The sequence below is a fragment of the Ipomoea nil genome, unplaced genomic scaffold, assembly GCF_001879475.1.
Source record: "Ipomoea nil cultivar Tokyo-kokei standard unplaced genomic scaffold, Asagao_1.1 scaffold3170, whole genome shotgun sequence".
NCBI lineage: Eukaryota > Viridiplantae > Streptophyta > Magnoliopsida > Solanales > Convolvulaceae > Ipomoea > Ipomoea nil.
Window position 1 is genome coordinate 400,805 of NW_017619598.1, and position 72,089 is coordinate 472,893.

Here is a 72,089-nt window from a genome sequence, read left to right on the forward strand (position 1 = left end):
GGGGATGAAAAGAATACATACTTAGCTTTATGACATTTTATCTACTCTTTTCCCTTGGACTGCTGCGAGTCGTCTGCACTTTTCGCAAATTATACCATGGAACATGATTTATCTTGCGTTGTGAATCTTAATTAAAAAAATAACATTCAAATTATATACATGCAGTTGACACATTCTATAATTATCCATTTTTGTACCTATAAACAAATTGAAGGCCCACCACAAAGTACTGTCAAAGTGGGCCAAGTCCGTGGGTTGGCCTGCACCCGCCGCGTGGTGGGGCGATTTAGGGTCATAGAAAAGTAATTAAGCACGCGAAAATGTGGGCCTAACAGGCCTGGTTCGCATCAACAAATGCACGGGCTACGGGTTAGGCCGTGGGCTAGAACATAAGAAGGAAAATCATGCACCTAAAGCTTTAAACCAACACACTTAAGCTTTTAACACCTGACGCACCTTAAGTCACACAGTACAAAAAAAACTCATCTTAAGCACAAAAACTACACACCTAAAGAAGGAAATTAAAACCAAGCACTACACCTTAAATTTGACCTAAATAAAAAAAAATCCAAATTGCTATTGCACGTTTTTTTAATCACTGTTAATCTTCAACGTCGATTTAAGCAAGATCAATAGTTCAGTTTTACCCGCACAATCGCATGGGAACCCATTTCGATCATATATAATATATTTCATAAGCCATTGATTTCCAGTTTGTTATTGCATTCATATATATATATATATATATATATATATATATATATATATATATATATATATATATATATGTGTGTGTGTGTGTGTGTGTGTGTGTGTGTGTGTGTGTGTGTGTGTGTGTGTGTGTGTGTGTGTGTGTGTGTGTGTGTGAATATGCCATATTAGTTTTAGGTTGGTTAAGTTGATACATAATGAGTTTGGTATATATTTATTGACTTATTTTTAGATTTTAAAGTTGGATTGTAAATTCACAATGTTAGTATTTTTATTCTTGTTATTTTTTAATTTTTTTTTACATGATTTCACGTGAATTCAAAAAAAAAAAAAAACAAAAAAAAAAAAAAAACAAAAGTTCGCGGCCCGCCAACCCGTGTGAGGTGAGGTAGGGTTGCATGAATCCTAATTCGCAAAAGCCTGCCAGAAATTAGGCTCGCGATGTGGGGAACCGGTCCGCTTTATAGTACTAACACCGCATGGTAATTACAAACACATAACATGATAACTATATACATAACATGACTTTACTAAAAACTGGTTGAAAAATATCATTACAAAAAATCAAAGGTTACCTAAAGTCCTAAACCAATTAAACCGGTTGAAACTAGAAAAATAACAAAATTAAAGAAAAATATGAAGAGAAAAAAATGTCTTACTAAAAATAGAAAAAGTCATGAGAATGACTAAAAGTGTCCAAAAAATAATAGTCTGGGATGTTAAATGGCAAAAGCGATAGTCTGGGACTAAATTTGAAATTACCACCAAAGACAAGGGACCTCTGATGAAATTATCTCTCTCTCTCTCTCTCTCTCTCTCTCTCTCTCTATATATATATATATATATATATATATATATATATATATATATATATATATATATATATATAAATTTATATTTGTAGAATTCATATTATATTAAAAATATTGTTGATAATTTGAGTAATAATTATGGTATGATTAAAATTATTATATTAAAAATTTTAGATTAAACGTATTTGTTACTAAAAATCTTATGGTCGAGCGGCATAACTATGACTTTCTCAAATGAGATGTCTCAAGTTTGAACCTTATTGTGGGGGTACCCCTTGTAACAAAATCTAGATTTATATGTGACAGTTTATTTTTAGTCTTTTTTTTTTTTTTTTTTTTTGAGAACATACATCTCATTTGGTCCTAGTATTATTATGGCCTACATGACCCATTTTGGTTCTACGTCAAGAAAATTGATGAAATGACATTAAATACATGAACATTTTGATTTTAAATACAAAATAGGATGGCAAACTATATTTTAATTTTAATTTTTTTAAAAAATCCCTAATTGAAGACCGAAATATTATTGTATTTAACAGTATTTAAACAATTTTATTAACAAAGGATAAAAATAGTCATGTCATAATAATAATAGTATAATACTAGAATCAAATAAAAATATTTAAAAAAAATAAATTAAATATAAACTATTATTATATTTATAAATTTAAGACAGAAATGAAATTAACTCTAACATCGTTATTCGTTAGTTAAACGGTTAAATATGTTGTTGTGGATAAGTTACATGAGAATAATAATGTGGCTGTCAAATGACTAATTTTTTATTCTAATGTTCCAAACTTAAAAGTAGGAAAGAGAAGAGCAATAACTTATATGATCACTAAAATATTTGAATCCAACAATAAAGTAATAAATGTAGACAATAATAAACATAACAATTGAAATCAAAACAGATAATAAAGGTCAAATAGGCCATCGAATCGCACATAATAATGCAATTAGACCATTGAACTTGAAAAAGCTACAATTGAGTCCCTAAACTAACCCATTTCAAACAATTTGTCCAATTTACAGGTTTTCTCCATTTTTAACAGGTCACCTAAATTTAAAATGGTTTGGCCAATTAGTCAAATCGTTTGAAATGAGTTAGTTTAGGGACTTAATTGTTGCTTTTTTTTTTTTTTTTTTTTTTTTTTTTTTTTTTTTTTTTTTAGTTCAATGGCCTAATTGCATTATCATGTGTGGTTCGATGACCTATTTGACCCTTATTCTTTTTTTTTTTTTTTTTTTGGTATGAGAACCCGACCTAAATATATACTCATACGAAATTTTCATGTTTTATTTTCTCTATCCTTCTGTCATTTTTACTTGGACCACTTCTTTTATCCACAAATTTAATGCGGGTGGCTAAGATTGCATGCGCAACAGCTAGGAAATTTCCCATCTTTTAAGTCGTACTTATTTTTTTCTTTCCAAAAGGTTGGACTGCAACCCCCACACTTTGACCCGATAGAGTATTTGGGATGATGTAAATCATGATAACTCAATTATTGAACATGAACCACAAAGACTAGACATTTGCTTACTGCGCACAAAGAGCCCGGTACACTTAAATTTTGATAAATATTGATTATTTATCAATATTAGTATATTTGAATATATTTAAAATATTTTGGATAATATTGATATTATCTAATTTGTTTAATTAGATAATATCAAAAGAGTTTGAGCTTATCAAAACTCTTTTATCCTACAACTATAAATAGGAGCTCTCATTTCTATGTAATCACACATCCTAGGAAAAATCATAGAAAGAACTCTGAAGCTTATTCAGAGATCACAATAAAAATGTGATCCTAAAAGTAAAAGTCCCTCCTCCTCCATATGTTGATCCAAACCTCTATTGAAGATCAAGTCATTTGAATCCAAGGCCCTTCAAGAAGAACAAGAGGATCATCCAGAGACTTGTACCCACACCGCATTGATACTCAATGTAACTAGAATTTTGAATTTCTAAATATAATTCAATTTTCTTTGTTTACAAATTGGCACGCCCAGTGGGACAGCTCTGCCTCTCATCTCTTTATAGGCACTTTCAACCGGTATGAGGGCAAACCCCATATGAAATTTGAAATGGAGAAGGCTAAATGATACTCCTTGGCACAAGTTGAAATGCCTCATAGCTTTCAAGGCTCCTTGGCACGAGTTGAAACGACCTTATATCTTTAAGTTGTAGTGTCGAGACTTTCTTGCACTACATATTTTCGAGTGTTATATGCTCTCAAGTGGCGTACAAGCAAGTCTCGAGGGGGCATTTGTAGACACTTAAATTTTAATAAATATTGATTATTTATTAATTAGTATATTTGAATATATTTAAAATATTTTGGATAATATTGATATTATCTAATTTGTTTAATTAGATAATATCAAAAGAGTTTGAGCTTATCAAAACTCTTTTATCCTACCGCTATAAATAGGAGCTCTCATTTCTATGTAATCACACATCCTAAGAAAAATCATAGAAAGAACTCTGCTCTCATTTCTATGTAATCACACATCCTAAGAAAAATCATAGAAAGAACTCTGAAGCTTATTCGGAGATCACACTAAAAATGTGATCCTGAAAGTAAAAGCCCATCCTCATCCATATGTTGATCCAAACCTCTATTGAAGATCAAGCCATTTGAACCCGGAGGCCCTTCAAGAAGAACAAGGTATATATACAAGCCCTTATTTGAAGATCAAGCCACTTGAAACCCGCATGCCCTTCAATAGTGGAGTGTTCAAGACATCAATTGAAGAATCAGAGGACCATCCAGAGACTTGTACCCACACCGCATTGATACTCAATGTAACTAGAATGTTCACATGCCCCACATTTTGAGAGGTTGCTCCCACACTGTCACGGATGAGACTCGATCTTAATCATTTTTTCTAACTTTCACCTCTAATGACCAGTTGAGTTGCCCATACGGGCATCATACTTATTTTCTTTCGAATGCGGTTGGCTAAGATTACATGCGCAACAGCTACGAAATTTCCCATCTTTTAAGTCATACTTATTTTATTTCCTCTTTCCCCTTGAGCTTTCTTTCGTACTTTTACATCTATAAATTCGATCAGTTGCTGCCCACCACACACTAAGTAGCTTCTTCTCTCTTCACCACTCATCTTTTATAGATTTCCTTTTGCTCACTTCCTAAGTCTGTCTATGTCCAGCTCCACAATCAACCTTGAACCTTTCGCTTGGGAATACGATGTGTTCTTGAGCTTCAGAGGTGAAGACACACGCAAAACATTTACTGATCATCTTTATTCTGCATTATGTAATGCAGGTATTCGAACATACAGAGACAAAGAGGAGCTCAGAAAGGGCGAATCTCTAGCGCTTGAACTCATGAGAGCAATCCAAAGTTCAAGAATCTCTATTATAGTCTTCTCGAAAAAATATGCTTTGTCTAGGTGGTGCCTTGACGAACTGGTTCAAATCCTCGAGTGCAAGGAGAAGGGAAAACAATTAGTCTTTCCTATTTTTTATGACGTTAAGCCTTCCGATGTGCGTATTCAAAGTGAAAGGTACAACATGGCCTTGGCAAATCATGAAGAACGTTTTGGGGGAAGTGATAAGGTACAAAAATGGAGAGATGCACTCACTAAAGTTGCAAATATGTCAGGATGGGATTTGCAAGGCACTGCTAATGGGTATTGCTCTTTTATTATTCTGGTTGAATTATTATTATTATTATTATTATTATTATATATATATATATATATATATATATATATATATATATAATATATATATATATATATATATATATATATGGGCACACTCCCATGTGAGTTGCCGCCCATGAGAGAAATGAGAACCATTCAGCGTGGTTCACGTGTCCCGATGAATTACATGTAATTTTAAAAAAACGACGCGATGACATTTTTGTAAATAACTCGAACTTTGGTGAATGCAAATGTATTATAAGTTCAAGTAGCTAGTGTACCTTTGCAAGTAAAAAGTGCAAGTAAAATCTCTTACAAGTACACCTACATTCACTTACAAGTGCATGTAATTTTACCTTATTAACATTCATGCACCTAGGTACAACTACTTATAACTATAGGTGCACATAGTTTTGATGCTCAGTGTAAATTTTACTTGCACCTGTAATACATTTTACCTGCACTTATAATACATTTTACATACACTGAGGTGCACTATATGAAACTGCTACTTGCACTTGTAATACATTTTACTTGCACGTCGATGTTCAATTATTTATGAAAATGTCACCGCGTTTTTAAACAAAATCAGTGTTTCTCATCCCTTGGATCTGGACATGTGGACAACGTTGAATGGTTCTCACTTCTCTTCGGGCGGGCAGCTCGTTGATATATATATATATATATATATATATATATATATATATATATATATATATATATATATATATATATATATATATATATATATATATATATATATATATATAGAATCGCACTCAGGTGCGAATGCTCCGCCCAGGCACGAAATAAGAATCGATTCTGTCCATCCACGTGTCCAGATCTAATGGATGAGAAACACTGATTTTTTTAAAAAATGCGGTGGCATTTTCGTAAATAATTGAACATCGAAGTGCAAGTAAAATGTATTACAAGCGCATGTAAAATGTATTATAGGTGCAAGTAAAAATTTACTCTGAGCATCAATACGTAGTTGCACCTATAGTTCTAAGTAGTTGCATCTATAGTTCTAACTAGTTGCACACATAGTTATAAGTAGTTGCACCTAGGTGTATGAATGTTTGCGAGTGGTTTTCAGGGGTATTACTACCCGCTGAACTCAGATCAATGAATGTGAACAAGGAAAAATTACATGCACTTATAGGTGAAAGTAGGTGCATCTATAGTTATAAGTAGTTGCACCTATAATTATAAATAGTTGCACCTATAGTTATAAACACACCCAGGTGCATGAATGTTTGCGGAAAGTGAATGCTAACAAGGCAAAATTACATGCACTTATAGGTGAAAGTAGGTGCACTTGTAAGTGATTTTACTTGCACTTCGATGTTCAATTATTTACGAAAATGCCACCGTGTTTTTTTTTTAATTTATTAGATCTGGACACATGTCGTGCGCTGATTCGTTCGCATTTCCTTCCTGGGCACTTATTCGCACCTGAGTGCATCCATATATATATATATATATATATATATATATATATATATATATATATATATATATATATATATATATATATATATATATATATATATATATATATATATATATATATATATATATATATATATATATCAACGAACTGCCCGCCCAGGAGAGAAGTGAGAACCATTCAGCTCCGTCCACGTATCCAGATCAACAAATCAGATGTAATTTTTAAAAAACGACACGGTTACATTTTCGTAAATAACTCGAACTTTGGTGCAAGTAAATGTGTCATAAGGGCATCCCCAATAGGGGGATTTTACTAAATTTTGGAATAATAAAATCTTGTCTAACAAACTTTTAACAAATGGGGGTGTTGCATTTTGGAGAAAATTTTCTCCTACAACACCCCCCATTTTGTCAGCCATGTGTCAGAATTAAAAAAAAAAAAAGGGTTGTCTAGTGGCCCGCTTGGGCCATTGAGATTTGAGAGTGGCCGCCACTCTCAATTGAAGTCTTTTTGTTTTATTTTGCTGGCCGTTGCATTTGCAACGGCCAGCTTTTGTGTTTTTTTTTTTTTTTTTTTTTTTTTAATTTTTTTTTAGTTTTTAATTTTTAATTTAACTTGTTAATATTTTTGTTTTTATTTTTTAGTTATTAATTTTATTTTATTTAATTTTAAGTTATTATTGTTATTAAATTTATATTTATTAATTAAATTAAAATTTTTTATCATCAATAATAATATTATTAAATTTATAATTGTTAATAATATTTTTATCAAATTTATAATTATAATTTTTAGAATGATAATAAATAAAGAAATAATTAAAATAGGGAGATAAAATGGTGGGTCCATAAAAAGTTGTGAAAATTTTAAAACTAATGGGAAGAAGAGATTTTGTGATTGAGTGAGATAGTGGATGATGAGGTGGATGTTGGGGTCCACAAAAATTTGGGGTAAAATCCCCAACTATTGAGGATGCCCTAAGTGCAAGTAGCTGGTGCACTTTTGCAAGTAAAAAGTGCAAGTAAAATCACTTAGATGTGCAAGTAATTTTACATTGTTAACATTCGTGCACCTAGGTGTAACTACTTATAACATTAGGTGTACCTAGTTATAATGTTTGGTGCACTTAATATTGATGCTCAGTGTAAATTTTACTTGCACCTGTAATACAATTTACATGCACTATATGAAACTGCTACTTGCACTTGGGATACATGTTACTTGCACTTCGATGTTCAATTATTTACGAAAATATCACCTCATTTTTTTTTAAATCAGTGTTTTTCATCCATTAGATCTGAACACGTGGATGGATGACATGCATTCTCATTTCTTCGCACCTGAACACAGCTATATATATATATATATATATATATATATATATATATATATATATATATATATATATATATATATATATATAATTTCTTTTAAAAGAATGATTTTTTTTTTTTGAAAACAATCATCAAAGTAAAATATTATTGCAAAACAAGTCACAAATACAATGAGGAAAATCTGCCTCCCACACTTCCCGACCATCTAGTGAGCAAGATGCTCTGGCCAGAGAGTGAGCAATCATATTGACGGTTCTAGAGATATGAAAAGCTCTAAGTGACATCATGGCACTAATAATAGTTAAGCACTAATTTATAAAAGACCTGGTGTATTTAAGATCCACCCTTCAGCTCTAGAGCGCCTGGCAGACATTCAAGAAATCGCTCTCAAGGTGAACTGCAACAACCCCCAATTCTTTAGCCATGATAGGGCCTCTTTACACACTATTGTCTCGGCGAAGAACACATCCTGAGGACATGATATAGGATCGCTGCATCCTGCTACATAATTTCCTTTTTGGTCAAACAACACTGCCCCAAACCCAACTTTGTCAAGCTCTGGGAAAAGCGCAGCATCTACCTGACACCTCACACAGTTAGCAAGTTCCCTCAACGACTGATGAACAGAGCCGGCGGCACCACCTCCCACATGGGTTTCCATAAAAGCCATCCAATTTTAGAGTTGTGCCTGAGCAAAAATTCTAACATTGACAGCATCATAAACCACTCCCACACATATTTGAAGATGTTCTAGAACCACACCTTAAAGCAATCCACTACATTAATCTCATCAACCCCCTCAAAACCCTCCCAAACTGGCCTACTCAGACAACATTGTAGAAAAATATGCAACATATCCTCTCCATCCTCCAAACATACCAGACATTCAGGCTCCGTCTCAACCCTCTTCTCTCTCAAAGATAGCCTAGTAGGTAGCACAGTTTAAGCCAGACGCCATAGGAAAACACGAAGCTTCGGCGGAGCCTTTAACCCATAGACTTTAAACCACTGGCTAAAACCATACTGCGTACGCTGAGCTTGCACCTCCCCTAACTTGCCATAGGTCACTAAGGAGTTTATTTATGTCCATGCAGCTAGCACGCTGTTCCAGCGATAGCTTGGGTTACTTCCCAATTTGGCATCAAGGAAGGATAACTTAGCAAAGTATCGAGCTTATACACCTTGGCCACAAGTGAATTTGGCAAAGTGAGAAAACATCAACCCTACTTAGCCAACAATGCAATGCTATATAGGTGGAGATGCCTAAAACCCATCCCCCCCCCCCCAAGTCATGCAAAGATTCGATAGATCTCCCTATTAAGTTCGTGAACTATTTTTGGGCTGACCTTCTTAGGGTTGAAAAGAAAGGCCTACACAATTACCTCTATGGATCTCATTAGCATCATAGTGGGTTGGTAGGTCAAGATATGTTCCTAGGTGTCCCCTACCTTGTCGACTGTCGAACCATTAGATGCTAGGTGGTTTGAAATTAACAGGGAGGGGTTCTCTCATAATCCTCGGTGTGAAGGGCAGTGTGATATTTTCGGGATTGCCGATAAATTACCTCGTTCCTTCCACCGAATCAACTCAATTTTAGAATTAGTCTCGTCAACCCATCCCTCAAGAAGGGCTATCTGAGTCTCGCAGTGCACATTGACAACTTGCGGTCTCCTAATGGTCGGCCACATCAATACTTTAGCCCATCACTTCCTCGAGGGTGGGCTCCGACTCCTCCCTCGAGGATCCACTCATCTTTCCCCTATCCACGGGTCAGGCTCTCTATGCTAGGGCCATGTCCCTAGTGGTGCCCTCTTCCTAGCCTGCGAAGTGTTGAGCCTGTGGGAAGAGGGTTTGCTTGAGTGTTCGGGATAACGACCTTTTGCTCGACCGGGCTTGTAACGCCCCACTTTTCTTAATCTTAATTACAACTCTAAAACCAAAATTAATATAAACTAAGCAGCGGATAAATGACTTAAATAATAAACTAGTGGGAATGTCACCGCCACAATCACTTCTCCATGTTGATTGCACAGGCTAAGGATTGAACTAAATCATTAAGTCAAACTAACATTTAAATTGCTTAAATTAAAGTCACTTGGGGAAAAACACCCCGATGTCTATCATTAAACATACATAGCATAAGTCTACAATCCATCAAATAAACATCATAATAAATAATAAGAGTTTAGACTACTAGATCTACTAAGCTAGTCTAACTCGATCATCTCTCAAATGCTAGGCCCACCTGAAAGGGGCTTTGCAAAACAACAAGTAGACAAGTAGGAAAACACCCGTTAGCACGAAGCTAAGTATAACCACACTCAATCCTGTAAAGTATTACAGTATATACTTTGGAAAAACATTTGATCACAAACTTAATCAAACAATCTCAACAGTTAGACCACTTTAGATACATCATAGATTTTCTATATGCTTGCAACCTATAATATCAACATGCATGCTTCAACTATATAAAACTCATCAACATAAGTACTCCAACACATATTTCCCATAACAAATCTCATCATGACGAACTCATGCTATCAATCATTCTCATACTAACAACCAATACGAAATTATCTTCATGCTTTCAAGTTCTCATCATGCAGACTAGATAAATAAGAAATCAAAATGCAACTAAAGCAATCATGCTCAATATACAATCTCAATTAGTCATTCTCTTATGCAAACTAGTGCAATACTATACTCAAATGCAATCTCGTGCAAACATTCTCATTATGCAATCTCGTGCAATACTATAAGTATTCTTATACACTCGTTTGTAAAAATAGAATACTTTTCTGTGGAGGTTTCTTAGAGTCACGAAGACTCACTTTCTTTCTCTTGAGTCTATTGACTCGATATCTTTCTTTGCTCAAACTTTCTCATACTTCTCATTACTCTTCTTGTGCGAGGCAGGTACTCCGCCGCAGCGAAGCCCTAGCGTACGGTGCAATCTTGTGCATCCGCCACATCCGTAACTACGGAACCTCTAACTCGTGGGGAGGTAGGTCTTCACGAATCGTGAATGGACCTAACCGGCTCGGCAATCTAGCCGGCCACATACTCAACTCGCCCACAGAACCAATCTCGTGTTTCCAATACTCATACTCTGTGGAATCAAGTATCATACTTTTAGTGTGCACACCCCCAACCAGGATTCCAAGCCTGGCGGGAAGTCTCCAACCTCGTAACGTGGGAATACGCCGCGTTACATGATAAATCTGTCGGATCGCAATGTCCGTTACTTTCTCTTTTACTCTGAAAGGACATAGTCCCAACGGGTCCTCCAAAACCTCACTGATATAGATAATATATATATCTCTCTCATGCACCAAACTTATACATGTCACATCTCAACAACTTCTCAATGCAACAAGATAAAGACTTTCCGCATGCTCATGAGTTTTGGAAGATAATACTTAGGCTCACGTTGGCCACTTATGCACTTTTAAAACATGATATGCTTAGAATGCAATTTACTGTACAACATGCTTCAAATCTATATATTCACAATGGTCTCTCAAGAACACACAATCATGCTTGGTTTGCAACATATCAAACTCTGTATACTTTCACAATAATAAGATACTATAATTTCCATTGAACGTAAAACACATTCTAGTCATGCTTCTCTAACATATTTCATTCACAAAGTGTTCATGTTTCTCTATTCAAGTACTCAAATAACATCAGGAAGGTAAAACTAAGAAATTCCCAAAAAACAGTGAACTCAAACAATACTACTGTGAAGCAATTTCATCTCTAAATCCACTATAACATGCTCATTTCTAATTCAAATTCAACGAAATCAAAACCAAAACGTGCGTCAAGACGATCCCGAGGTACCGAGCCACAAGGGCCCGTGACACCTGGCCCGAAACGACAAATAGCTGAGCCACAAAGGCCTGGCCACTGCACAGAATCAACTCAGGGACCAGGGGACGGGGCTCCTCATGGCCCGCCCCCCCTCAAGCCGCCACAATGTCTGGCCTAGGCAACGACCCTCTCCTAGGGCCGTGCCCTAGGCCCAGTTGGCCACGGCTCTAGCCAGCAGTCCCCTTGATGGGCTGTTGGCTAAGGCCGTTACATTTATTTGGTGCACACTGTCTGTGCACCAGATTATCCATTTCATCTGCAATTCAATTTCAAGCAATTTCAACACATCCAAAACATTATCAACACATCATAGACAAGTAATAGATCACTTCCTAGCTCAAACACAACAAAAATATATCATTTATACTCAAGAAACAAGGCTTCACAGAGCCAAAAATCTAAAGTGAGAGTTCATGGGGTTATACCTTTGTTGCATCTTCTTCTTGTTCTTCTTCCTTGTGTGAATCTCAGCATCTACTCTTCTCATACACCACTCCATCATCACCTAGACACCTCAAACAACATCACAAGCCAAGCCTAAACAAACCTCAAAGATTGAAAGCTAAGAGAGAAGAAGACCTTAGGATGGAAAATGAATGGAGGAGATGAATGCTAAAACTTACTGTGTTTGCTTCTTTCTTTCAACAGAGGTCAAGAGTGGAGAGGTAAGGGAGGAGATCAGGAAAAACACAAAGCAAAAGTGGTGTTATATAGTGTCCAAAACCCTATGAGAAACACCAATGATTGGTTGAGGGCAAATGAGTAATTTGCTTGGCCAAAAGATGAATCAGTGAGAGGTTTTTGAGGAATGTGGTTCACCAAGCTTCATGAACCACAGTCTAGAAAGTTGACTTTTAAATAGTTTGGGGGTCAAAATAGATTTTTCCAAAGATGATTTCTAAACAAACACTTGGTTCAGGTTTCTCCCGGTCTCACTCAGATTGGTTTCTCAATTTAAAACTTGGTACACGAAGTACCCAAAAATTTTAGGATTTTGGAATTACAATAAGTTTCGGTGTTGAATTAATTCAAAATGTAACTCAAAATAATTTATTCAAACACCAATTTATCTCAAAAATTTTTAATGGAGTGAAAATGGCTATTTTGGAATTTCTTAAAATTGAATTTATAAAATTAAATTTTGGGTTGTCACAGGGCTGGGGTGCGCCTCCCACTACGGCAGCCCAGTTTCCAATTATGTTTAGCTATCTCATGGGCTAAAGGTTGGACGTTAAGTCCAACCCCGAGAGACCCTAGTTGGTCGAAGGTGTTTGTTAGACTTCCCGTGTCCTACGGGTGGGGAACTAACCCTCGTGAATTGGGCCGAGCCTCGCTTTGCCAACTAAGGCATTTTTGCGTATCCAGAGAACGTTCGTTTCATGACTTGGCTATTTCATCGTATCTCGAGTTTGATTGCGTAAAGGGAAAGGGTAAAATGGGTAGAAAATAGGAACATGTACTTCTTGTAGCAATCCCCAAACGGCGCTAATAATGGTTTTGTCGGCACCGAGTCCACCATAAACCAAGTATGAAAGTATAGAATGGTATAGGAAAATAAAAGTTTTATTGCTCGGGGCGCTAGGCCCAAAATGGTATGTACAAAGCCCGAGCTACTAGCCCAAAACTGTGACCCAACTACTAAATAAATAATACAAGCTATAACCCAAATAGTGGACTATAAACAATAATGCCGCAACTAAGTATCGAACCTAGGTGAGTGGGTTGAGATTACAGACAAGAGGCTATTGGACTACGAGTATTGTCAAGCTCGGACCAGAATATCCCAAAGGAGGCAGGGCACACCCTTTTTCTACTGTAGAAGAACCATTCATGCCGTGATTAGTGTCAGAACCACATTTGCTATTCAAGCTTTACTACCCACGTGTCTATGCCATGCTTCATGTCTTAACCCACGTCTCCAACTTCTCACCCACTTTCTTTACCCCCTTACCCCTCTGCCATACATCCTCATGCTAAGCTGCCTCTGTGGCCCGGCCGACAAGAGCGATCGACCCCCTCTGGCAACGCCATAGCCCGGGAAATCTGCAGGTAGTATAGGCTCACCATGCCGGCCAGCAAGGGCCATTCTTGACTGCCACCATGCTCACCCCTTTCTCTCACCTCCTTTCCACTTACGCATGCCCACACCCTTGTCAGTAGGGGCACTGGTGGTGCGTCAGGGAGGGGGGGGGGGGATTAGCCCCCGCTAGTCATGCCATGTCTTGGGAAGTTCGATAAGTTTACCTCGCCAGTCATGCGCCATTCAGCATGGCTGATCACCATCAATTCCTTACCGCGTGCGTATGTACATACCTCTGGTGGGGGTGCCATTCAGTGCTTTGCGGAACACCAGCCCTGCTGGTCATGTTGTGGTTGGAGAAGATTGGTTAGCCTTATCACTGGTGAAGTGCTGGCTCTGGTCTTCCTACTATGCTGCCAATGCCAAAATTAGGACAAGTATGCGCTGCCACGCTTTTGTATACAAAGAATGTAGTGGCTTGGTAGGTCGGTTCTTGTGTTGCCTTGTGGAAGTCGCAAGTTGATACCCATTGGCAACATCGCTCAATTATTTTATTCTTCACCTCAAGCCATGGTACTAGTGCGCTTCTACCTTCACCAGCCACGGTTCTTCCCGATGAATTTTTTAAGCTACCATGCTTCTCCACCCTCCCTGCTTTGGGCCACCATGACACTTGTCTTCCTAGCCCAACAAGACTGGGCCAACCTCCTTCCTTCACCACCTCTTTGGGTCAAGACTTTTCCAATAAAATGTCCACCGTGTCCCATGGTGCAATCAATTTAAATTTTAATTATTTGTAGACTTGCGAGATTATTACTTATATTGAATTAAATGTTCATTTCAATAAGATGCATAGTCATTCAACATTAATGACATGTTTAATTTAGCGTTTGGATGTTAGTATAGTTACACCAAGATTTTAAGTTTAGTTATGATTTTCTACCTAAATATTGTAGGTATGAGTCAAAATTTATTGATGAAATCATTCAAGAGGTCCATTTGGTAGTAAGTCGGGTGCCTATCTTTGTTGCCAAGCATGTAGTTGGAATTGAATCTCGAGTTGATCACGTGCTCCAATTCAAGTATGGAAAACATGACGATAATGTTTGCATGATTGGGATATATGGTATGGGTGGCATCGGAAAGAGCACTCTTGCCAAAGCTCTGTATAACAAATTTTTTGGATACTTTGAAGGGAGCCTTTTTCTTGAGATAAGTTCAAGAAATTCAGAGATAAAAACATTACAAGAAGAACTTCTTAGTAAGCTTCTTAAAAGAAAGATTGAAGTCAGCAGTGTTGATGAAGGAAAAACATTAATTAAACAATGGCTTCAAGCGAAAAAATGCCTCATTGTCCTCGATAATTTGGAGCATACAAACCAATTTGAGGCATTATGTGGAGAACGAGATTGGTTTGGTAGAGGAAGTACACTTATTTTAACAACCAGAGATGCTCATTTGCTGAAAGAATTGAAAGAGGATGAACGTTATGAAGCTAAGGCATTGGTTTACGAGGAGTCTTTGCAGCTCTTTAGCCTACATGCATTTAAAGGGTGTTTGTTAACAGGGCCGGATTTTAGGCTGTGCAAGCTGGGCTACCGCACAGGGCCCCCAATTTTAGAGGGGCCCCAAATTTTATAGGTCCAATATTTAATTTTTACCTAGCTAGTTTAGAAATAAAAATTAAGAGTTTTCAATTAAACTTAAAAGGTTCTATGAAGAGATGGTAAAAATGTATATTTATTGTATTTTAACTTGGAGGTCAAAGGTTCGAAACTTGCATGTATTGATTTTAAAAATTGTGATTTTGGTAGGGCCACATTTATTTACCAGAACAGGGCCACCAAAATTTAAAATACGGCCCTGTTTGTTAACAAAAGAAGATTATGCTGAGATTTTAGATGGCATAGTGACTTATTGCGAGGGACTTCCATTAGCTCTTAAAGTGTTAGGGGCTTATCTTTTTGATAAATCAATTGAAGAATGGAATAGTACCTTTGAGAAATTGAAGAAAATTCCTAATGAAGATGTTCAAGCTAAACTTAAGATCAGTTATGATGGACTTCGAGATAATGATATTAAATCTCTTTTTCTTGATCTTGTTTGTTTCTCCAATAAAGTTTCCGAGGAAAAAATTGATAGCTTGGGGCATTTCTCAACCATTGGAATTCGAGACTTGGCGGATAAGTGCCTGATAAATTGTCATGGGCCCTGGATTAGCATGCATAGCTTAATTCGTGATATGGGAAGAGAAATTATTCGTTCAGAGTCACCCAACAATTCAAGTGAATTCAGCCGATTGTGGTGTCACAATGATATCAATGATGTGCTTACAGGACGACACAAGGTATGTAATGATTCTGTTAATTTATTTGTCTCTTCCTTATTATGCATAGCCCATAGGTTATGTCAATCTTGGTATTTAAGCTGTTATATGACAATGAAGAGATTCTTTTACTCTCAGTTTTGTATGGTTTTTGTATAATTACATTTGAGTCATACATTTTTCTAACATTTCTAAAACAATTCAATTTAGTGAATATAACTATATATATATATATATATATATATATATATATATATATATATATATATATAGAAGAGCGCTCATATGCGGCGGGTTCTTACCGTGTGGCGGTGCGGCGAAATTCCAGAATACACCAACAGTGTTAACAATATGCACCAACAGTGTAATAAAAACACACCACAATGAAATGCAATAAAACATCACAAAATACACAACAAACTCAAAAAAATACACCATATAACTCACCACCCCCAATGGTGTATTTCCGAACAGTGTATGGTGTTTTTACTCACACCTAATGGTGTGTGTTTGGTGATGCAGGGCTCTGTTTACTCTGTTTTGTGTGGTGTATTTTCCTAACGTTGATGGTGCATATTTGTTGAACTATTGGTGTTGCCGCACCGTAAGAAATCGCCGCACCGTAAGACACTGCCGCACCTGAACTCGCCTCTCTCTCTCTCTCTCTCTCTCTCTCTCTATATATATATATATATATATATATATATATATATATATATATATATATATATATATTTGTTTGAAAAGGATATAACTATATATTATATTACAACAAGTTAATTATATTTATTGATAATTTCTAATGAGGTTACAAGACATTGAATTTGTTTTACTTTCCATGCTCTTCTAATGTATAAATCTACAAATCTTGCTATATTTTAATTTTCAACTGTAACTACGTATTAATATTTCAGCTCTTTCAAGTCTCATATATAGAAATAATCAATATAATTAAAAAAAATTATTTCTAGATTATATTGATTATATATTATACAAAGAAATAATGCTATTATATTTATGTATTCTAGATTGCAAGATAGGCGCTGCTGCAAATTCAATTATATGCAATGCCATATTAGACCAGAAAGATTATCTCTGTTTAGCACATCTAGATGAAAAGTTAGATGAAAGTTGAAAGCTAAAAATTTAGTAGCTAATAAGTTAACAGATTTAAATTAAAGTATTTTGTGAAATTAGTTGTTGAATAAGTTGGTAAGTGTAAAAAAAATATAGAAGGATAAACTGAGATAGGATTTTGATTAATGAATGACAAACTATGTCAGTTTTGTAAATTAATAAAGATCAAAATAAACTACTGATTTCTAACTTTTCTTTTTTATTATCTTTATTAATTAAAAAAAAAAATAGACATCATCTACCCTTGATTAATTTTGAAAGCATCTACCATTGATTAATCAAAATTCAAATATCTCAAATTTTCAACTTACTAAAGAACTAATTTTACCACTCTTTAATTTCAATCAATTAATTTATTAATCACTAACTTTTCAGCTAAATGTGTATGTCAAACATAGCCAAAGCATCTTATTATTGGTGACCAACCGAATTCACTAGTCACTATTATGGAGCATTATTAATTATTTATATTTTGTGTTCTTCTAACGATATTGATTATATACCACAATTTCACTTACATCCTTCTATCAACATTTTTACATTCAATTAAAATAGCTATTTATTTATTAAGCAAAATAGTGTATGTGTTTCTTTATTAATTAGTTTGTTTTTGTGTGTAGGGTGTAAAAAAGATTGAAATGATTGTATTAAACTCTCCAATGGAAAATATAGAGTGCAAATACAATACAAAAGCATTTAAAGGCATGAAAAATTTAAGATTTCTTCAAATTGATGGAGTACACTTAGAAGGAAATTTTAAACATCTACCACGCAAGGCACTTAGATATTTGCAATGGAATTGGTGTCCTTTGAAATATATTCCATCAAGTTATTTTTTTGAGAAGCTTGTGAGGTTAGAAATGCGGGAGAGCAGCATTAAAGAATTTCGAGCCCCACTAAAGGTAATTTGATAATATTTTATTTTAGCTATCTAATAACTCTTTGCTCAAAACCAAATAGTTAAGATTATACCTTACAATTCAAAATTTTGACCTTTTTTTTTTTGTATTTTATTTGTTGAATCTATTGAAATAGTATTTTCGATATCTAGAGTGTTTGGATCTGGACGGGTCTGAACTTCTCACAAGGACTCCGAACTTTAGTGGTGCTCAAAATCTTCGTATGGTATCATTTTGTGGATGCTCAAATTTGGAAAAGGTGCACTCTTCCATTGGAGACTTAAGGATGCTAGTTGATTTAAATTTGAGTTATTGTAAAAGGCTGAAGAAAATTCCAAAGAACTTTTGGCAGTTGAGATCAGTAGAAGATCCATCTTCATCAGTGTGCTATTCATCAAAAATAAAAGAGCTGCTTGAAAATTCAGAAAAGTTAACCTCACTACGATGGTTGAGATTGAATGGGACCAATATTCGCAGCCTGCCCTCCAACAATGATCTAAAAGTAATCCAAGAATTTCCTCATAATCTTATCCATATTGGTTTAGCGAACTGCAAAAACCTGGAAGTAGTTTCAACACTTCCTACCAGCCTTAAGGAGATTAATTTAATGGGCTGCAAAAACCTAAAGATGCTTCCAGAACTTCCTCAAAATCTCCGATATCTCTGGGCTAATAATTGTGTGTCGCTGGAAAAAGTAAACTTACCAAAAATGTTGAAAGATGTGGATCTCACGGGTTGCAAAAAGTTAAAGGAAATTCGAGGTTGTGAGAATACTCAATTTTTATGGGGAATCAAATTAAGAGGTGTTCCCCATATCAAGTTCTCAGAAATCATAGAGCAGGTGCATCTTTTTTTCTCTCTTCTCTCTTCAATTTGTGATATGTACAATTCAAAATAAAATTTTACTGAGTAAGACATAAGATGAGGGTACATCATGACCCTGTTTGGTAATGTAGTTAGTCTATCAGTCAATTTTAGCTTGTTTGATCACTATTAACTGTTTGACTTGATTAAACAGTTAATATGAGTGTTTGATTAATTAGTTTTTTGTAACAGTTTATTGCTAAAATAACATTAAAATTCAAAAAGTTGTTCAAAACAGCTTTTTCAATTAGATTTTAATATTAAGAAAGTCATTTTGCATTTAATCAACTATCACTTAATAGTTAATTTACCAAACATCTTTCTACAATCAGTTTGGGGAAGAATATATCAACTAGTCAAACTCACTAACTCAATTAACTGACATCTATTTACCAAATACCCCCAATCATTTCTCTTCATCCAATTAATTCTTACTTTTCTCACACTTGTCTGTTTTTCTTATACAGGTTTTGAAAAGTTCCAAGTTGGATTTCTTTATTAGTTTTCAATGTAGTCTTCCAGATAGTGAAACTTTGAGTCGGATAAGATGTCAGGTAAATGGATCGTCAATATCTTTCCGATGGACATTATCTAATTTTGAATTCGTTGGGATTTGTATTTGGGTGGTGCTCAAACTCTGGTCACGTAATTGTTCATATTACTGCACACTTGAAAAGGATGGTTTCAAACTCTGCTCGGGCTGCCCTGATTGGATCGAATTATTAGAAGACCAATTATTAGAAGGGGAAAATATTTCTTTTTTACATTTCATCCCATGGCATTGGTGTAAAGATATAAAAACAGGAGAAGTCATCAAAATTATTCCCAAAACGGAAGATGTTGAAAAATGTATGGTGAAGAAAATAGGAGTTGAAGCATTGTATAGAGATAGAGATGGCTTCCTACAATTTTTACCCCTTAATTAATAAACTTGGGTCCAACACTAGAGAAAAGAGAAACCTTTGAAGCCCACCTAATTTGTTATCCAAAAATGTTCTCTCTCTCTCTCTTTTTTTTTTTTTTTTTTTTTTTTTTATTTCATAAATTTTGTTAATAAAATTCCAGATTTTGTAACTTCTTTTTGTCATTATATTTACGTACTGCATACGAATATTACGGAGTATAATTCTAATTACAAGCGCTTGCCCACCTGTTCGAGTCACTATTCAAAGTAATTTTGTCATGATGAAATAGTGAGTAGGTGTTGATTATATTATTTTCCTTCAGAAATTAACTCGATGCATATATACACTACATTGTTGTTTTTTTTTTGAAAGGATATACACTACATTGTTAGAATAACTTTAGAAACTATACCCTATGTTGTTTTAGAAACTATAATTGAATAGCCTACGGGAAATGGAAATATTTATGAAAACCTGTTTTGATTTTGAGAGAATAATATTACTATCTTGGAGGAATGATATAAAAATGTACTTATTTTGGAGGTTTATCTCTTTCTGTGTTGGATTCTAATGTGGATTGTGGACTCCAACCCTATTTTGGAGATGTATCCGCTAGAAAACATCCTGGATACTTGATTTGAGGGATAACCTGGTAGAAAACATCCTGAGTTGCTAGGACTAGTTATTACTCTGTTGGGCTTGGAATCCCAATTAGGGGGTGTGCACACTTAAGGTAATGCGTCATGTTTCCACATGCGATAAAGTGCAGGTTGTTGTTGTGTGTTCGTTAGAGAATTACTGTTCACTAAGGGCTCACTAAGATGATCTCCCTGCCCCACTATTGTGATATTGAGATTGAGATTGATACCTCCATACGTGTGATTGATTATGATTGGGATACATCCACTTATTTATTATGATATATTGATATTTGAGAAATATGGTTTGAATTCCTCCCTATCTATGATCATTGACATATATGTTTTTGAGAATGACTTATGAGAAAGTCTATGCTAGAAATGATTACTTGAGAATATCTATATCTTGAGATGAGCACTTGATGAGTAAACTATATGTTGTTATGAATTCCTCCATATACTATGTTTGGGAAATGTTTATAAGAAGTGATGAGCTATATATTCCTCCATACTTGACTTATATACCTATCTATAATGATTATTTGGAAAGTTATGCTTAGAAATGATATTGAGAAATATTGGAAAATGTTGTTTTTGAATCCTCCATACTTATATTTATTTTGGAAATGAGTGTGATTTATGGGGTAGTTGTACTATTTCGAAAAGTGTGAACCTAGTACTATTTTGAAGTAGAGTGTGTTATGGTATTGGTGCCTATTCTATTTTGGAAAAACTATTTTGAAAAATTATATTATATGTGACACCTAACAATTACACTTATTTTCCTAAACTAGTCTCTACTTATATTTTAATAAAGAAAATAAATATTTTACAAAAGCCCAAACCAATTTTAAAAAGTCTAAGTATGATAAAACCATTACAAGCCCAAAATCTCTTAAATTCATTATTATACGTATACAAGCCTTCTCTTGTTACAAATATTAAAAGGTGGGCCTAATTTATAATACATGTTATATACTAATGTTCCTTACAATTTTAAAAGCACAATTGGATCCCTTGAATTAAAAAAAAAAAAAAAGAAAAAAAAAGTGGATCGTTATACCCTGCATCATGGCGCGCATAGCACTGTGCGTTCCGCGCCTCCCAAAACGATGTCGTTTTGGTAAGTTATGTAGGGAGTTGACGCGGTTATGTGTATTTGTTTATAAATTATGTGTATTTGTTTATACAATTATGTACATTTTTTATACAATCATGTGCATCTTTTTTTATACAATTATGTACATCCGAAACAGGAAATTTATGTGTGTTATGTTAAGAGTTGATGTTTATTATGTTAAAAGTTTATGTATATTATGTATTATGTTAGATTATATGTATTATCTTTAAAAAAAAGTATGTGTATTTTGTTATACAATTATGTATATTCATGTATACAATTATGTGTATTTTAGTATAAAATTATGTACATTTTTTAACTTGAGATTTTTTTTAAAGAAAATTAACCGCCAACACAGGGTAACGAAATTTAAAAAAAAAAAAATAAATCTGAAACGACGTTGTTTTGCATCAGGGCGCTCACCCTTATTCTTGTATAATGTATATATTAACATATTATCTTCGGCAATTTATATATTATATATTTTATTTTATTTAAATTATAATTTTGTAATAATAATTATTATTTAAAATAAAAATTATACGGAGTAATAAATAAAATATAAATAATAAATAATAAATACTCCGTAATAGATAATGTGAAATGATGGAACTACAAAGATTCTTTTCAGATTAAAGAAAAAAGATTGTAGGAGTACATAAAATATTGTGTCTTAATGTGAAACGATAAACTCCACAAATATGTTTTCTTTTAGATAAAGAAAAAATCTAATAGCATTCTAGATTTCCTTAAAAGGAATTATGAATTATTCCACTGCTCTCACCCATATATGATATTTTCACTCACTATTCATCATATAATCATATCTGCACAGTGATAGAATCAAAGCTATGGCTTCAAACTCTCAACACCATATCGTGATGTTACCCTTCATGGGTCAGGGCCATTTGATACCCTTCTTGGCTTTAGCGAGGAAATTCCAAGAAACAGCCGCCTTCAAACTCATCACCATCGCCTCCACCCCTCTCAATCTCCAGTATCTCAGATCCGCCATTGTTGCACAAGGATTAGAAGAACAGAGCTCTGGGATCCGCCTAGCAGCCCTCCCCTTCAACCCCACAGACCACGGGTTACCACCCAACGGGGAGAACACGGAGGCCTTGGCTTTGAAAGACATCGGGCAGCTTTTCACGGCCTCCACTTCGCTTGAATCCCCTTTTCGCGATCTGGTTTCTGAAATAACTGCGGAAGAAGGGAAGCCCCCAGTGTGCATAATCTCTGATATTTTCATGGGATGGGCTAATAGAGTTGCGGAGTGGGTTGGGAGTGTTAGTGTTAATTTCTGCACTGGGGGGTGTTATGGCTACGCCGCATATGTATCCTTCTGGGTTCATCTTCCCCACCGCTCAGCCAAGGAAAACGACGGTGAGTTCGCCATGCCGGGTTTTCCTGAGTCAACTCGCTTCCATACTTCTCAGCTTCACCCCTTCATGAGAGCTGGAAATGGGAGCGATTCATGGTCGTTGTTCTTCAGGCAAAATCTTGCACTTTCTAATTCCTTTGGGTGGTTATGTAATACAGTTCAAGAAATTGAACCCACAGGGTTCCAAGTTCTCAGGAACATCTCAAAATCTCCTGTTTGGTGTATTGGGCCTCTTCTCCCACCAGGGATGCTTAAAACCTCTCCAGTTTCAGGCTTGATTGGGAGAAATTCAGGAAGAGAACCCGGACTCTCACCGGAAAAATGCATTGAATGGTTGAATAAACACCCAGAGGGATCAGTTCTTTACATTTCCTTTGGATCCCAGAACACCATTAGTGCTTCTCAGATGATGGCATTAGCCTTGGGGCTTGAAGACAGCCAAAAACCATTCCTCTGGGTGATCAGGCCCCCTATAGGCTTCGACATAAAAGGCGAATTCCGACCCGAATGGCTGCCGGAGGGGTTTGAGGAAAGAATGGGGAAGAATCAACAGGGAAAAGTAGTCCATTCCTGGGCACCACAGCTGGAGATTTTGTGCCACAGATCAGTAGGGGCATTCTTGAGCCACTGTGGATGGAACTCTGTGATGGAAAGTTTGAGCCAGGGGATTCCGCTAATCGGGTGGCCATTGGCAGCCGAGCAAGGATTCAATTCCAAGATGTTAATGGAGGAAATGGGAGTCTCCGTAGAGCTTTGCAGAGGGAGTCAAAGCAGCATCAGTAGAGAAGAGGTGAAGAGTGTTGTTGACAGAGTTTTGGATAAAGAGGGGAAAGGAAAGGAGATGAAGAATAAAGCAGTTCAGATTAAGGAGTTGATTAGAAGTGCTCTCAAAGAAGATGGAGCTAAAGGAAGTTCTGTTCGAGCTATGGATGATTTTGTAACTACCATCCTAGGTAGGACAAATGTGTAGACTTTCCTAGAACATCAGTGAATCAATACAATAAAATAACTTTAAGTAACATTTTTTAATAGATATAATTGGAATCGGTTAATAGTTAGAGATTTTATATAATTTTGATTATTATCTGTTAATTTCGTGTATATATATATTTGGAGACGCTCTAATGCGAACGGTCGTTCAGGAGAGGAATAAGAACCGTTTATAACTGTACGTGTCCATATCAACGAATCGTGACATTTTCGTAAATAATTCGAACTCTGGTGCAAGTAAATGTATTATAAATGCATGTAGTTGGTGTACCTTTGCAAGTAAAACGTGTAAGTACAATCACTTACAAGTGCACCTATTTTCACTTAAAAGCACAAATGAGAACGGTGCACCCGGGAGAAAACTCAGAACGCAAGACATCCGTCCCCGTTCACGTGTCCATATCTAACGGATGAGAAACACTAATTTAAAAGAAGAAAAAAAAATGTGGTGGCATATGTGCAAAAAAGATCACGGCTACATTCTAGCTTACTTTGCCGACATTTCTTTCCAAATTTGCAGAACAGACTCGAACCCAAATCTGCCTTGTCACTCCCTATTGCCATCTTAGCCGGACACTCCAATCGGATTCCTCTCAGCAATCACTCTTGAATTGCCCGTTCACTGCGTTTTCCACCGCCACTTTGCCATTTCTATTAATTTCAATCTTTATCTCAAAATATCTACTGGCCAAAATGAAATTTTAAGTGTCAAGACTCAATCTTTTGCCCTCCTTACATAGCTTTTGTACTTTCCAATGTTTGCAGCTCGCTCAGCTCACTTCGTTCTCTAAGAGCATCCCTACTAGGAGATAATTCTTAGTTTATGTCAGGTGAAAAAATTTGAATGAGGTTCTTTGTAGATGTGGAATGGGATTATTTGCTTGGTACTTCCTTATACAAAACAAGAAATCATGTTATAAATTTAAAAAAAAAAAAAAAAAACAGCACGCACTGCGGCCCCAGCGGGCACGTGTTTCCCACGCGCCTGTTGGGACACGTCAGAGTGGCCGTCAGCCGGCGGCCACTCTGACTTTTGAACCACTTTTTACTGTTTTTTTTTAAATGTCATAATTTGTTTTTTTTTTCACCTACATCTTTAACTTTTTCCTAAGCACACTTACAAAAACTCCTAAAAATCGCAACGGAAATAAACTACTAAGGATGCTCTAATATCAAGCTAAGTGCGGGTACATATCCTCACAAATCCATTGTTTCATATTAAGGCCTTGAACTCAATAGAACTGCCGCCATTTGACCAATTGCTTTATAAGCCCATTGGCTACTAAAAGAGGCATGCATTCTTCTCGATTATAGTCTCGGCAAATTTGAAATATGACGGTAAACAAATTATCAGTGTTACTCCTCGACTGGGCAATACCAAAGAACCGTACCATAGGTGATTAGTTATATTCATGGACTGTTTTGAATGATAAATAGAATATATAAGTAAAGATTAATTAGTTATTTTTCTTGTTGGCGATGAACCGTGCAGTGAACGGGCATACTACAACTTCTGAGTTTGTTTCTTATTGACAGATTGCTTGAGGGCATTTTTAAGTAACCATGTTTTTCCTATACTGGTTTTTCTATTTGTTTCATTTGCACTTTAGATGGTATATTCTCTTAATGTTTGATATCATTTTCTACCTTGTATATCTTCAGAAGCTGCAGAGGCAGAGGATGCTGAAGATGAGATTGAGATAGATGGATTTCAAAGTGATGATGATAAGGATGGGTCTGATTGAGAAATGGCAGATGATGAGCAGATGAAAGTTCAAATCGTGCAGTGAACGGACAATTTAAGAGTGAATTTGATTGGAGTGTCTGGTTGAGATGGAACCATGGAGCGTCAAGGCAACTTGGGATTCGAGTTTGCATCATAGACTCATAGAGTTGTTATCAAGCTCTCGCACATGGCATTGCTCAGCACGCTGAGCAGAGGAAAGTTGAAAGCAGAAACATGTGTGTTGTGAAGTCCATCTCAACTAGGAAATCATCTTCAGTTGGCATATTTCCTTGGACTGTGTCATCAAGTGGAGTCTCGGCCAACTTAGCTTTTAATTTTCTCACAAAAGTTCCATTCACAGTAGACATCAATGTTGCATGGCCAACATCAAAATTTCCAATCCAATTCAAAGAAAATAATTCTTCTTCTTGCATACTCGGTCCTCTTGTCATTAATTCTTGATAGGAACCAAGTCTCCAATTTCTCCAATTGAGAACTCTTTGGTATTCATTCACCAATATCAAATCAAGTCCATCAACTTGATAAATTTCCTCATTCAACACTGTCTCTATTTCGGCAATTCGGGAAAAAGGGTTCAAGACATTTTGGTTTGTGTTGGGATCAAGGTTTGATGTAGGATTGTGACTCATGGTGGGATTTTGGCTTGTGGTAGGATTTTGGCTTGAGTTAGGATTTTGGCTTGAGTTTGGTTCGTGACTAGAGGTTGGGTTTTCATGGGGTTGGATTGAGGTTTGAGAAGCTAAACCAAGAATTTCTGCTACTGGCCTTTTCCTAGCAGGAATTCCTCTCGGTTTCCTCTTCCTTTTGGAATTCAACTCGGTTGACACTTCATGATCTTTAAATAAAATCCGGTTGTTTCCAAATGGCTTTCTAGACCTCATTGGTAATCCTTTTCTCTTTATAATTTCTCCAATAAGTAACCCGAACCCTAGAATGTGGTTGAACTTGCCATTCCTAATCTTTGCACCTTTCACAAAATGTGCAATCCGGCTCAAAATAAGCTTAATCCAGTCACCTTTAACATCATTCATCACGACATGCAAATATCCAATTCTCACAGGTGATATATCCTCCATACTATTCAATTTGCATAAAACACATTTGTACATGATTTTGACTAGCATTTCATACTCTAGCTTCAAATCAGATTTTTGACCGGAAAGATTTGGTTCGAGAGAAGCATTCTCATTTCGAATTTCTGTCCAAACTTCCGTGTGATCATATGTGTGTATATCTAAATCCAACAGTGGTTGTTCTGGACTAGATATAGGAAGTCCAAAAGTTGTGTGCAACTCTTGTTCATCAATGGTGATGAGAGTTCCATTTACGGTGGACTCAATGGTCCACCCAACAACCTTGGCATTCACATAGAAATCTGCTACATCCTCATCATAAAATCCTGAGTATGGATAAGAACATAACCTCATGAGATTGCTTTGTTGAAGTGCATGGATGATCCTTTGTGCAAGTTGAGAGTTCTTGGCCTCTTTGAGAAATCCGTGTGGGTCAAAGCTTCCTCCGGCCTTGATTCCAACTGCTAGCTTGGCAAGATTGAGTTGTTCTTCATTCGGGTGGGAGCTTGAATCTCCAATGGCGGCCATAATGTGTTTGGTATTTTTGGATTTGAGATTGAGAGAGATGAAGCTTGAAAGGTTTCGGGTATGGAAGGTGTAAAGGCTTTGGAGAGTTTTGAGTGGAATGGTGGCTTTTCGACCGGTTGGGTGAAAAAGGAGATGCCTTTACAAAAATATCCTCACAATTGAATTTTGACTTTTAATAAGTGAGGGGTATTTTTGATATTCTAATGATTTCCAACCTTTGACCTAACTAATAGTTAGTTTAGGTTATATATTCTCCATCCAATTTGTCTGCTGATGTGGCGCCAAAAATTTAGATGCTCGGACTGATTTTACCTGAAATAAAATTCATAGAGCACTAAATCTGTTCCGAAAATAATATGTGCATGTATATATACACGTTAAATGTAATTTGGAGAAAGAAAAAGAAATTGATTCTTTTTAGACTATTTCTTATGTGCAACTACCATAAAAAGATGCTCTTATTTAAGATAACTCATCATCATACCATCTTGTCATCTCTTAAATGGTAAGATTTTGTAAATCTAAATAATTTTCATATAGGTAAATAGATACACGGTTAGACATGCATGCAATGTGTGCTTTTTCAATATTTATTGTAGACTTAAATGTTAAGATGTGACATTTTTGCATGAGAGACACATAGACACGAATTTAATTAAATCAGATAAAGTAACGAATTTTCAGATGAAAAATTTGAGCTTTTAATTTAAAAAGAGTTTAGAAACTTAGCTCAACTCAATCATGCCCATCTCGTGTCTTAATTTCGAAAATCTTGATTCACACAGAGGCTTTGTGAGAATGTCAGCTATTTGATTTTCAGTCGGGATGTATTCAATTGATAATTCTTTTTTTTCGACATGATCCCGGATAAAATGATGTCTCACATCAATGTGTTTTGTTTTTGAATGTAACACGGGATTGTGTGTTATGGCTATGGCACTAGTATTGTCACATAATATGTTGACATTTTCACAATTCATGCCATAATCTTTCTGTTGTTGTTTCATTCAAAGAATTTGCGCGCAACAACTCCCAGCAGCTATATATTCAGCTTCGGCTGTGCTTGTGGCTATGAAGTTTTGCTTTTTGCTAAACCATGATACCAATCTTCCCCCTAAGAACTGGCATGTCCCTGAGGTACTTTTTCGATCGATTTTACATCCTGCAAAGTCTGCATCTGAGAAACCAGTTAGTGTAAAATTACCTTCTTTGGGATACCATAATCCCACATTGACTGTTCCTTTTAGGTATCGGATGATTTTCTTGGTAGCAAGAAAATGACTTTCTTTTGGCTTTGACTGAAACCTAGCACATACTCCCCCTGAGTAAGATATATCTGGTCGACTTGCAGTGAGATATAGTAATGATCCAATCATTCCTCGATATTTTGTTTCGTCAACGTCCTTGCCTTCATCATCTTTATCTAATCTTAAAGATGTGCTCATCGGGATCTTGATTGAGGATTTTCCATCTTGACCAAATTTCTTTATAAGATCTTTCGTGTATTTGCCCTGATTGATGAATATTCCTTCGTTGAGTTGCTTTACTTGTAATTCAAGAAAGTAGTTCAACTCTCCCATCATACTCATCTCGAACTTATTCTGCATTAGCTTGGAAAATTTCTCACATAAAGTTTTATTAGTACTACCAAAGATAATATCATCAACATAAATTTGTACCAATAAAATGTGATAATTTTCTTGAATTCTAAATAAGGTTTTATCAACAAGGCCTTTTGTAAAATCACAGTTAATTAGGAACGTTGATAGGGTGTCGTACCAAGCTCTCGGTGCTTGTTTTAACCCATATAACGCCTTCTTTAATCTGTAGACCTTATCAATATCACCTTTTACCTCGAAACCGGGAGGTTGCTCAACGTAGACTTCCTCTTCAAGTAAGCCGTTTAGAAATGCACTTTTCACGTCCATTTGATAGACAGTGAAATTCTTTTACGCGGCATAAGCTAGAAATATTCTGATGGCTTCTAGTCTTGCAACAGGTGCAAATGTTTCATCGAAGTCTATGCCTTCTTCTTGTGAATAACCTTTTGCCACTAATCGTGCTTTATTTCGAATGACAGTTCCATCCTCATTTGCCTTGTTCCGAAAGACCCATTTTGTTCCAATTACATTGTAATTCTCAGGTCTTGGAACTAATTCCCATACGTCACTTCTTTTAAATTGATCAAGCTCTTCTTGCATTGCATTAATCCAATCTGGATCACTTAGAGCTTCTTCAATGCTTGTGGGGCTCCACCTGAGAAAGAAAACAAGAAAATAAAGTGTGTATATTTGAGGACCTTGTTCTTACTCCTTCTCGTGGATCTCTAATTACTAGCTCTGGAGGGTGATTTTTGAGCCATCTCAAGTTAGGTTGTAGGTTGCATAGGCTTTCCACGTTCCCTTGTTCAGTAGGTAAATTGGAGGTAGACACATTTTGCTCATCAGATTGATCTCCAACTTGTGTTTCAACTTGAGAATTTTGATTTTCCACGTGTGAATCTTCATTAGCTTCCACGTGTCCTTCACTATTGCAATCAATGTCCAATTGTTCCATACCCTGTATAATTTGATCTTTAAAAGATATGTCAGTATCATTAAATGATTTTTCAACTTGACATCTTTCCTGATCATTTTTGTTGCTCTGGGTTTCCTTCTTATGAGCTTCATCAAATGTAACATGAATTGATTCTTCTACCACCATTGATTTCTTGTTCAATACTCTGAATGCTTTGCTGGTAGATGAATATCCCAAAAATATTCCTTCATCTGCACGCTCATCAAAAGTCTTTAGATATGTTTTACCATTATTAAGAATAAAACATTTGATGCCAAAAGTATGAAAGTAATTGAGTTTAGGTTTTCTCCCTTTCCATAATTCGTACGGAGTCTTATTGTAAGACTTGTATATCAAGCTTCGATTTTGCGTGTAGCAAGCGGTGTTGATTGCTTCAGCCCAATATCTTTTAGGTAGCTCGGCTGACGTAATCATCACTCGTGCGGCTTCTTTTAGCGTTCTATTTCTTCTTTCGGCTACACCATTTTGTTGAGGTGTACGTGCGGCAGATAATTGATGTAGAATCCCTTGAGAATTGCAGTAGGCTTGTAACACCCCGTGTTACGGCCCCTAAAACCAATTAATTAATTAACCCATAGCCCAAGAGAAAGAATAAATTATAATAATTAATTAGGGAAAAAGGCCCACCATAATCCATGGGCCCTTATCCCTAAACCCAATCCTTTGTTCCAAAAGAAATAGAATTAGCAAGCCATAATATTAGTTCCTAACTAGGACTCCTAAATATATAAATAGAGGATTAAGGGGCACCTAGAAACCCCCCACCACAAGAATAACGCCCACCACCCCAAAGAGCTCCAAGAATCTCCCTAGAAGAAATCAAGAAAGCAAGAAAGCTTAAAGAAAGGCCCTTCATAGCCGAGGAATTAATTAAGGCTAAGAGGTAACCCATGTCTCAACAAAACCTATTTTCATAGCTATGATTTCCCCCATAGGATTTCCCCATATTATTGTGTATTGATGATTTGCGATATTATTATTGATGATTGATGGGATAATCCCATGGGTGATCTTGATATTGGGAGATTCTTGATAATTATGATGTTCTCGATGATTATGTGGAGTTCTTGATGTTTATATGTCGTTCTTGATAATTGTATGGCATTCTTGATGCTTATGTGTTATTTGCACCGAATCTTGTAATTGGAGGACGAATCGTATTCTTGTGGGTATAAAAGTGATTAGAACCCTAGGTTGTATCGTATGATATCATTCTTGGTGTATCGGGTGGGATATCGCATGTTTGTGGTGTCGATTATGTTAGAAAAGCATGATAGGTTATGTGCCGTACGTTTCTCGTATTTGATCCGTTAATTGACTACGTGTTGATCGTTAATTGCGTTGTAAAGTGTCTAAGCATGGTTTCGGGTTCCACAACGGTTCCCGGGGCGTTTTTGTGATGAAAAGAGTCAGTGGGGGGTAGGTGGGGGTAGGGGACCCGCCACCTACCCGTGGCCAAGTCGGGCAGTCCCGGCAGCTGCCCGCCGGGCACCCGCTGCCCGGAACAGTGCACGCCGGCGGGTGGACCCCCACCCACCGGCTACCCGCTGGAAAATACCCCAACCCGGGGTTTCGGCTTCCCCGTTTGATGTTTCCCCGACCCCCGTGGTGTCCCAACGGACTCCGTCTGTCGTGCCTATGTCTAGTTTGATATTTCGGGTACCGTTCGTAGGTTGTATGAGTCTTATATATGGCATGCTAGTTGAATTGGTATCCCGCTGACCTAGGTGAAAGGTGTATGAACCCCTTAGGACTATTCTTAGCATGTGAAGGATCACGCATAGGTTTTGTTATACGTTTTCTCCCCTTTCCCAATCTGTTAATGTGGGTTGCATGTGCTTGCTACGTGTTATGTGTGCGTGTTACCCCGATTTGGTTGAGATCAATCGGGCTATACGGGCAGTCGGGTGGGCTGAGAACCATACCGGCTGTTAACCAGGCTGGTAGAGACCAGTCAGGTATATAAATATTATATAGGACTAAGTTCCACTATACGGGCAGTCGGATGGGCTGAGAACCATACCGGCTGTTAACCAGGCTGGTAAAGACCGGTCAGGTATATAAATATTATATAGGACAAAGGTCCACTATACGGGCAGTTGAATGGGTTGAGAACCATCCCAAATGTTAACCAGTCTGGTAAAGACCGGTCAGGTATATAAATATTATATAGAACTGCGGTTCATTAGTCGGTTGCGATCGACTCCTCCGTAATGTGAGACGGGGCAGGGTGCTGCTGGGCCGTGTCAGAGCTATATGCGCTGACCCTCATGTATGGGCATGCGATTGGTCCTGTGGCGCCAACAAAGTGTGCTATGTGATGAGATATGGATGAGTTGTGTTTATGAGTATATTGGGGGATGTGACTATGGGATTTATGCTGGGGATTGTTTACATCGGGTTATGATTATTAATTGTGCTCAGCTTTATCTGTCTTGCCTGTTAAGGATTGTATACGCCTGTTATAACTGTTGCTTGTGTCTAGCCTTATCTGTCGAGTCATTCCCGGTTTTAAAAGCTAGAGTCTCGCAGGATATATCTTCATGCTTTAAAATGGTTTTCGTATATCTATATATATCTCTATATGTATTGTACTTCAACGCGTTGGAGTGGGTTACCAGCATCTCTCGCTGAACAGATATATTTGGCTTTCAGGCACAGACGAGTAGTTCACTGGAGTGCGCTAGAAGCTTGGACGTAGCTTAGATAGTTCTTCCCTTTCGGCCTGCGTGCCTTGTTTTAGTACTGATACTATTTGAGGATATTAGTCAGTTAGCCTGTGCACCTGAGTTCTCTAGCTCAGGTGTGGCATAGCACCCCATACTCTTGTACTATGTTTTGGGATTCAACGAGATTTCACCTTTATTTTGTAAGTTTTAAATATCCTGAAAATCGGGGGTGTTACAGTTGGTATCAGAGCCTAAGTTTGACCCTAGGATAAGACTCTTAAGACCGGACTTTAGGACAATAGGCTCGAACTCTAAGTATCTAGGAACATAAGATTTAGGAACTTTAGGACATGCGGTGAGATTGTGAAACCTACACATAACCTCCCTTACCTGGAGAAAACTTTCACCCATTATCGCAAAGAAGGACACCAAGCCCCAATTTAACGTTCTTATAAACATTGACCCAGGAAGACGACATCATGGCACCCAACAGAAGACAATCAAGGACTCCAGAACCCGTCGCGCACGACCCCCTAACCCAAATGCTACAACAACTAACACAAGTCGCCCAAGCACTAAGCAACGTAGCTCTCCGCAGCCACAGGCCCCCACCACCTCCGTCGAACGCGAACACCGACTTCGCCCGACAAGTCTCTAACCACCGACCACCCACATTCTCAGGAGAGGAGGATCCCGAATTCTGGAAGAATGGATCCGAACCCTTGACAAAATCCTCGGGTTAGTGGAATACCCAGAAGAACGTCGCGTGGAGATAGCCTCGTTCTACTTCGGACACGAGGCCGATCTCTGGTGGATCCACGAGGGTCCCACTTACCAACAAGAACCGGGGTTCAACTGGGAACAACTCAAAACGCGACTACGAGAGAGGTTCTATCCAACACACGTGAGAGCGTCCATGTACGAGGAGTTTCTCCATCTGAAACAAGGGACAGCTACCGTTATGGAATACCACAAACGATTCCTTGAACTAGCACGCTTCGCACCCGAACTTGTCCCCACCGAGGTAACCAAAATAGAGAGATTCGTATCGGGCCTCAACTTTGAAGCCCGAAAAGCACTAGTGGTAAGCAGACCTCGGACTCTCAACGAGGCTTACTCCAGTGCCGCTAATCTCTACCGAATCCAACTACTCCAACGCGGGGTTCAGGAGCAAATGCGGAAGAGGAACCCCGGAGGAGGGGCACCACCAGTAAAAAGAACAAGAAGCGACGTCAACACGAGACCCGGCAACCCGACCAACCAAAGGCCACCTCGGGAGAATAACGACGCTAGCGCCAGGGGCTTTCCTTGCCCAAAATGCAACAAGAACCATAGAGGCAAGGATTGCATGGGCAAACCCTTGCGATGCTTCAACTGCGGAGAGGAAGGTCACAAGGCCTTCCTTTGCACCCAACCCCAAGGGCCACGCACTACCACCATGGGACAACATGGGGGCACCACTCATCAAGGAAACTACGGCGCTCCCGAAAAAATATTCGTCATGAGCCGCACTCAAGCCGACCTCGGGAACGAGGGCAATCTCGAGGGAGGGAACCTAAGCCCAGAAGACGAGGACCACGCAAACCCCGTGGGAGAAAGCCAAGAAGACGAATTCTGCCTAGGTTAGGTTGGCAATTTCTTGTAATCACCTTCGTGGTAGAACTACTTACTTAGCTTAATTACTTGGAAATATTATAAATAAAAGATTAGTTCATAATTCGGTTCTATTTGCAAACTAGCCAAACCTCACCACTAGAAGCCAAAATAAGGAAAAAGACAAGGGCCTCATCATCAAAGAACCTAGTGTTACCAACGAGAATTGAACTCTTGACCTCCCACTTATAAGACTAAGGTCTTGACCACTAGGCTAAAGGTGTTTCTTGAAACCTTAAGGGAACACTCCCTTGTTAAAGCCGCCTACAAATCCCTAAAACCCACAAAATCCCCAAATCAAAAACCCTTCTTCTTCCTCTTCTTCTTCTTCTTCTTCTCCCTCACTTTCTCCCCTTCCCTCTCCTACACACCTCCCCGCCACCCCAAACACCAAACCAGCAGCCCCATTCGATCGCCGCCCACGGCCGGAGCCGCCATCGACCGCCCAGACGGCGCCCCACCGCACGCCGACCTCACCGCCGGAGGACGCCCGCGACGCCAGCGCCGCCCGCCACCCGCCCGAGCTCCACCCGCTGCCACCACTGCCCGACGCCACCGAAAACCACCGCCCCACCTCGCCAAGCCAACACCGGAACCCAGTCGCCGCCGCCTCCCTCGCAACAAAGCCGCACCGCCAAAGACCGCCGGAAAAACGCGCCGGAGCCGCGCCGGAAAGTCACCGGAAAAACTCGCCGGAAAACGTCACCATCAAGCGAAGCATCACAATGCCAAAGAAACCCCTCGGGATCCGCACCTCGGAGTGGAGCAACGCCGATTACACCGTAATCGGAGGTAAAGCACTTGAACCCGACCAATTCTCTCCGGAATTGGTTGATATGCTTAAACATCAAGGGCTCTTAGATACTTACCTCGCCAATAAAGGGGATACATACCCCGACTTGGTGAAAGAATTCTACTAACACCTTGAGGCCACCAAACGGGGTGACAAAGTAGAAATCACACCCAAGGTCCGTGGCAAGGAAATTGTGCTTTCCGAAGGCCGTTTGGCCAAGCTCTTGAAATTGACCGCCACGGGTGTGTCCAACTATGACCGGAAGGGGTGGATTGATACCCAAACCACGGGGTACAAGGACTACCTCGGGTACCTACTCGGAAAGGAGGACGGGTTCACCTCGGCCACTCGACCAAACCGAAAGTGGCTATCGGCGGAGCAAAAGATATTGGTCATGATTGTAACCGATAGCTTCTTGCCCACCAATAACAAGAGCAAGGATGTGGGGAGCTTGGAGTGCACTTTTGCTTACTTCTTGAAACACAAAATCAAGTTCAACCTGCCGGCCCTCATGCTAAAACACATGGAGTTTTGCAAATCAAGCAACCGGCTAACCTGAGCTAGAGAACTCAGGTGCACAGGCTATAACCTGAGCTAACCCCAGATTTTCAAGACATTTAAAACTTATAAAATAAAGGTGAAATCTCATTAAATCCCAAAACATAATACAAGAGTACGGGGTGCTAAGCCACACCTGAGCTAGAGAACTCAGGTGCACAGGCTAACTAACTAATACCCTCAATAATGTAAATGCATAAACATGGCACGCATGCCGAAAGGGAAACTATCTACTTCTACGCTCCAAGTTCTAGCGCGCTCCAGTGACTTATTCTTCTGTGCCTGAAAGCCAAATATATCTGTTCAGCGAGAGATGCTGGTAACCCACTCCAACGCGTTGAAATACAATACATATAGATATATATATAGATATACGAAAACCATTTTGAACATGAAGATATATCCTACGAACTCTAGCTTTTAAAACAGGGAATGACTCAACAGATAGGGCTAAGCACAGACAGCAGTTATACCAAGCATATACAGTGTACAACAGGCAAGACAGATAAGATAAGCACAATTAATAACCATAACCCAACATAAACGATCCCCAGCATAAATCCCATAGTCACATCCCCCAATATACTCATAAACACAACTCATCCATATCTCATCATATAGCACACTTTGTTGGCGCCACAGGACCAATCGCATGCCCATACATGAGGGTCAGCGCATATAGCTCTGACACGGCCCCGCAGCACCCTGCCCCGTCTCACATTACGGAGGAGCCGATCGCAACCGACTAATGGACCTTTGTCCTACAAAATATTTATATACCTGACCGGTCTTTACCAGCCTGGTTAACAGTTGGGATGGTTCTCAGCCCATTCAACTGCCCGTATAGTGGACCTTTGTCCTATATAATATTTATATACCTGACCGGTCTCTACCAGCCTGGTTAACAGCCGGTATGGTTCTCAGCCCATCCGACTGCCCGTATAGTGGAACTTAGTCCTATATAATATTTATATACCTGACTGGTCTTTACCAGCCTGGTTAACAGCCGGTATGGTTCTCAGCTCATCCGACTGCCCGTATAGCCCGATTGATCTCAACCACATCGGGGTGACATGCACACATAACACATAGCAAGCACATGCAACCCATATTGACACATTGGGAAGGGTGAAAACGTATAACGAAACCTATGCGTGGTCATCCACAACTAAGAATACTGCTAAGGGGTTCATTCTTCTTATACCTAGGTTAACGGGATACCAGTCCAACTAGCATGCAATATATAGGACGTATACAACCTACGAACGGTATCCGAAATATCAAACTAGACATAGGCACGATAGACGGAGTTCGTTGGGACACCACGGGGGTCGGGGGAACATCAAACGGGGAAGCCGAAACCCCGGGTTGGGGTATTTTCCAGCGGGTAACCGGTGGGTGGGGGTCCACCCGCCGGCTGCCCGCCGGCATGCACTGTTCCGGGCAGCGGGTGCCCGGCGGGCAGCTGCCCGCTGCCGGGACTGCCCGACTTGGCCGCGGGTGGGTGGCGGGTCCCCTACCCCCACCTACCCCCCACTGACTCTTTTCATCACAAAAACGCCCCGGGAACCATTGTGGAACCCGAAACCATGCTTAGACACTTTACAACGCAATTAACGATCAACACGTAGTCAATTAACGGATCAAATACGAGAAACGTACGGCACATAACCTATCATGCTTTTCTAACATAATCGACACCCCAAACATGCGATTTCCCACCCGATATACCAAGAATGATATCATACGGTACAACCTAGGGTTCTAATCACTTTTATACCCACAAGAATACGATTCGTCCTCCAATTACAAGATTCGGTGCAAATAACACATAAGCATCAAGAATTCCATACAATTATCAAGAATGACATATAAACATCAAGAACTCCACAGAATCATCAAGAACATCATAATTATCAAGAATCTCCCAATATCAAGATCACCCATGGAATTATCCCATCAATCATCAATAATAATATCACAAATCATCAATACACAATAATATGGGGAAATCCTAAGAGGGGAATCATAGCTATGAAAATAGGTTTTGTTGAGACATGGGTTACCTCTTAGCCTTAATTAATTCCTTGGCTATGAAGGGTCTTTCTTTAAGCTTTCTTGCTTTCTTGATTTCTTCTAGGGGAATTCTTGGAGCTCTTTGGGTGGTGAGAGATTATTGTGGTGGGGAATTCTTGGGAATTCTTGTGTGGTGCTATTTATTATGATGTGGGCTCTAATTGCTTTCTAATCCCCTATTTATAGAATCAGGAATCCTAATCATACTCTGAATAATAAAGGTCTACTTTCTTTATTCCTAATAGTTATATATGTCTAGGATTCCTAATTAGAATATGATTAGTAAAAGGTTTACCCTCTTTATTCCTAATAGGCTTAAGACTCTAGTTTAGGCAAGGGTCCACGGTTCATGGTGGACCTTTATTAATTAATTAAAGGGAAACCTAACCGAATTAAATCATATTTAATTATTATTAACAGGATTAATTAAATAATTAATTTGGGATTGAAGGCCGTAACACGGGGTGTTACAGAACCCAACCCGTCGGTGCAGCCACGATCAGGAGGGAACCCAAGGGAGCAAAACGAGGGCTCAATCAATGAATGCATACTCGCACAGCTCAACCGGCAAAATCAAATCATGGAGGAAGGGTTCTCATCCTTGATCCGTACGACACGCGCACTAGATCAGAGGGTGGCAGTGATCGAGGCCACCTTGGGCACTCGCGGGACGTCCAGCTCAGGAGCAGGAGACCGAGGTAGACCCGAAACCTTTCTATCACAACACCACCAGAAAACCAGTCTACCCCAGATAAGGCAAAAACGTGGGGCCACATTCCTAACCGGGAGGCCAAGATGCGGAATGCCTAGGGGGTGAAAGAATGGATTAACGCACCGGGCTTCGGGGACGAAGCCCCTCGTAAGGGGGGGGGGGGGGGGAGAGTGTAACACCCCGTGTTACGGCCCCTAAAACCAATTAATTAATTAACCCATAGCCCAAGAGAAAGAATAAATTATAATAATTAATTAGGGAAAAAGGCCCACCATAATCCATGGGCCCTTATCCCTAAACCCAATCCTTAGTTCCAAAAGAAATAGAATTAGCAAGCCATAATATTAGTTCCTAACTAGGACTCCTAAATATATAAATAGGGGATTAAGGGGCACCTAGAAACCCCCCACCACAAGAATAACGCCCACCACCCCAAAGAGCTCCAAGAATCCCCCTAGAAGAAATCAAGAAAGCAAGAAAGCTTAAAGAAAGGCCCTTCATAGCCGAGGAATTAATTAAGGCTAAGAGGTAACCCATGTCTCAACAAAACCTATTTTCATAGCTATGATTTCCCCCGTAGGATTTCCCCATATTATTGTGTATTGATGATTTGCGATATTATTATTGATGATTGATGGGATAATCCCATGGGTGATCTTGATATTGGGAGATTCTTGATAATTATGATGTTCTCGATGATTATGTGGAGTTCTTGATGTTTATATGTCGTTCTTGATAATTGTATGGCATTCTTGATGCTTATGTGTTATTTGCACCGAATCTTGTAATTGGAGGACGAATCGTATTCTTGTGGGTATAAAAGTGATTAGAACCCTAGGTTGTATCGTATGATATCATTCTTGGTGTATCGGGTGGGAAATCGCATGTTTGGGGTGTCGATTATGTTAGAAAAGCATGATAGGTTATGTGCCGTACGTTTCTCGTATTTGATCCGTTAATTGACTACGTGTTGATCGTTAATTGCGTTGTAAAGTGTCTAAGCATGGTTTCGGGTTCCACAACGGTTCCCGGGGCGTTTTTGTGATGAAAAGAGTCAGTGGGGGGTAGGGGACCCGCCACCTACCCGTGGCCAAGTCGGGCAGTCTCGGCAGCGGGCAGCTGCCCGTCGGGCACACGCTGCCCGGAACAGTGCACGCCGGCGGGTGGACCCCCACCCACCGGCTACCCGCTGGAAAATACCCCAACCCGGGGTTTCGGCTTCCCCGTTTGATGTTTCCCTGACCCCCGTGGTGTCCCAACGGACTCCGTCTGTCGTGCCTATGTCTAGTTTGATATTTCGGGTACCGTTCGTAGGTTGTATGAGTCTTATATATTGCATGCTAGTTGAATTGGTATCCCGCTGACCTAGGTGAAAGGTGTATGAACCCCTTAGGACTATTCTTAGCATGTGAAGGATCACGCATAGGTTTTGTTATACATTTTCTCCCCTTTCCCAATGTGTTAATGTGGGTTGCATGTGCTTGCTACGTGTTACCCCGATTTGGTTGAGATTAATCAGGCTATACGGGCAGTCGGGTGGGCTGAGAACCATACCGGCTGTTAACCATGCTGGTAAAGACCAGTCAGGTATATAAATATTATATAGGACTAAGTTCCACTATACGGACAGTCGGATGGGCTGAGAACCATACCGGCTGTTAACCAGGCTGGTAAAGACCGGTCAGGTATAAAAATATTATATAGGACAAAGGTCCACTATACGGGCAGTTGAATGGGTTGAGAACCATCCCAACTGTTAACCAGGCTGGTAAAGACCGGTCAGGTATATAAATATTATATAGAACTGCGGTTCATTAGTCGGTTGCGATCGACTCCTCCGTAATGTGAGACGGGGCAGGGTGCTGCGGAGCCGTGTCAGAGCTATATGCGCTGACCCTCATGTATGGGCATGCGATTGGTCCTGTGGCGCCAACAAAGTGTGCTATATGATGAGATATGGATGAGTTGTGTTTATGAGTATATTGGGGGATGTGACTATGGGATTTATGCTGGGGATTGTTTACATCGGGTTATGATTATTAATTGTGCTCAGCTTTATCTGTCTTGCCTGTTAAGGATTGTATACGCCTGTTATAACTGTTGCTTGTGTCTAGCCTTATCTGTCGAGTCATTCCCGGTTTTAAAAGCTAGAGTCTCGCAGGATATATCTTCATGCATTAAAATGGTTTTCGTATATCTATATATATCTCTATATGTATTGTACTTCAACGCGTTGGAGTGGGTTACCAGCATCTCTCGCTGAACAGATATATTTGGCTTTCAGGCACAGACGAGTAGTTCACTGGAGTGCGCTAGAAGCTTGGACGTAGCTTAGATAGTTCTTCCCTTTCGGCCTGCGTGCCTTGTTTTAGTACTGATACTATTTGAGGATATTAGTCAGTTAGCCTGTGCACCTGAGTTCTCTAGCTCAGGTGTGGCATAGCACCCCATACTCTTGTACTATGTTTTGGGATTCAACGAGATTTCACCTTTATTTTGTAAGTTTTAAATATCCTGAAAATCGGGGGTGTTACAAGGCTTCAATTACTTGATTCACGAACTCTGTTCCACGATCAGTTCGGATTTTTGCAATTTTCAAGTCTTTCTCGTTTTGTAGTAGCTTGGGTAGTTCTGGCAACTTTTGCTCTACTTCATTTTTCTTTTTGAGAAATATCGTCCTTGTGTACATGGAAAAATCATCAACAACAACTAGTGTATATTTCTTACCACTTAGACTTACTGGGTCTACTGGATCGAATAGATCCATGTGTAGTAGACTTAGCGGTCTTGTTGTAGATTCTTGAGCTTTGGATTTGAAAGATGACTTGATTTGCTTTCCTCTTTGGCAGGCATCACATATTTGATCTTTCTTGTAAACAATGTTGGGTAGACCTTCAACGAGTTTGTTTCTTGCTAGCTTGTTGATAGTCTTGAAGTTTAGATGATTCAACTTCTTATGCCATTCCCAACTTGTTACGTGTGAGTTGTTTTCTAGTAGGCACACTGATTCTTTGGTTGTATTCCAATCCACAACATACATATTTTTCTTCCTTATTCCTTCGAGCACGACTTCTCCCGAGGAATTATTCTTCACTTGACATTTATCTTTGAAGAATTCTACTAGATATCCTTTGTCACAAAATTGACTTGTACTTAGCAAGTTGAATTTTAGACCTTCAACAAAGGATACATCTTCGATTTTCAAACCATTTCGAAATATTGTACCAATTCCTTTTGTTATGCCGTATCGTTCATTTCCACCGAATACGACTTTTGGTCATTCGATATTTTTAAGATTCACAAGACTAGATTTATTTCCAGTCATGTGTCTAGAGCATCCACTATCGAAGTACCAAACTTCCTGCAAATAAATTACACATTTTTAGGTACCCAACTTGACTTGGGTCCTTGGGTGTTAGTCATTTTTGGTACCCAAATCCATCTTGTACTCACTGATCTAAGTCTAGGTGATTGGTAACCATTAAACACATTATAATCATATTTAATTTTTGAAAACATTTTTTGTGCTGATTTTTGAAAATTTACTCGATTTTTTGGCACGTGGGAGGTAGATTGTTTGAGCCTATGATAGGCATTAAATCTGGACTTAGTCCATGGTTTAATATTATCAAACCAATCTTGTTTGGAGGGATAAAATCTCCCTGCCTCAATTCTTGGATTCCTTCCCATTCTCCTATGAGGGCTTTGTGCACTAGACTCATTGGTGTATTTCCATTTAGGAACAAACTTTTGTCTTTTTACATACTGTTTAGGCGAAATATTGTTTCTTTGAGGCTTCGGCCTAACAGCATTAATTTTGACATTAGTTTGGTGACCAATTCCTTGTCTCACTGTGCTTTCTTGACCTTTTACAAATTTTACTACTTGGACTTTATTATTTAAAGTAGTAGTAGAATTGGCCAAGTTTTTGGAGGCTTGAGAACACGATGGATCATAACCGAGTCCGGTTTTATCACTTGAGGGTTTTTGCATATTTACCATTTTGTCCATTATTTTGGATGCATGTGTAAATGTTGCTATAACCTCTCTAAGGTTGTGTTCTCTCACTTCCCTTGATTTACACTCTTCTTGAAGACAAATAATTTTATCTTTCAAGTCTTTCACTTCAAGTAGAGCATTTTGCAATTTTTCATTTAATTGATCTTTTTCGAGAATCAATAGACAATTGCGCTCTTTGAGTTGAGAGTGAGTGTCCATTACGGTTTGACATTCTTCCATTAAGTGAAAGAAGGACTCTGTAGAAAATGAAGAATTTACAGAATCATAAGAATTAGATGTTACCTCATTTTCTTCATTTCCATTTGCCATAAGACACATGTCCTCGTAGGGTGTTTTGTTAGAGATGCTCATGCAAAACATTGCATTGTCATCCTTTGAGGTGTCACTTTCATCACTTGAAGATTCTTCTGACTCACTTATCTCAAGTGGGTCACTAATAAGTGCTTTTCTTCTCTCCTTTATGAACCTTTTATCTTTGGTCTTGAATTCTTCCTGTTGAGAGTTAGAAACATTTGTATATTGACTTTTACTTACCTTGGGGTGTGGACAACTAGCTGCAAAGTGTCCAGGCTTTCTACAGTTGTAGCACAAATTCGAGTCTTCCTTAGCTATTTCTTTCTTTGAATTCTTTGTTGCATTCCATGATTTTCCTTGTGGATTTTTCTTGTAGTTGCTTCTCTTCATGAATTTCCTAAATTTCTTGACAAAGAGAGCAAATTGATCGTTAGGCAATAATTCAACATTTTGTACTGACCTTGAAGTTGATGATTGCTCAGCTACAAGCGCGTTGTTCTTTTCTTCATGATCTTCCTCTAATCTTGATTTCATCTCAAATTCATAAGCTTTTAGATCACTAAAGAGCTTATCGGTCGATAGGGTTTTTAGATCCCTATGATCTCTCATGGCCGTGACCTTCATGTCCCATGTTGATGGTAGACCACGTAGAATTTTGAGTGAGATTTCTTTTTGATTAATATCTTTTCCAAGATCATTAATCTCTCCTAAGATTTTGGCAAATCTTGTTTCCATGTCGGTAATATTCTCGCCGTTTAGCATTTTGAAATCCTCAAATTTCTTTAATGCTATGGTGAGCTTATTATCCTTTTCTTGGTCGTCTCCTTCACCAATTTGAATGAGAGTTTCCCAAACTTCCTTCGCGGATTGACACTTTCGAACTTTTGGAAATATCGTGTCATCGATAGATTTAAACAAAATATCCTTGGCAATATTGTCCAAGTTATTTCTTGTTCTATCTTCACGAGACCATTCCGCTTTCGGTTTTGGAATGTATTGTGGAGTGTCACTTGTTTGTACGGATGAGGTGTTGACTTGTAAAATTTCAATAGGACCACTTGTAACAACTTCCCACATTTCATCATGTAACGCGGATAAATGTACATGCATGCGAATTTTCCAATCATCAAATTTCTCTAAGGAAAACAATAGATTTTGGGCAAGAGCCATATCTATTTTCATCATCTTGATTTTTCGAGATCTGTCTAGCAGTCAAAATTGACTCAAATAGACAACACTCTAATACCAATTGTTGGTCCCGATAGGGTGGTGAAAGTCTAGAGGGGGGGGGGGGGGGTGAATAGACTTTCAAGCTTTTTCACAATAAATAACTCTTTGGTAACTTCAACTCTAAGTAACAAGTAAATAGAGCAAGTTTAAAACTGCACAGCGGAATAATAGTATGGAAAGAGTTATGCCCAACCAATAATTTAAATGTGCATGTAAGATGGGTACAGATGATATGTAAAGTGACAGAGATATCTTGAATATATAAAGGAGATGGTGCACTCAATATATAATAATAATATTCAAGATTGTAAATAAATATCGTGTCACGTCGACCGTGTAACAAACGTTACATGCAACACGTCAAACTTGCTTAGAATAATCCAATATTCAAGCTCGAGAAGTTTGAGTCACATGCATACGTGAAAACACACTAAACCCGAACGATTAAGATTAATTGTGAATAGTAAACGGGTTAGTCGGATAAGATAGATAAATAGAGCAAATTATGTAAGTGCGGTATGTAAATGAGAGAGGCAATTTATAGTGGTACGGAAGTGACGTAATCTTCTTAGTCCACTTTACTCCATTCACTTCTAGGAGTAATTCACTATTTTCCACACACAGTTACAATAGTGAATAAGCGCTACACAAGCACTTCTTCCGGATGTCTTGCACACAGCTACACCCAACTCCGAGTGTTTCGCACACAGCTACACTCAACTCCGAGTATTTTGCACACAGCTATACTCAACGCCAACCAAGTGTCTTGCACAAAGCTACACTTAGCAATTACGAGTGTTTTGCACACAGCTACACTCACTAGAGTATTTTGCACACAGCTATACTCTTTCTACAATTACAAATACAAAGGTAATTGTATCTCTCTCCAACTAGATTTGAGACTATTCAGACTAAGTCTCTAAGAATATTTGAGCACTTGCACTTTTGAATTTTTGCACTTTGTTTATCCGTGTGTCTTGCACCTCTACTTGTATCTTCAAGTCTTCATGGCTTTTTATAGGCAATCAAATATATCCGTTGGAGTGGGATAATTTGATATTTGAAATTTGAAACTTCATAGCCTGATATTGTTGACAATAGTAGATCTTCAATTTTGATTTGATTGTCAACTTGCCTGACAAAATAATATTTTATCTCAACTTGATTGTCAAGTTGTTTCTTAAAATATTATTTTTTGTTGTCAATTTGAATATCCAACGAATCTTTGAAATAAATTCATTTGATAGAATTTATTTCTAGGATAAGTTTTTATATTCATGTCTTCATAAATATTTTTCCGTTCTGATCGAATATCTTCAGGCAATTTTGGATTCTTGTGGCATGTGGGCTGATCCAAAATAAATTCCGTCGAATTTATTCATTTTTTGAACATCTTGCTTCTTTGCCACATTGTGCTCCTTTGACTTGGGCACTTCTTGCTTGTTTGACTTGAACATTGTGCTCTTTCTGATTTGGTCACATTGTGCTCCTTTGGACACATCGTGCTTGTTCACATTGTGCTCTTTTAGAACATTGTGCTCCTTTTCAGAACATTGTGCTCCTTGGGCACATCTCGCTTGTACACATTGTGCTCCTTAAGGACATTGTGCTTGTCCGCATCGTGCTCCTTTAGGAACATTGTGCTTGTCCGAAAACTTGACTTGTAAAAATCAAATCCTTAGGGGGGGGAATCAATCTCGGGTGTGATTATTTAAAGTAAGGACTTCTACCATTTCGCCGTTAAGCTCATCCAATCAACCCTTGCAACGCCATTCCTTTATGCTTCTTTCTCGGATGAATACTCGTAGGACCAAAATTAATTTCCCAAATTAATTTTGTTCTTCCTATGGTAGATTCCTTTTGACTCGATATTCTGATTTATGATGCTTGTACTAAAAGACCTAAAAACTAAGGGGATCTAAAGTACATTTGGCTCATCAGAACTTACAAAAATATTCCTATCAAATTGTGATTTGATTTATTGTACTATGTAATATTATTGTGAAAAATTAAAATGCAATGATCTTACCATTTTATTTTCCATTTTAGTCAATTATGGATCACTTTTTATTTTCAGTCAATTACTAATATTCATTTCATTTTCCAATTAACCTAATTTTCGTTTCTTTTCCATTTTTTAATTTTCAATCAATTATTAATATTTATTTCTTTTTCTAATTTAACTAATTTTTGTTCCATTTTTAATTAATGATGATGTAGGGTATTATTATGAAATATTTAAGCTCATTTTTTAAATTTATCTTTACTATTTACTATTTTTTGGGCGCGAAATCGGTTAATAGTTAGAGATTTTTTATATAATTTTGATTATTATCTGTTAATTTCGTGTGTGTGTATATATATATATATATATATATATATATATATATATATATATATATATATATGGAGACGCTCTAATGCGAACGGTCGTTCAGGAGAGAAATAAGAACCATTTATAACTATTCAGTGTCCAGATCAACAAATCGTGACATTTTCGTAAATAACTCGAACTTTGGTGCAAGTAAATGTGTTATAAGTGCATGTAGTTGGTGTACCTTTGCAAGTAAAAAGTGTAAGTACAATCACTTACAAGTGCACCTATTTTCACTTAAAAGCACAAATGAGAACGGTGCGCCCATGAGAAAACTCAGAAAGCAAGACATATCTAACGGATGAGAAACACTAATTTAAAAGAAAAAAAAGCGGTGACATATGTGCAAGAAAGATCACGACCACATTCTGGCTAAACGAAAAACTCAATAGAACTGCCGCCATTTGACCAATTGCTTTATAAGCTCATTTGCTACTAACAGAGGCATGCATTCTTCTCGATTATAGTCTCCGCAAATTTGAAATATGACGGTAAACAAATTATTAGTGTTACTCTCCGACTGTATGATTATATACTGGGCAATACCAAAGAACCGTACCAAAGGTGATTAGTTATAGTCATGGACTGTTTTGAATGATAAATAGAATATATAAGTAAGATTAGTTATTTTTCTTGTTGGCCATGAACCGTGCAGTGAACGGGCATACTACAACTTCTGAGTTTGTTTCTTATTGACAGATTGCTTGAGGGCATTTTAAGGCCATTCTTGACCTCCTTGTTGCATACAAGGATCAACTTGCTAGTAAGTAACCATGTTTTTCCTATACTCGTTTTTCTATTCGTTTCATTAACACTTTAGATGGTATATTCTCTTAATGTTTGATATCATTTTCTACCTTGTATATCTTCAGAAGCTGCAAAGGCAGAGGAAGCTGAAGATGAGATCGAGATAGATGGGTTTCAAAGTGATGATGACGAGGATGGGTCTGATAGAGAAATGGCGGATGATGACGAGGATGACTCGTCCGATGATGATTTTAGTGACAATGAAGAGTTGCAGTCACCCATTGTCGAGATTGAGAAAGAGGAGTTGGAAAGTTCAAACCGTGCATTGAACGGGCAAATGATGATTTTAGTGACAATGAAGAGTTGCAGTACCCATTGCCGAGATCGAGAAAGAGAAACAGGAGAAGGCATCAGCATGCTGAGAAGAGGAAAATTCAAACCGTGCAGTGAACGGGCAATTCAAGAGTGAATCTGATTGGAGTGTCTGGTTAAGATGGAACCATGGAGCGTCAAGGCAACTTCGGATTTGAGTTTGCATCATAGAGTTTATACTATCAATTTCATACTGAGATGTGTTTGTTTTCAAGCTCTGGCACATGGTATTGCTCAGCACGATGAGCAGAAGAAAGTTGAAAGCAGAAACATGTGTGTTGTGAAGTCCTTTCGACTTTGAGTCGCTTAATTGATTTTGGTAGTAAGTGAGAGTGAGTCTTGATGAGAGTATGAGAAGTCGAAATTTGTAAAACTTTTGAGCCAAAGGGTGTTGTGGGATGTTGGGGCTGCTTCCTATTTTTTTTATTTTTATTTTTTTTATTATTTTTTTTTAAAACATCGGAGGGAAAGGAATAGGGATTAGCCAAAACTAGTATTTTTACCCGTAGGTTGCACGGAATGGATTTGTTGTAATATATTAAGAATATTTTGATCGATATATAATTATTTAAATTAGAACATCAAATATTATATTGTGCAATTGAAGATATGGTTTGGATCGTTTATGTGTTTTTATGTTATCATTGCTTGAATTTGAGCAAATAATTGCTCAAATTAATAGCTAATGTGTAGATGTACACATGTGGTGCTGTAACTTTGGAGATTTTATTTATTATTGTTCGGTATTTTTATAAATTAGGCAAATGTGCACGTTCTCTAGCAACTCAGTTATAAGAATGAATTGATATCCTAATTCATTTGCATGGAAAATATATATTTTTTGTATAGATATAGAGCAATTTTGTCATTTAAAAAAACATAATATCATCGATTATATTTACACATTATTGAAACCTCTTTGTAGACAATATTGGTAGTAGCAACACAATCTTGTCCATCTTCGTCTATAGCCAAAACCTTCCGTCCATCAGGATGGGTGACTCGGGTGAAATTATATAAGGGTAGAATATCAGTCAATTAGTGATCCTTTTATATTTTCAGTCAATTAGTAATATCATATTCATTTTCAGAAAATTATTATTTTTTATTTCAGTCAATTAGAAATTAGATGCAATGATATTTTTACCTAATTTCTGTTCCATTTTTAATTGATGATTTAGAATATTTTTATTGAAATATTTCTTTCCAATTTTTAATTTCCGTTCCATTTTAATTAAAATGCAATGATCTGACAATTTCTTTTTTTTTTTTTTTTTTTTTTCATTTTAGTCGATTATGGATCATTTTTATTCGCAGTCAATTATTAATATTCGTTTCTTTTTATATTTTCAGTCAATTAGTAATATCGGATTCCCCTAATAAAAATAGTAATATCAGATTCATTTTCAGCCAAGTATTTTTTTTTTATTTTGAGTCAATTAGAATATTAGATGCAGTGATATTTTTACCCAATTTCTGAACAATTTTTAATTGATGATGTTGACACTTAAATTTTGATAAATATTGATTAGTTTTAATATTAGTATATTTGAATATATTTTGGATAATATTGATATTATCTAATTTGTTTAATTAGATAATTATCAAAAGAGTTTGAGTCTATCAAAACTCTTCTATCCTATAGCTATAAATGGGGTCTCTCATTTCTATGTATTCATCTTGAGAAATAATCATGTAAACATCTTGAAAATATTATTCAGATCACAATAAAAATTTGATCTTGAAAGTAAAACCCCCTCCTCCAATCATGCCTGTTGATCCAAACCTCCATTGATGATCAAACCATTTGAACCCGAAGGCCCTTCAACGAAGAACAAGCTATATATACAAGCCCTTCTTTGAAGATCAAGCCACTTGAATTCCGGAGGCCCTTCAGTGGTGGAGTTTTCCAATTGAAGAATCAGAGGATCATCCAGAGACTTGTACCTACACCGCATTGATACTTGACATGTTATCGGAATTTTAAATTTCTAAATTTCATTCAATTTTTTTTTGTTCACAGATGATGTAGAATATTTTTATTGAAATATTTCCGTTTCATTTTAATTTTTGTTCCATTTTTTGTTTACCTTTACTATTGTTTAAAATTTGCATTTACTATTGATGGTGTAGAATATTATTATTGAAATATTTCCTTTTCATTTTTAATTTACCTTTCTTTGATGATGTAGAATATTATTATTGAAATATTTTCGTTCCATTTTTAATTTCTGTTCTATTGTTTAAAATTGTGAAAGATTTATGATATAATAGTGATTTAATTTATTTTACTATGTAATATTATTGTGAAAAATTAAAATGCAATGATCTTACCATTTTTTTTTCCATTTTAGCCAAACATATACCTACCCCTCCCCCCACACCAAGCCAAGCGATACCACACAAAAACCCTACTCCCATTGACCCCCCGTTTCGCCATTCGAACACCCACCCGACGAACAACAATGAGCCAAAGAAAACTAAGAGGAAACAAACAATGGAGTATAAAAATACCTTACTACCATCAGAAGAATTACTCTTTCGACACTTTGATCTCCTGATGGAAGAGCCAACCATGGAGAATCTGGTACTACAACCACTGACGCGAAGAGATTGACGGTGGAATCACCGAGCCGCTTGAATTTGTTGTTTGCAAGAAGAAAAGCGTAGGAGCTGTAAGTGTCGATACAAAGAAACACAATCGCACAAGGATTAATTCCAAACTCCAAACTCTAGTTAAGGATTAATTAGATAATTAATCCTAGTTTTATTGATAATTTATTCCCAAAATCCTGAAAATTCAATAGTCGGAGGACTAGATTTTGACTAATCAATCCAAGTCAAAGTGTTGTACCTTATGCCTTATGAGTTGTTCCCTTGTCTCCCTATTCTTCCAACTTTAGTAAGGGCAAATGAGTTTTTCTACCTAAAGTTTGTTCTCTAAGCTAACTTAGCATCATCCTTTCATTTCATCCACCAACACTCTAAACACAAAATATCTACCTTCTCTCTAAGAATTTGGTAGCTTCTTCTCCAAGCCAAATTTTGGGCATCTTAGATTCTACAAGTTGGCTTCCAAGATTCATACTTTCCTAACCTTGAGCATAGGGGAGGGTAAGATCCTTGATCTCTTGGTATTTTTAATATCTTTTTAGATGTCTCTTTCTAAAAATAGAATCTTTGTTGTCTTTTGGGTTGTTTGTGAAGTTGGTGTTGAAGAAGAGCTTTAGGAGAAGCTTTTAAGGGTGAGAAAAGTGAAGTGTTAGGCTACAAAGGTAACCCTTGCTTTACAAAACCTATTTTCTTACTTATATGATGATTTCTTGGCTTCTAGTTGTGATTCTTGTGTTGAAATGTGAGATTTGATGCATTGTCTTGTGGTAATACATGTTTAGAGCTTGTTATTAGGGTTCTTGTATGCCATTTCTTGGCTATTTCCTGGGTTCAAGTCATATTTTTATATTGTGTGAGATTTTGGGTGTTTTGGACTTGAATTTGGACTTGTTGTTGAAAATACCTGAAGGGATTATTTTGGTGTACAGGGGTGTACCCGCGGGCGGAACGGCGGGCAGAGCTCCACCCGCCGCCCCACCCGCGGGGTACATGCCTCGTGGGTGGTTCGTACCCACGGGCGGAACCACGGGTGGAGGTCCACCCGTGGCCCCACTCGCGGGGTACACTGTTGATGTCGTTCGGGGATTTGTTCCCCGTGATTCTTTTGACTCGGTATTGATGTTTTGACCTTCTTGATTTGGTGTCTTGAATCGTGCTAAGTGTCCAACTTTGTGATTCGTTGGACCATGGTGAGTCTTGTATGTTCTATGGAACTACTTTTGGTTTACTCGTTTGATAAGCATGCTAGTTTGATGTTGAAATGCTAGTGTGTGCGGTTTGTTCTTTCCTATTGAGATTGGCAACTTGTGTTGACCATCATTGATGTCGGATTGTAATCCTTTCTTGTTGAGTATGGTTTCATATCCTTGTTGTGATCCATTGATTGATTCCTGTGATGAAAACGTGTGTACTTGTGGTACCTTGATTGCATGATTAAGGTTTATGGGGCCTTAATCTCCAAGGTACCAAAGTGGTCCTCGTGTGGCCATGAATCAAATTGGTGGTGTGACCTGAGTGTAGGCTCATATGTTGGAGGCTGTGTGTTTGAAATGAAAAGTACCCTCGTGTACTCATGAATAGGTGGTATGTTGGAGGCTATGTTGGAGGGGGGACGACGGTCCCTGGCGGTATAAGGTTGGACTCAGAAGTACAGGGTGGCACTAGGAGGAATGGTTGGAACTGAAATAAGCCGGGGGTAGCCATAAGGTTGGAACAGGGCATAAGGTTGGAACTTGGAACTTGGAATTGTGTTCTTGTGACATGTAGTTGTCACTGTGGCATGTAGTTGCCAATGTGTGTATGTGTTCTTTACTTTTGAGCATGTCGAGATGTATTCTACTTTGTGATCAGTAGAATACACCTTGAGTTGTATTTGTTACAGTTGGTAATTGTAATTTTGCATTTCCTCATTTTTAATCAGATTAACTGGATTAACCAACTGATGAAATGGACTGACTGATTCAGCGATGAAGTCAGTCAGTAACAACAGATCATAGAGATGTTTAAAGAAAGAGATAACAGCACAAAGCAAAAAACACAAGATGTTTACCCAGTTCGATACAGTGTGTATCTACGTCTGGGGGACGATCACATAGGCGTCCAATCCACTAAATCATAATCCAATGTACAAAGGTAGAGAAACAATAATCTCACCCAAGTGCCCCACACAAAGTACATACCCAGTCTACACAGGTTTAGTGGATTGTTGAAGGTGGAGAGCCATTCATACAGAAGTCCAATGAAATCCCTTCACTTGGAGAGCCAACTTTGATGCAGTCCACTTCAATGACGCTCTTTACAGTTGTTCCCACAATAGTGTGATCACAGTGTCCTTTCGTTTAAGCAGCAGTAGTTCTTCTCGAGTTCTTCATCTTAATCACCATGAACATGTTGTATTGAGAAGAGGCATAGGAATCAAAGATCTGATCTCATAAAACTGATGTGGAGTGTTTCTTCTCTCTAAAGGCGTAACCCTAATTCACTTCGAATGAGGATACTTATAGATCGGTCAATAGAACACTCCTTCCATAGATGTCTTTGATTGTAGATGGTAGGACAATATTTGAAGAATGTAATCTTAAAGATTCGGTCCATACCTTTCCAAAGCAGATACGCTGATCTTCTTTCCAAATCTGTCTTCTGTAAAACCGCGTACAGCTTTTAAGTAAACAGCTTCTTATAGCAGATCTTCAGTGTCAGTCCTTCTGTTGTTGCTTCTGATTGATCAGTCTTCTGTAGAGCTGAACTGGCACTAAGCTAAACCTATCTTAGTATGCCATAATAATATTGCCAATTATAAGTTGGGGTTTTTGAACAATTAAAACACTAACAGTAATCTTGTCTTGTTGTTGTCTTGAGATGTTGATTTCCCTCTTTCCTTTGAGAATGTGAATGAGTCTTTGTAGTTAACTTCTCTCTACGACTTTTAAACTGATGTATACTGTATTCTGTTTCGAAAATGGTTTTGATGTATACTATCTATATATGATATTTAACGCGTATTGATGGGTTACCAGCAATGTTCGCTGACCGGGTGTCATCCCCTTTCTTTATGTTGCCTTACAGGTCTTGAGTAGCTTTTAGAGACCGCGCTAGCTGTTTGTTAGATAGTGTAGCTCCATATGACTGTTTCTATTAGACTTTTGGCCTGTGAGCCATGGTTTTGTATAAGCTTGATTTGGATATATGTTTAGACTTAGCCTGTGCACCTATAGATGTATAGGTGTGGCATAACATCTCCCGTACTTAATTAAGTTGCTTCCGCTTTGCCTTATCTTAATGTGTAGTCTTTATCTCTTTACTAAGCTTTAAATGTTTTTGAAAATCGTGAAAATCGGGGGTGTTACAAAAACAATCCAGAAATCTGAACCGTTAAAAATAAAAAATTTGAATGCTCAAGATCGAATCTCATGATCTCACCTAACTAGGGTGGTTTCACTGGATCCAAAGTAATATATATATATATATATATATATATATATATATATATATAGGGTTGAGTTCACATGAGAACTGAAATATATAGAGGACTGTGCGGACCAATTTTGGGCACACAACAAATTAGTATCAGGCACACAATTTAATACACAATGGCACACAAGAACACATATAAATATAAGTTTTCGAACCCAGGCTCTATTAATTAATAACATTTGCACGCGACATACAAACTATGGCACACGACTACATCATGCCATACACACGACATATTGAGTAATGGCACACGTCATATTAGTCCTCACAGTCCTCTAAAATATACCGGTACTCATTTGAACTCAAGTATATATATATATATATATATATATATATATATATATATATATATATATATATATATATATATATATATATATATATATATATATATATATATATATATATATATATATATATATATATATATATATATATATATATATATGGAGATGCTCTAATGCGAATGGTTGTCCATGAGAGAAATAAGAACCATTTATAACTGTCTACGTATCTAGATCAACGAATCGTGACATTTTTGTAAATAACTCGAACTTTTGTGCAAGTAAATGTGTTATAAGTGCACATAGTTGGTGTACCTTTGCAAGTAAAAAGTGTAAGTACAATCACTTACAAGTGCAACTATTTTCACTTAAAAGCACAAATGAGAACGTGTGCCCAGGAGAAAACTCAGAACGCAAGACTCCGTCCCCGTTCACGTGTCCATATCTAACGGGTGAGAAACACTAATTTAAAACGAAATTACAACGAAAAAGATAATTTGAATAAAAAGGTTGAAACACTTAAAAAATATAATCATAAATGTTTTTAGATATGAGTAAAAAATAAAACATATCAAAACTTTATAAAAATATTCATAATAAAATATGAAACATAATTAATTTGATAAAATAATTTGAATAGAAAATGCATTATAAATTACACATCTCAATATATATAGGCTAACTATTAATAATAATAAAAAGTCATAAAACCAAGATTTGTACACTTCAAAATTTGAACACTTAACTTTACTAAAAGCCTAATACACACCCTGCCAACTAAACCAAAGCAACAATTGTTAATATTTTTGTGTTTTATTAAACTTATACTTAAAACCTGTTCTATATATACATATATACATACAGGGATAATATAGGGGTGGGGGTGGAGGGAGTGGAGGCAGCTGCCCCCCATGCTGGGTCCGCCCTTGCCTGTGGCATATGTGCAAGAAAGATTACGGCCACATTCTGGCAAACTTCGCCGACATTTCTTTCCAAATTTGCCGAACAGACTCGAATCGAAATCTGCTTTGTCACTCCCTATTGCCATCTTAGTCGGACACTCCAATCGGATTCCTGTCAGCAATCACTCTTGAATTGCTCGTTCACTGCGCTGTCCACCGCCACTTTGCCATTTCTATTAATTTCAATCTTTATCTCGAAATATCTACTAGCCAAAATGAAATTTTAAGTGTCAAGACTCAATCTTTTTCCCTCCTTACGTAGCTTTTGTACTTTCCAATGTTTGCAGCTCGCTCAGCTCAATTCGTTCTCTAAGAGCATCCCTACTTGGAGATAATTCTTGGTTTATGTTAGGTGAAAAAATTTGAATGGGGTTCTTTGTAGATGTGGAAAGGGGTTATTTGCTTGGTTCTTCCTTCTGCAAAACAATAAATCATGTTAGAAATTTTTAAAAAACAATAATAATAAAAAAACGCGCACTGCCGCCCCAGCGGGCACGTGTTTCCCACGCGCCCGATGGGATGCGTCAGAGTGGCCACCATTGGAGGATGTGTCACTGTCGGACTTCGCAGGGTTAGCAGCAGCAGCAGCAGAGTCAGATAGGCTTAAACGAAGAAGAACGGTTGCCAACTCAGTACGAGCCCCTGTGAAATGTCTCGCAATAATGCCGTGAACTGTCTCAGGTTCAGCAACCCATGCCTTTAACTGAATGGAGAGTTGAAGATCCCTTGCATGGGGCGAGTCATCAGCCACTGTATCAGGTTCAAAATTGGAGGGGGTAGTCACCGGTGTGACATCACGAATGTGATCTCTAGTCAAAAGACGCCGATCAATAGTATAGAGCAGAGTTGGACTGATTACTTCACATGGCATAGGCTCAAGACCCTGAGTTGTAAGAATGCCATAAATCAGATTCAGGAAGGGTAACCTTACCTTCTGCTCTCGTGGATGGATCATGGTGAGGATATGATAGTAAATCTAGTTTCCCAGATCAATCGGCATCTTTGTTCCAATTCGTTACAAAAAACCTGCCAGGTGCTTACCAACCGTATGGAACTGAGCTGATGGGAGCCAGTTGTGAAGAGCAAGACGATGCAGAATGACATATCTGGGTGTGAGCTGAGAGCTAGGTAGATAATCCTTGTCAGCAGTAGGCCATGTATCAAGCTGTCCACCCGTTAGAGTCTTGGCCACCAAGTCCCAATCTGTAATAGCCTCTTCTTGCAAAGCTGTCAGTCCATAGTATTCATTGATCATGTCAGGCCCAAAGATGTACCACTTCCCTCGAATGAAGATTTGCATTGGTCGTGGCCCAGTCAAGATGTCTATCTCTTCATTGAGGTTACAGTAGAATTCATAAGTGAGGAGCTTCGAGTATGGGCAGATGGAGGTGACAGTCTTCAGCAGCCCCACTTCATTCAGCAATGGTAGAATATCACACACGGAATTCAGCTGGTTCTCATCAACAGACCGTTGAACAATAAGGTCTCTTCTGACCATAGTGGACCATTTGCCCTGAGCAGTGGGGGATACAAACTGAGGCTTGTAAACAGATGTGTCAGATCCTTCAACAGTTTGAACCTCAGGAGTTATGCTTCGACCTCTAGAACGTGTGGATGGTTTCCCCTTTCTGGCAGAGGATGTGGGAACAACAACAGGTTGAACAACAGTAGGGCCCTTTTGTTTAACAGAAGATCGTAGTGTCATGAACACTTGTTGGATAGGAGGAATGACTTCAGGTTTGACGGTCTCACTAGACTTCCTTCTCTTCTCATGCTGATCCACATCAGCATTGTCATCATCATTCTCAACAACAACTTTCACAGGAACATTCTTCCTTTTTGACCTTCTCGTTTCTTTGGTCGGGGATTGGACAGGAGTCACAGAATGACTGGAATCAGAAACATTAGCAGATGAGCTTCCAAGAAGATCTGTAATCTCCCTAATTTTGAAGGTGGTGGAATCAGGATGAGCTGTGGCCTCAATTGTCAGATCCGTAGATGCATGAGTTTGGGTACCATAGACTTCAGCAAGGATCTTTTCATCTTCACTCGAGGATTCAGAAGGATGAATCACTCTGTAGGGTTCTGGAATGGAGGCAGCAGGTAGACCAGCAAAGTGCTTGACATGTTCAAGACTCTCAGCCAAAGATAAAGAGGTGTAGACCAGAATGCCAACCATTTTCTTGGACTCACGGGGGCTTGAGGGTTTCACACTCTCAACCTCAGCAGGCATATTAGAGGGATTAACAGAGGAGTCGATTTCTTGTGGGACATCAGCAACAACAGCAGGGGGCAGAGCAATATTATCAGACGCAAAAACAACCAAACTTAGATTGTTGGGCTCATCAATCAGTTTGTCTTCCTCTTCAGATGCTTTAAGAGCCCCACTTTTCAAAGAATCAGACTTCACAACAGGTAAACAAGGAGGATCAACAGATACAAATGATTTCTTAGAAACTAAAGCAGGCACATTCTCAGAATCAACAGGAACAGTAGATGGGGTAGCATTAGATACTAGATCCTCAGGTTTATCAGGTGAAATTTCTATAGGGGAGTCAGAAGTATTTGACTTGTTACGCAGAATCTCAAGACGATGTCTGGCTTCATTCTCGGCAGCCTGAAGATACAGGGGTTGTGCAATTGCTCGACGACGGGAGATTTCTTCAGACTCAAGGGCTCTTTGAGCAAAGTAGTGAAGGAACGCCCTAGCGCGATTTCCATCTGAGGGCTCTGGAATAGATGCCGGATTAATGTCATCACCTGCTTCGGAGGCCAGCAGCAAGAGTTCACTGGTGTCATCATCGGACCAGTCGGCATAGAACTCTGGGTAATCGGACAGCACGGTGACAATGATTTCATCGCGGAGAAGGGGATCAAGCTTCAATTTTTTCTTCATAGCCAACTGGAGCAAGGTTTTGACATGTTTGGTGGCTGTTTCTTGTGAATGAACCTTTCTCCCAAGCTTGATGATAATGTTACGAACTGCATCTGCCATTGGTGAGAGATTCGAGAAGACGAAGAAGTAAACTCTAGATAGGAGATCAAAGAGAATACAGTCGGTGTGCAGAGATAGTCTCTTGTTTGTTCTCTCAAGCCTGACTCGGTAATTGATTATAAACCCAAGGGAGAAGAACCCCAATAAATGCAGCTAGTCAGAATACATACAGAGCTGATGTGATTGACGCAACGGTATACCTCCTTTTTAGGCAAGAAACGGATGCTAGGCATATTTCAAATTTGAAAAAGCCTAATCACTTTTATGGTAATTTAGGTTAAGATATTCTCTTAACAAAAACGAAGGAAGTTTTAAAAGGAAGTCAAAACTGAAATTTGACCAGTATACGTAAACCTTGCACTCTTTTTCTGAGTGACGATCTGCCCTATTAGTCAATTCAGCAGATTCCCAGAGCAGATATGAGAATCTCAAACCGGTTTGCGTCTAGGGGCTTAGTTAGAATATCAGCCAACTATTTCTCTGTTAGAATATATTCCAACTCAATCTCCTTCGATTCTACCAGGTCTCTGATGTAGTGATGCCTTATATCAATATGCTTCGTTCTGGAGTGTTGAGCTGGATTCTTTGAGATATTGATAGCACTGACATTGTCACAATAGAGTGTCATAATTCCTTGAGTAAGACCATAGTCTAATAACATCTGTTTCATCCATACTAACTGAGTACAACATCCACCAGCAGCTATGTATTCTGCCTCTGCAGTACTTAAGGAAATTGAATTCTGTTTCTTACTCAGCCACGACACCAAGTTCTTACCAACAAAGAAGCATCTACCAGATGTACTCTTACGGTCATCAATGTTCCCTGCCCAGTCAGCATCACAGTATGCAATCAGACTCAGTTCACTGTCCTTGGAGTACCATAAACCATATTGAATCGTTCGTTTTATATATATTTCAGAATTCGTTTAGCAGCTATGAGGTGTGATTCTTTTGGATCAGATTGATACCTTGCACATATTCCAACACTGAACATTATGTCTGGTCGACTAGCCGTCAGGTACAACAGACTTCCTATCAGGCTTCGGTAGACTGTGTTATCCACTGATACACCTGTGTCGTCTTTGGATACTTTTGTGGAGGTGGAGATCGGTGTCCTGGATGGTTTACATGATTCCAGATCAAACTTCTTGACTAAATTCTTAGCGTACTTTTCTTGTGAGATAAAGTACCCTTCAGGACTTTGCTTAACTTGCAGTCCTAGGAAGTATGTCAGTTAACCAACCATGGACAACTCAAATTCTTCCTTCATAACTTTTACTAACTCATCTGTGTATTTCTGTAAAGTTGATCCAAACACAATGTCATCCACGTAGATCTGAGCAATGGTGACATGACTTCCAGTAGTTTTAACGAATAAAGTTTTGTCAACACTCCCTCGTTTATAACCATGCTGTAGCAGATACTGTGTCAGGCGTTCATACCATGCCCGTGGGGCTTGTTTAAGGCCATAGAGAGCTTTTCTGAGCTTGTAGACATGTGATGGATGCTCTGGATCTTCAAATCCCTTAGGTTGCGCCACATAGATATCTTCATGCAAGTACCCATTCAAAAACGCTGTCTTGAAATCCATCTGAAACAGTGTAAATCCCAGAATGCATGCAACAGCTAACAGAATTCTAATTGACTCTAGTCTAGCCACATGAGCAAACGTCTCATCATAGTCAATTCCTTCTATCTGAGTGTACCCTTGTGCCACTAACCGAGCATTGTTCCTTGGAATATTCCCAGCTTCATCAGTTTTGTTTTTGAAGATCCACTTTGTTCCAGTTATGTTGACACGATCAGGTCTTGAAACTAGATCCCAAATATGATTTCGATCAAACTGATGTAGCTCCTCCTGCATTGCTTTGATCCACATATCATCCTGTAAAGCTTCTTTTACATTCTTGGGTTCTATCTTTGAGGTATAGCAAGCAGATCCAGATATTTCTATCAGATTATTTCTTATTCTGCTCCTGGTCTTCATCCCATCTGTTGGATCACCAATGATGTTATCTGATGGGTGATTTTTCTGAGTTCTGGTGGGTTTGTCTTTACCTGTATCATTTATAAGAGTTGTCTCCTGTTCCGAACTTTCTTGATCTTCATTTGAGGATTCTTGTGATTTGGGCTAACTGTTGCTATCTGCAGTATTTAGTTCACTGAGAGGAAGCTTTGTCACTAGATCAGTCACTGTTGTGTCTACTGATTCTTCTGGACTGTCGTCTATAACAACATTTACTGATTCCATTACAGATTGAGTTCTCTTGTTGTAGACTCTGTAGGCACGACTATTTGGAGAGTATCCAAGGAAGATGCTGTCATCACTGTAACACCCCCCAAACAAGGCCCAATAAAATCCCTAACACATGCAGATTAAACAACAAAACTAGCACAGCGGAAGATAAAAACGGAAACTGGATAAAAAAGAAATCCAACGGGGTGTTATGCCACGTCTACCAAACCCGGTAAACGCTACGGCGAACAATCTGCAAGTGTATAAAACTATCCCAAAACATCAATCTAACTACATTGGGCGCACAGGCCACAAAAACCACAAGATAAAGGTGCTAAGCTACCAGGCTCTAGACATCGCGCTCGTCTAAGCATCACCTGAAAGATACAAAGATAAACATGGGACGACGCCCGGTCAGCGATAATGCTGGTAACCCACCAATACTGTTAAGTATCATATATAGGTAGATATAAGATAGAAAACCATTTTCGAAACGGAATACATAAGTATATAAGTTAAAAGCCAAGATCGAATGACAACACAAGACTCATCACTCTCAAAGATAACGCCGGGAACACATCCCAAACCACAAAGGTTACCACAACACGAAGGAAATACAACTCACCCATGGCAACACATGCCCTTGTGACTACACACGTCACAAGAGAGAGAACTCACCACAATGGCTACACATGCCCTTGCGACATCACCCATCACGAGTTGATATGCCTTCCTTATGCCCTGTTCCAACCTTATGGTTACCCCCAACCTTATACCTTCTTCCACCATTACCTCCAGGACCCCTGTACAGCCAAGTCAAACCTTATTCCGTCGGGACCGTCGTCCCCCACCAACAACCCGCCTATAAGACCACCAATTTCATAGTACACGAGGTACCGTACACACACATGGCACACATGCCCGGATAACACATGTTATCCCCCAATCACGTGAACCTTTCTCGAAGGAACACAGCTCCATAATCACGTCACGGTCACCACGAGGACCGTTGCAATACCTTGGTGACTAGCATCCCATACCACTAATCGTGCAATCCAGGTAAAGCCACATACGCACAACAACTCACACGAGTCAAGCAACGTATTACAACGAAGGTATGAAACATACTCAATCAAGGAATGGGTCACCACCCAACGACAACAACGATGTATAACACAAGTTAACATCAACCACACGGAAGGTACGAACAACACACACGCTAGCATTAAGACAACAAACTAGCATGCTTAAAAATGGGGAAACTCAAGGTAGTTCCGAGGAACACACAAGACACCTCTTGGTTCAATGAAGCACAATGTTGAACACTTAGCACGATTCAAGACACCAAAGAGCCTACATGGATACCTACCATATAGTTCTAGACCTACGAAACATTAAGAAAACGCTCAAATAGTTCCACAAAAGAACAACGGGAAGTCAAAAAGATCAAATACCGAGACAACCGAATCACGGGGAACAAATCCCACTCCAACTTCAACCATGTACCCGCGGGTGGACCCACGGGTAGTGCCCCACCCGTGGTTCCGCCCGCGGGAACAATATCCCACGAGGCTGTGTACCCGCGGGTAGGCCGGCGGGTGGTGCCCCTCCCGCCGTTCCGCGGGAACATACCTGTTCCACAACTAATCCCTTCGGGGATTTTCTTCTCCAACACAAATTCAAGTCCAAAACATGCCAAATCTCACCAAATACAACAAAATGACTTGAACCATGGAAAATGCCAAGCAATGGCACAAAGGAACCCTAAACACAAGCTCTAGATATGCAATATCACAAAATAAATGCATAAACCCTCAAATTTCATAGCAAAACACAAGTAGAATCCAAGAAATCACATATAGGTAAGCAAAATAGGTTTTGTAGAGCATGGGTTACCTCTTGTAGACCAAAAGACTTCACTTTACACCACAACAAGCTCCCCACAAAGCTTACTTCTCAAACCCACTTTAAGATCAAACCAAAAGATCATAAAGATCCTACCTTTAAGAAAAAGACAACTAAGATAGAACCAAAAAGACTAGACAAGCTTAGATCTTACCCTCCTAGATGCCCAAATAGGTGAAAGGTTGAATCTTGGAAGCAAAACTTGGAATCTTGACAAGGGTCTCAACTTGGCTTGAAGAATAAGCTACTCTTCTTTTCTAGAGAGAAGATGGAGATATTTTCTAAGGATTGTAAGGAATGAAATGAAGAAGTCTTCTAGGTTTAGGTTACAATACTAACTCTTGATGTAAAGACAAGGATACCCTTACTAAGCTTTAGAAAGTGTAAGGAACAAGGGAACTCCTCTCAAAGCACATGGTATAGCACAACTTAAAGATTGACTAGTCAAATTCTAGTCCTTGAGTATTAAAAATCAGGATTTTAGGAATCAATTCCTCAAAAGAATTAGAATTAATTACTCAATTAATTCATGGATTGAAATGTGGATTTTTGGGGTGTCACATCCTCTCCCCCTTCAAAGAAGCTTCGTCCCCGAAGCTTGGGTACGACGAATTAAAAGCGAATGGTAACTAGGAAACGAAATTGTGACAAGAAGTTCAAGAATAACTCTTTTGGTCAAAAATTCCCAAAAGGTCTCACAAGGATTCCAAAGCAAAGAAGAAGGCATTTCGAATTCAAGGATTGGTCAAGAGCAAAACAAACGGATAGATTGAGCATCACAAACTCTAACCTCAACACAATCACCAACTTCTAGACAGCAAACAAGAACCAAATAACTAACTCCAAACGCCAACTTACTAAGCTAGCTAAACAACAAAACAACAAGTAAAACAAACAAGCACGCAAAGCAAACAACAACCTAACACTAAGTTAACAACGGCTAAGAAGAAAACAACAAAGGAACAAGGCGAACGGAACAACCACAGCACAAGCTAGAACTCTTCACTCTCCGACTCCTCGACATCTTCAGACTCTTCCTCTTCATCTTCGTCTCTACGGCTAGAACTAGCTTCAAACTGATCCAACCTCTGATGCACTGCGATAAACTGCGCCTTCATAAACGCGAAACCCTCGGCAATCATGTTGTTTTGCTGACGAAGCAAGGTGACAACGCGCTCCTCATGCGCCCTGGCATCATGCCCTCTCTTCGTGCGAGCTTCACTCCTTCTCCGGTTTTCCTCACCGTCTGAATCACTTTCTTCAGCTTCGGCGGCCTCTGGTGCTTCTACTTCCTCTTCAACTTCTTCGTCACCGCCCAAACTCTGGACTGCGAGGCTCAACTTCCCGGCAGGGATTCCAAGCTCGGCAGCTAACTCTGCCCGCTCATCAGGTGCTTTCCTTGCAACCTCTTCGAGCGTGATGTACTCACCATCAACCAACTGGAACAGATTACAACTCCGGAGATTGGCGGCATCCAACACCATCTTTCCCACAGCCTTCGGGAGACAACCATCCACACTAACACCCTTCTTAACCAAGATCCAGCTCAGCACCATCCCCTAAGGGAAACTCTTCCGATTGTGATCCCGGCAAAACACCATGTGTTGCAACATCAAAGCAGGCAGGTTGAACTTAATCATGTTCTTCAGACAGAAAGCAAAGGTGCACTCCAACTTACCCAACAAACTACTCTTGTTGTTATTAGGCAACAAACAATCTGACACCAACATCACCAAGAACTTTTGCTTAGCAGACAACCACTTCTTTTCCGGCCTAGAGGCTTGAGTGAAACCACTCGTACGGCCTAGCAAGTAGCTCAAATAGTCACGGTACCCCATGGTATCCGTACTAATCCAAGAATGGCCACTGTACTGAGCTACACCGGTAGCAGACAAACTCAACAACTGAGCCAACCTCTTCTCAGAAAGCACAACTTTCACACCTCTCACCTTAGAGGTGATCTCAAGCCTTTCTCCTTCCTTCGTCACAACCATGTGACGGTAAAACTCTTTCACCAAACTCGGGTAAGTCTCGGCCCTTATGGCGAGAAACTCATCCAACAAACCTTGAAACTTAAGCAAATCCAACAAGGAACTTGAAAAAGATTCCGGATCAAAAGCTTTACCTTCAAGCACAAGGTAGTGGGCATCCACCCACTCCGCTTTCCTAGCCAAACTTGACCTTCTAGGCATGGTAGGAGATGATCCAAAGCTCAACAAACAAAGCCCACAACTTCTACTTCACACCCACACTACTTCTCACTCTCTCGAGCTCTCTCTCTCTCTCTCTCGCACGCTGCTCTCGGCGACACGGCACAGCAGATCGGCGACGGCGGTAGTTGTAACACCCCAGATTTTCAAGACATTTAAAACTTATAAAATAAAGGTGAAATCTCATTAAATCCCAAAACATAATACAAGAGTACGAGGTGCTATGCCACACCTGAGCTAGAGAACTCAGGTGCACAGGCTAACTAACTAATATCCTCAATAATGTAATGCATAAGCATGGCACGCAGGCCGAAAGGGAAACTATCTACTTCTATGCTCCAAGTTCTAGCGCGCTCCGGTGACTTATTCTTCTGTGCCTGAAAGCCAAATATATCTGTTCAGCGAGAGATGCTGGTAACCCACTCCAACGCGTTGAAATACAATACATATATATATATATATATATATATATATATATATATATATATATATATATATATATATACATAGATATACGAAAAGTCATTTCGAAGCATGAAGATATATCCTACGAGACTCTAGCTTTCAAATCAGGGAACCGACTCGACAGATAGGGGTACACACAATCAATAGTCATAATCAAGCATAAACAATTCTCATATAGGGAACCGTTATAGATAAGCACAACCAACGATCACAATTAAGCATTACTAGTAAGAGTCTTATGGTCACGTTTCCATAACAGTCACATCATCAATTCTTCTCATCTCATCACATAGCACACTTTGTTGGCGCCACAGGACCAATCGCATGCCCATACATGAGGGTCAACGCATATAGCTCTGACACAGCCCCGCAGCACCCTGCCCCGTCTCACACTACGGAGGAGTCGATCGCAACCGACTGATGAACCGCAGTTCTATATAATATTTATATGCCTGACCGGTCTTTACCAGCCTGGTTAACAGTTGGGATGGTTCTCAGCCCATTCAACTGCTCGTATAGTGGACCTTTGTCCTATATAATATTTATATACCTGACCGGTCTTTACCAGCCTGTTAACAGCCGGTATGGTTCTCAGCCCATCCGACTGCCCGTATAGTGGACCTTAGTCCTATATAATATTTATATACCTGACCGGTCTTTACCAGCCTGGTTAACAGCCGGTATGGTTCTCAGCCCATCCGACTGCCCGTATAGCCTGATTGATCTCAACCAAATTGGGGTAACATGCACACATAACACATAGCAAGCACATGCAGCCCATATTAACACATTGGGAAGGGGGGAAACGTATAACGAAACCTATGCGTGGTCATCCACAACTTGGAATATTCCTAAGGGGTTCATACTTCTTATACCTAGGTCAACGGGATACCAATTCAACTAGCATGCAATATATAAGACTCATACAACCTACGAACAGTACCCGAAATATCAAACTAGACATAGGCACGATAGACGGAGTCCGTTGGGACACGACGGGGGTCGGGAAACATCAAACGGGGAAGCCGGGGTCCCGAAGTGTGGGAATTTCCAGCGGGTAGCCGGTGGGTGGGGGTTTACCCGCCGGCTGCCCGCCGGTATCTACTGTTCCGGGCAGCGGGTGCCCGGCGGGCAGCTGCCCGCTGCCGGAGCTCCCCTTTTTGGCCGTGGGTAGATGGCGGGTCCCCTACCCCCCACTGACTCATTAACACAATAAATGCTTCGGGAACCTTTGTGGAACACGAAACCATGCTCAAACACTTTCAAATGCAATTGGTAACACACGTAGACAATTAACGGATCAAAATCAAGAAACAAACGGCACATAACCTATCATGCTTTTCTAAACATAATAAACACCCAATCATGCGAAATCCCACCCAATATACCAAGAATAATACCATACGAATTCCACGATATAACCTAGGGTTCTAATTACAATTCATCTTCCAAAATCAAGATTCGGTAGGAATATCATACAACTATCAAGAACCTCATATAATCATTAAGAACATCAAGAAATCCATTTAATCATCAAGAACCTCTCAAGAACATCAAGATCACCCATGGAATCATAATACCAATTATCAAGATTATTATAACGAATCATCAATCACACAAGAATATGGGGGAAATTCTAAGAAGGGAAACATAGCTATGAAAATAGGTTTTGTTGAGACATGGGTTACCTCTTAGCCTTAATTAATTCCTTGGCTATGAAGGGTCTTTCTTTAAGCTTTCTTGTTTTCTTGATTTCTTCTAAGGGAATTCTTGGAGCTCATTGGGGAGGTGGGACGTTTATTGTGGTGGGGGGGGGGGGGGGGTCCTAGGTGCCTCTTAAGTCCTCTATTTATATATTTAGGAGTCCTAGTTAGGAACTAATATTATAGGCTTGCTAATTCTATTTCTTTTGGGACTAAGGATTGGGTTTAGGGATAAGGGCCCGTGGACTATGGTGGGCCTTTCCTAATTAATTATTGTGATTTAATTCTTCCTTTTGGGTAATTGATTAAATGATTTAATTGATTTTAGGGATCGTAACACGGGGTGTTACAGTGGTGGCTCCAGCTGTGGCGTCGGCGGTGTGGCGGTGGTCTGGCGGTGGTGGGGCGACGGGTTGGTGGTGATGAAGCTACGGGTTGGGGATGGGGTTTAGGGTGGTTCACGGGTAGGAAGAAGGAAAAAGAAGAAGAGGAGGAAATTTTGGGGATTTAGGGATTTGGGAGAAATTAGGAAAAAGATGATTAAATTTGGGGATTTTTGGGTAAAGAGGGAAATTATGGATTAAAAGGAATTAGAATTGGGTAGGTTCCAAGAAAGATAATTAGCTCAAGTGGTTTAGAAGTTGGGTAGAAAAGAACTAGGCTAGGGTTCAAAACTCGAAGATTACAATTAAACTTTAGGCTTGATTTTTAGGATGCACAAGGAAGAATTTTGCTATTTCCAAATTCAAAGAATACTTGGAAAATTTAAGAAGCTCACAAGGAATTGTTGTAAGAACAACCAAGTGTAGGGATCGAAGAATTGGGCTAAGCACAAGATATTCCAAGGATAAATGGCTACTCCACAAAAAGATTGAGATGCCAACTAAAGAAAGCACTTAGCAAGAAAAAAGTCTATACTAAGCATCCAACGAATTACTAACAAGGAAAACATGCCAAGGATTGCCAAACAAAGACAACTACGAAACACAAGAGAACACTCAAGGCAACAAAGAACACAACACTCTCAGGAAACAAGGATATGCTCGAAAACAAGGGTTACCTGCTAACTCTTCCTCCACCAGACCCTCCGACTCCGCCTGCGAACGCGCCATCACGAAGACTCTTTCGGGAGGTCTAGCTCCAACAGCTCCACGAACTGGACCAGCTCCCGATGCTCCTACGACTCCCGGGGGTGGCGGCAACGCTCTCTGGCCATCTAACAAGGGACACTCCGTGATCTTGTGACCAGCAACTCCACAACGGAAACACCTAAACGCTTGGCCAACGTGCAACTTCCCACATCTTCGACAAACAGCCGACTTAGCTTGATCCCGGTGCTCCATTCTGACAGGTCCTTGAGAAGAAGATGACGCAACTCTAGCCGGGAAACTCGGTCGGGACTTCTTGAAGGCAGAAGGAACTCCGCTCTTAACTCTCTTCTTGGCTAGCTCAAATGAACTCTTCTGAAGCTGCTGCACGCGATACAGATCCGCGGCACTCAGATACGCATCCTTGAGAGAACTTGGCCTACTCACCGTCAGCGCTTTTCGTGCCTCATAATTCAGACCGGCAACGAAACGCTCAACCTTGGCAAGCTCCGTAGGCACAAGCATCCTGGCGAAGCGCGCTAGCTCCAGGAACTTCTTGTGGTACTCCACCACAAATAAGGGTCCCTGCTGCAGATGAAGGAACTCATCAAACATGGCTGCGCGCACATGTGCAGGATAGAACCTTTCACGCATCTGGTCCTTAAGAGCTACCTAACCAAACTCTGGTTCTTCGAGAAGAGCCGGGCCCTCGTGGATCCACCACAAGTCCGCTTCTTGGCAGAAGTAGAACGTTGCCAGTTCTACTCTCCTTTATTCAGGGCAGCCTACCACGGAGAAAATCTTATCAAACACCCGTAGCCACTCTTCAAGGACTACAGGGTCTTCATCGCCAGCGAAGGAAGGCGGCCGATGACTCGACACTAAACGTCCTACGTCACGGTGCCCAGCAGGAGGAGGAGGCGGCGCAGCGTTATTGTTGTTCAACAGAGCTTCACTGAGCGTCTGCATGGTCTGGGTCAGCTGATGGAGATTCTGAGCGAGCTGCTCGTTGGTCGGGGTCTCTGGGGTGCGAGCACGAGGACGAGGAGGCATCGCGGCTTCTACAACAACAACACGATAAGAGAAACAACAAACAAGGAACAGGAAACAACACACAGCTCACCGCGCAACCTAGAGTCCTAAGCCTAACACTTAACTTCTTAAGGTCGCTTAGAGGTCTCAAAACACACTTAACCACTTAGAAAGTCTAGACTTAACTCTTCCTAGGCTCTAAACCTAGGCTCTGATACCAACTGTAACACCCCCCAAACAAGGCCCAATAAAAGCCCTAACACATGCAGATTAAACAACAAAACTAGCACAGCGGAAGATAAAAACGGAAACTGGATAAAAAAGAAATCCAACGGGGTGTTATGCCACGTCTACCAAACCCGGTAAACGCTACGGCGAACAATCTGCAAGTGTATAAAACTATCCCAAAACATCAATCTAACTACATTGGGCGCACAGGCCACAAAAACCACAAGATAAAGATGCTAAGCTACCAGGCTCTAGACATCGCGCTCGTCTAAACATCACCTGAAAGATACAAAGATAAACATGGGACGACGCCCGGTCAGCGATAATGCTGGTAACCCATCAATACCGTTAAGTATCATATATAGGTAGATATAAGATAGAAAACCATTTTCGAAACGAAATACATAAGTATATAAGTTAAAAGCCAAGATCGAAAGACAACACAAGACTCATCACTCTCAAAGATAACGCCGGGAACACATCCCAAACCACAAAGGTTACCACAACACTAAGGAAATATAACTCACCCATGGCAACACATGCCCTTGTGACTACACACGTCACAAGAAAGAGAACTCACCACAATGGCTACACAAGCCCTCGCGACATCACCCACCACGAGTTGATATGCCTTCCTTATGCCTTGTTCCAACCTTATGGCTACCCCCAACCTTATACCTTCTTCCACCATTACCTCCAGGACCCCTGTACAGCCAAGTCCAACCTTATTCCGCCGGGACCGTCGTCCCCCACCAACAACCCGCCTATAAGACCACCAATTTCATAGTACACGAGGTACCGTACACACACATGGCACACATGCCCGGATAACACATGTTATCCCCCAATCACGTGAACCTTTCTCGAAGGAACACAGCTCCATAATCACGTCACGGCCACCACGAGGACCGCTGCAATACCTTGGTGACTAGCGTCCCATACCACTAATCGTGCAATCCAGGTAAAGCCACATACGCACAACAACTCACACGAGTCAAGCAACAGATTACAATGAAGGTATGAAACATACTCAATCAAGGAATGGGTCACCACCCAACGACAACAACGATGTATAACACAAGTTAACATCAACCACACGGAAGGTATGAACAACACACACGCTAGCATTAAGGCAACAAACTAGCATGCTTAACAACGGGGAAACTCAAGGTAGTTCCGAGGAACACACAAGACACCTCTTGGTTCAACGAAGCACAATGTTGAACACTTAGCACGATTCAAGACACCAAAGAACCTACATGGATACTTACCATATAGTTCTAGACCTACGAAACATCAAGAAGACGCTCAAATAGTTCCACAAAAGAACAACGGGAAGTCAAAAGATCAAATACCAAGACAACCGAATCACGGGGAACGAATCCCACTCCAACTCCAACCATGTACCCGCGGGTGGACCCACGGGTAATGCCCCACCCGTGGTTCCGCTCGCGGGAACAATATCCCACGAGGCTGTGTACCCGCGGGTAGGCCGGCGGGTGGTGCCCCTCCCGCCGTTCCGCCCGTGGGAACATACCTGTTCCACAACTAATCCCTTCGGGGATTTTCTTCTCCAACACAAATTCATGTCCAAAACATGCCAAATCTCACAAAATACAACAAAATGACTTGAACCATGGAAAATGCCAAGCAATGGCACAAAGGAACCCTAAACACAAGCTCTAGATATGCAATATCACAAGATAAATGCATAAACCCTCACATTTCATAGCAAAACACAAGTAGAATCCAAGAAATCACATATAGGTAAGCAAAATAGGTTTTGTAGAGCATGGGTTACCTCTTGTAGACCAAAAGACTTCACTTTACACCACAACAAGCTCCCCACAAAGCTTACTTCTCAAACCCACTTCAAGATCAAACCAAAAGATCATAAAGATCCTACCTTTAAGAAAAAGACAACTAAGATAGAACCAAAAAGACTAGACAAGCTTAGATTTTACCCTCCTAGATGCCCAAATAGGTGAAAGGTTGAATCTTGGAAGCAAAACTTGGAATCTTGACAAGGGTCTCAACTTGTCTTGAAGAATAAGCTACTCTTCTTTTCTAGAGAGAAGATGTAGATATTTTCTAAGGATTGTAAGGAATGAAATGAAGAAGTCTTCTAGGTTTAGGTTACAATACTAACTCTTGATGAAAAGACAAGGATCCCCTTACTAAGCTTTAGAAAGTGTAAGGAACAAGGGAACTCCTCTCAAAGCACAAGGTACAACACAACTTAAAGATTGACTAGTCAAATTCTAGTCCTTGAGTATTAAAAATCAGGATTTTAGGAATCAATTCCTCAAAAGAATTAGAATTAATTACTCAATTAATTCATGGATTGAAATGTGGATTTTTGGGGTGTCACAATCACTCTTAGGTTCAAACTTCCCTCTTTGTTCTCTATCAGCCAGCACATAACACTTTGTCCCAAACACACGAAAATACTTCAGGTTTGGCTTTTTTCCCTTCCAGATCTCATATAGTGTTTTGGTCGTTCCTGGTCTAAGATAGACCCTATTCACTGTATGACAGGCTGTGTGTACTACTTCAGCCCAGAAGCGCCATTTCTTGTAAGGTTCGATTCTTTCTTTCCACCATACCATTCTGTTGAGCAGTTCTAGGAGCTGAGAACTCATGTGATATACTGTGCTCGGAGCAGAAATCTGAGTATAGTGAATTCTCAAATTCTTTTCCATGATCACTTCTCAATCTCTGAATTTTTATTGTAGGCTCATTCTTTTCCTTCTGAACCCTTATGCACAGAGTTTTAAAGGCCTTGAATGCTTCCGATTTTTCTCTTAGAAAGTATACCTAGCTGTATCGAGAGAAATCATCTACACACACAAATATGTATTTCTTTCCCCCAATGCTTTCAGTCTGTGTTGGCCCCATGAGGTCTATGTGAACAAGATCTAGACACTTCTCAATGGTGATAATTCTTACTGCTTTGTGCGGAGTTCTAATTTGTTTCCCAATGGCACACGCACCACAAACTCTTTCCAGATCTATACTGATCTTAGTTACTCCTCTCACAGCATCTAGTTTGATCAGCTTATCCATATCTCTGAAGTTTATGTGACCCAGTCGTCTATGCCAGAGTTTTGATTCATCAGATTTAGATAGGTGGCATGCAGTTTCATTAGCCAAAACATAACAATTGTCTGAGGATCGTGTTCCTTCCATGACAAGTTGATTTGATTTGTCACCAACTCTGCAGCAGTTACGATCGAAGCACACATTCTAATTTTGATCACACAACTAACTGATGCTGATCAGATTTGCTTTCAACCCACTGACTAACAGA

At 39.1% G+C, this 72,089-nt stretch overlaps 2 protein-coding genes and 1 long non-coding RNA gene across 4 annotated transcripts; all 3 read left to right on the top strand.

Moving 5' to 3' along the window:
• Positions 1 to 4,543: 4,543 nt before the first annotated feature.
• Positions 4,544 to 20,094, top strand: LOC109167813 (protein VARIATION IN COMPOUND TRIGGERED ROOT growth response-like). Of its 2 annotated transcripts, none has more exons than XM_019316890.1 (5): positions 4,544 to 5,192; positions 16,017 to 16,243; positions 17,980 to 18,261; positions 18,395 to 19,099; positions 19,590 to 20,094. In XM_019316890.1, the coding sequence occupies exons 1-5, from the start codon at positions 5,027 to 5,029 to the stop codon at positions 20,046 to 20,048; spliced, it is 1,839 nt and encodes a 612-aa protein (XP_019172435.1). In that variant the 5' UTR covers positions 4,544 to 5,026; the 3' UTR covers positions 20,049 to 20,094. The 2 variants fall into 2 exon arrangements, 1 of the variants encoding a protein (XP_019172435.1); XR_002051912.1 differs by lacking the exon at positions 19,590 to 20,094 and adding an exon at positions 14,853 to 15,461 and having other exon boundaries at positions 4,577 to 5,192; positions 15,771 to 16,243; positions 18,395 to 18,640.
• A 2,434-nt stretch (positions 20,095 to 22,528) lies between these two features.
• Positions 22,529 to 24,204, top strand: LOC109167812 (UDP-glycosyltransferase 92A1-like). The gene has a single exon (XM_019316889.1). The coding sequence runs from the start codon at positions 22,637 to 22,639 to the stop codon at positions 24,137 to 24,139; it is 1,503 nt and encodes a 500-aa protein (XP_019172434.1). The 5' UTR covers positions 22,529 to 22,636; the 3' UTR covers positions 24,140 to 24,204.
• A 1,850-nt stretch (positions 24,205 to 26,054) lies between these two features.
• Positions 26,055 to 47,630, top strand: LOC109167822. The gene is made up of 3 exons (XR_002051918.1): positions 26,055 to 26,104; positions 34,600 to 34,605; positions 47,594 to 47,630. It is a non-coding gene; the product is annotated as an uncharacterized LOC109167822 (long non-coding RNA).
• Positions 47,631 to 72,089: the final 24,459 nt, after the last annotated feature.

Coding starts and splice junctions, on each gene's coding strand:
- LOC109167813 (XM_019316890.1), top strand. CDS start 5,027: ATGACGTTAAGCCTTCCGATGTGCGTATTCAAAGTGAAAGGTACAACA. Junction 16,244..17,979: donor TGCTTACAGGACGACACAAG/GTATGTAATGAT, acceptor TTTTGTGTGTAG/GGTGTAAAAAAGATTGAAAT. Junction 18,262..18,394: donor AATTTCGAGCCCCACTAAAG/GTAATTTGATAA, acceptor CTATTGAAATAG/TATTTTCGATATCTAGAGTG.
- LOC109167812 (XM_019316889.1), top strand. CDS start 22,637: ATGGCTTCAAACTCTCAACACCATATCGTGATGTTACCCTTCATGGGT.